This window comes from Falco biarmicus, chromosome 3 (genome assembly GCF_023638135.1).
Source record: "Falco biarmicus isolate bFalBia1 chromosome 3, bFalBia1.pri, whole genome shotgun sequence".
Taxonomy (NCBI): domain Eukaryota; kingdom Metazoa; phylum Chordata; class Aves; order Falconiformes; family Falconidae; genus Falco; species Falco biarmicus.
The window spans coordinates 121,275,538-121,335,354 of NC_079290.1; the positions used below are offsets into that span (position 1 = coordinate 121,275,538).

A 59,817-nucleotide genomic window follows, 5' to 3' on the forward strand; every position below is an offset into this window, starting at 1 on the left:
GGTGCCCAGGCTCGCACTGCAGGCGGTCTCCCTCCCCTCGAAGCATCCCGCGGGAAGGAGTGGGCTCCTTCGAGGGCAGCACAGGGTCCCAAAGGGTACTTGGAGAGTGTCCTGGGATCCCACCGACACCTGTCCCCAGAGCAGCTGACAATGCTGCTGAGACCCTGGGGTCACCAGCCACCCAGCCCTGGGAGAGAAAATAATCATGGAATGATAGAACGGTTTGGGTTGGAAGGAACCTTAAAGCCCATCCAGTTCCAGCCCCCTGCCCTGGGCAGGGACACCTCCAGCCAGCCCATGTTGCTCCCAGCCCAGTCCAACATGGCTTGGGCACTGCCAGGGATGTGGCAGCCACAGCTGCTGTGGGCAGCCTGTGCCAGCGCCTGACCATCCTCACAGGCAAGGATTTCTTCCTAATATCTCATATAAATCTCCCCTCTTCCAATTTAAAACCATTCCTCCTTGTCCCAGCGCTACAGGCCCTACCAGTGAAGCCCTGTGATTTCTCACAGTTGGATGCTGCTTGTGCAGCTGAGAGCTGCCAAGGGGAGACACGGGGTCAATGACTGCACCTGAGGCCCAGGGACAGCAGAGCCTTGGGTTGCTCCTGGCTATCAAGTGACAGAATCACAAAACCACAGACTGGTCAGGGCTGGAAGGAACCCCTGGAGATCACCTAGCCCACCCCCTGCTAGAGCAGGCTGTCCCAGAGCAAGCTGCTCAGTTGCGTCCAGGTGGGCTTGAATGTGCCAGCGCTCTGCCACCTTTAAGGTAAACAAGTTCTTCCTCATATTCAGATGGATTTTATTGTGACTTTCTTGAAGACAGGAGTGACGTTTCCTTTCCTCCAGCCTTCAGGCTCTTCTCCCAATCGCCATGATCAATCAAAGGTTGTCAGGAGTGGCCCCACAATGACATCAGCCACCTCCCTCAGCACTTGTGGGTGCATCCCAGCAGGGCCCATGGACTTATGTATGTCCAGTTTTCTTAAGTATCCCCTCACCTGATCCTCTTCCACCAAGGGTATGTCTTCCTTGCTTCAGCCTTTCTCCATGGTCTCTGGGGCCTGGGATTCCTGAAGATCAGTCTTGCAAGTAAAGAGGCAAAGAAGGCACTAAGTTCCTCAGCCTTTCCTATGTCCTGTGGCACTAGTCACCAACCTCAAGGAGCAATGGGCCCATATTTTCCCTAGTCTTCCTTTTGTGGCCTATGGCAGCCTTTCTTGCTAGCTTCGACAATGCACCCACCAGCTCCAGCATACCCACCAGCCTGAACCCCCATGAGGCCAGCCCCTGGGTGAGGGGGGCTGAGGGGCATCTGCCCGCAGGGAGCCCAGGGTGGGAGCTGGGGCTGGGCAGGCAGCGGGTCTCCCCACTCTGCTTGACCAGCCAGAGCCTGGCATATCCATCCAGAGCGGCAAGTGCTGCCTTGCTGCTGGCATGCATAATTCAGGGCATGAAATAAACCAGGCTGCACTAGCCCGCTTCCAGACCCTAAATTTAGACAGTGGTGAAAGTACATGAGTACGTGGCAGGAGGCTCTGGGGGGCACAGGGCTGGGGCAGATGGGGAGCCAGCATGCCCCCTGTGGCCTTGAGGAAGAGGAGGGTGTCATGCTTCTTGCTACAGAGGTAAAGCTCCAGGGTTTGGCCTCTGATCAGCCTCTGGCACCAATAAAAAAAAAAAAAAAAAAAAAAAAAGTATTTTCTAAAGCCTCTGTGAGCTCCCAAAAGCTCCGGCTCGTTGCAGTGTACAACAGGAAAGGTCAGTGCCCATAAATTACTCTCTGATCTCAGGTTGCTTTTCTTTTTGGGAGGCAGCTGGGGTGTGTGCTGGGGACCTGCCCAGCCTGGCAGCACGCAGGCACGGGTCTGGCAGCGCCCGCGGGGCAGGCAGCAGCCGCGGGGACATGACGGGCTGGCTACAGGCACAGCCCTGTGGGTGGAAGGTGGGGGTCTGGCAGCTCCTGTCTCTTCCCAGCTGGATATCAGGGCCCTGTGACACCCGCAGCAGGAACGTCCTTCAGTCCCTGTCCTCCCAGCAAGGGCAAATCAGCCACACTGGTATTTGTCCCCTTGGTCCTTCTGTCCCCCTGTGCCTTGCAGGGACGTGACCCCGCGGGCCAGCCAAGAGCAGGAATCCCATCTGCTTACGGACCCCGGAGGGACCAGTGTGTGTGTGTGTGTGTGTGTGTGTGTGTCTCCGTCCCCTGCGATGGTGCCGCCAGGTGGCACTGCCCCCGCGTCCCCAGGTCTGTGCCCGCAGCACCAGCCCCGTCCCCTCCTCGGCAGGCGAGACCAGAGCGAGAGATGTCGCCGTTAACAGAGCCGTGACAGTCCCGCGGGTGCCACAGCACACGCTGGTTTCACACCGCCCTGCACACGGGGAAGATGAGGCATGGGAGATGAGGGGCACAGAGCACAGGGACCTGTGGCTGCCTCCAGCCCCTCCTGCAACAGAAGCCCCCAGCCCAAGTCCCAGATGCTCAGCAGGGCTGGGAGCATCCTTGCCCATGTACCTCTAGTAAAACAACATTTTTCTGCTCTGCCTCCCCCTCCACTCCTTCCGCATCACTCAGCATCCTCAAGGCACAAGGGGACATCTTTCCCCTCCCCCAGGTTCATTAGGGGTCAGGGTATCACTTTTTGCTTGCTATGGGGGGATTATAGGACTGGGGGTGGCACTAGGCCAGCAGCAAGCAGGGCCAAGTGCAGCTTGCCAGGGATGCCCTCTGGCCCAGGGACCTGGGGGGAAAACAAATGATCTCATGTGACTGTATCTGGGACAATACCAGCTTAGCCATGGGTGCAGCCAGAAGGGTTCCTGCTGAGCCCAAGTGATGCTATTCATGGATAAACCTACATTACAGTAATTAATAATAATTAATAATCGAGTCTGTATTTGGAAAACCAGCTAAAGCCATCAAGAACCTTTCCTCCAGAGCATTGTCTAATGCAGCAAACTCAGGCATAATGTAAGGTGTATTTTTGTCGTGATGATTTGGGGTTTGACAAGCCCCTGGTCCATGGGATTGTCCCACATCTGGCACCCTGTGGGTTGGCCCTGCTCCTGGATGGGGCTTTTAGGGCACCCAGGACCCTTCCCCTGGGTCACCAGCTGCCAGCAAGCACATCACAGCCTTGTGCTTTGGGTGCTTTGGGGAACCGCTCCAAGACCTCAGGGTGCTGCTCACCTGCGCAGGGAGGTGGGGGTGGGGGGTCCCCCAGCCCTTCCCATGCTGCAAGGGAGGCCAGGCAAGGAGGCCAGGAATGAAGCTACGCCTGTTTACTGCCAGCAGTATGTTTTCTCAACTGTGCTGCCTCTCTTGGAGTTTCCAGCCCCCAGACAAGAAGGGGGACAGGCACAAAGCCAGTCTGGGTTGGGAAGGACAAATGGAAAAGTCCTGAGATTGAAGCATCTCCCTCCCCCCTTGTCTAAGGGAGTCAGGGAATTAGTTTTCTGCTAAGCCCTTCTGTAATAAACAGAGACACGGGAGGACTAGCAATGGGCGATTGCTTGGTCTTTAATTACAGAGAGAGGCAGGGTGTTCAGGGTCACAGGAGCTGGGATGCAAACCCAGTGGAAATGAAGGGGATGATTTTCAGAAGGAACATTGCAGGCACCTGCAGAACCTTCTGTGCTTGAGCTCCTACTTGTCCCTTTTGTTTACCAGGACCCTCCCATCCTGCAACATTGCAGGCTTAACAGCCAAATACATCTCAAATGCATCAGCTCTTGAGACCAGCCCAAAAGAGGAACCTGATGGAGACCAAAAAAACCCTCTGAATCTAGTGATGGGCATCCTACCTGCTGGCATGGCTTCTGGGGAATGCACTGAGCATCAGGATTCACATTTGGGACCCTCTTCAAGGACCTTTTGCCAGTTTGAGATGTCCTAAAGGCCAGTGAGGCGATGCGGAGCTGACCCAGCTGGTGGTTTCCATAACAGACCATTACAAAGCCTAACGCCTGTCATCCAGCAGGCTGGAATCTTCTCCCCAAAGCCTCTCCCAGCCAGAAGAGTGAAGGGCTGTGAAGCCAAGAAACGCTGGCCACCCTCCGTCCCTCCGTCCTTGAAGCTTGGTTTAGCCTGGGCTCACAGACACAGCGACTGGCTGGAAAATCTTCATCATTTCCCTGCTGAGTTTGGACAGATGCTGTTTGTCTTTCTCATGGCAGTGGCCAGATGCCTGGCTGGTGATGGATGGGAGTGTCGCGCAGGAGTTTCTGTGCTGTCACAACTGCTGAGTCTCTCATGGGGTGGAAAATCTGGAGGGTTAACTCCACTGTGAGCTGAATTTCTTCCCCAAGGTATCAGGATCTGAATCAACAGAGGTGGTGGGGTAGGAAGGTTGGAGGAGGAAGAGGCAGGGTGAGGCCTTGATCTGAAGGTGCCCTTGGTCCACCTGGTAGGAGGACCCAGTTCCTTCATTACCAGCCTGCAACTTCCACACTGCTAGGTGCTTCTGCTTTGATGCTCACACCAGCTCTGGCTTTGAGCCCCTCAGTTTGCTCACCTGGCACCCAAAGGCTCCAACCTTCCTCCAAACTCCACCACGAGCCTCCCTGAGCCCCTCCCATGCATTTCCCATGTCCCCTGGTTGACAGGGCATCCCTGGTGCCTCCAGAGCATCCCAGCAAGCATGGCCCGGCCAGGGCAGTGCTGGGGGTGTTGAAAATGTGGGATGACCATGGCAATTTTTGAGCCTGTTCATTTTCAGCCTTAACAATTCTTCCTCTCAGAGAAATGGCTAATGAGCCATGGGGTTCCATTTACCTTTCTCCAGTCAGCTTTTGCCTCGTTCCTTGCTGTTTTAAACAAAAAAAAAAACCACCACAAAAACAAACAAACAAAACCAAAAAACAAAAAACAACCCACAAGTGCCAGTGTGGAGACAATTAGATCAGTGTCTCCTTAATGAGTTCATGGTTCCAGTGGAAATACCTGTCTTTGACAGGAGAGGCAGAAAATGAGCTGCACCCGTGGGTGAGTGTGCGTTGGGGTGGCAGCCATGTGCCCACCTTTTCAGACCCTTTGCAGGGTGCAGGTGACCCCACAGGGTGCCTCATCAGGTTATAGGTTTACTCCCTGCACTGTGTGCTTTGCACAGCATTCATGTGGATGCCTGGAGCTACTCGGCTGTTCTTTATTAAGCACAGCAGCGAGCTGGGGTTTTACACCATGCTTGTGTAGGATCAGGGATGCTAATAAAGTCCAGATGCTCCCCAGCACAAAATACCCTGGCTTGGGTGGAAGGACCCCAGGAAACCCTGGGGTGGGAGAGGGATGGGGCCACCAAGGCGGGGAGAAGTGATGAGCACCAAAGCAGTGGTAATGTGCCCCTGCATGGGGTGAAAGATGTCACCAGCAAGGACATGGCTGTGCCCCCCAATGCTGGCAGAACCCATGCCCCAGCCATGGCTGCGGTGGTGCTGTCGAGCCCCACGTGGCCCTGCTGAGCAGATTTTGCTTAGCTGCCTGGACTATATTTAGCTGCCTGTAAAAGGGGTTAGCAAGCAGTGCTGGAGCCAGTGGCACAGCTAAGAACGTAAGAGCAGCCAGGGATAAAAAAAGCCCAACCCAGGCACTGGGAGCTTTGCACAAATCCCCCTTGCTGCTGGAGGTGGAGGCAGGCAGGCAGGGCTGCAGGCAGCAGCAGCATCCCTCCTGTGTGGTAGCACCGGGTGATGGCTACTTGCTGACCACCCAGTTGGCGATTTGCCTGAGGTGATTTTGGCTGATTTGGCTGGTTTGCAGCGTCCCAGCATTCAGCCGGGTAGTGAAGGTCTCTGCCAGGGGAAAATGGAGCCTGAAATCTGGTGGGTTTGGTTAAATCTGAGGGCTTTTGGGGCAGGCATCCCCTTCTGCGGGCAGGGTCCAGTGGCAGGCAGGAGGGACAGCCTGCTTCCCCAACCCAGGAGGTGTTTGTGAGGCTTCCTGCATCCCCATTCAGGCATCTGGAAGTTACTGGAGCATGAACAATAGATTTGAGGGTTTTGGGGGGTTTTTTCCCCATGAAGACATCTTTTTGGGATGCTTTCTTTATGCTCAGTTAACTCAAACACATCTTTCTTCCAAAGGCTCACCTCGCTGCTCCAATCTGGTCTCTTAAAGCAAAAACGGCAAATCCTACCACATCCTGTCTCTTCCCAGACACTCTTGGGATGCTCTGAGCTCTTCTGCACTGCCCTGACCTTGCTGGGGCTCACCTCCTACCTGTGCAAACCAGGCTGCTGCCCAGAAACACCGGATCTGGGCAAATATAGGAGTCAATACATAGAGGAGGTGGTTTCCACAACTATAGCTGTTTTGTTCAGGAAATAATTTACATATTCTGCTTGTCCATTGGGGCAGGTGATGAATATTTCAGTGGCTGGGCCCTGAGAGAGTCACTTAGAGTCATTCAATGGGGACCTCATTTTGCAGGCAGGCCTGCAGCTCCCATGATGAACTGGCAGCAGGATGAGCCCCAAGCTGTGGTTGTATCTGTCTGCGTGATCCACCATGCTTTTGCATCAGGAAAGAGCTTCTGCTGCTGCTGAAAGAAAAGACAACATTATTTTGTTTGAAATTTCCCCTTCTGCTGGGAATGGCAAGGTTGCAGGTGAGTTGCAAAGACCTGTGCAACTCATTGCAGGTGTTCAAGTTGCCTTGACCTACAGAAATAGGAAAAGTAGCTCCTGTGCTGTCCCCCATCGTGGATGGGATGCACTGGGCTATACATGCACCTGAGGGCTGCTCAATTGCATGGCACAGCAGAGGGAAGATCTCCACCACCTCCATCATGTCATGCCCGGGAGGGAGACAGTGCTGCATAATCGATGTGCCCTGCAGAGGAGGTGCAGTAGGCTCAGATGCAGATGGCTGAGTACCCGGAGCAAAGAGGATGTCCCAGAAGGGCATTGCTATCTGTTGTGATCTGAACATCTCCTGTCGAGGTGGCACAGAGATGTCCAGACTTTCATCTCGGCATGATGCTCTACCCTGCCTGGTGACAAATTACCTCCCTGGGAGGTGTTTGCTGGCATTTTCCCTCTTGTTTTAAATCCTCCAGGCAAGATTCTCTCTCTGCCTTTGGCCTCTGAGGTCTCATGAGCAGGATGGTTTTGCTCAAGGACTAAGCATGTTTTCTGCAAATCCATCCCACAGGAGCCACCTCCATCACTCTGGGGTTAGTACCTGCCATGCAGGGACAGCCCCCAGGCTGTGTCCTGCCCAGGCTCATGGAAAGTCCCTGTCCCCCACCAGAGAATAACCTGCAGGACCCCAAACCCTGTGACCCATGTCCCAAAATAGCACCCTAATGGAGGGACTGACGCAGCCCAGGGGTGAGCTTAGCTCAGGAATAAGCTTTCCACCACATCACCTACATACCCAGAGAGAAATCAGGGTCTTAACTGGGCTGGGAATTAGAAATATACATCTAAAAGAGGAACCGCAAAGTGCTGCTCTTGCTGAGAGATGACTTTTAGTCCAGATCAGAGCCTGCAGCTCTGGGTGGATGAGTGGAAAACAGTCCTGCTCCTTCCCTGCCCGCACCCCTGGGCAGGGGGCTGCTACCTCCAGCCCTGGGGGGCTGCCCCAGCCCTATGGCACCTCACAGGTCAGTGGCTTTTAATGACCTTCCTGTGCAAATGGGATAAAGCAGCTCGGCAGCAGCAGAGGAAGAATAGACGCTCCCAAGCCCATTTCTTCCCTGTTCTGGACCCTTTTTTTTTAGGAGAAAATAGGATTTAAAGGAAGTGGCAAAGCAGGGAGTAGTCTGACCCCATCCTTGCTGGTCTCACCTTCTGGATGGGTAAATCAGGGGCTCCCCCGATGCTTGGGAGGGCATGGACAATATATTTTAGGTCCCAATCAGCAGTGATGCTCACCGTGTGGGCAGCATTCTGGGGAGAGGATCCCAACACCTACGAAGCCCTAGAGCAGGTGCTGAAAGAGCAGGAGAAAGGCAGAGCAACCTTTGCTCCCATGGCAGTGTTGGGTTAATGGCTAGACTCAATGATCTTAAAATTCTTTTCCAACCTAAATAATTCTATGATTCTATGTCAGTATAGCACCAAGCATCACAGCTCTGCCCCGTACCAACACAGAGCAGGTGCTACCTGATAGAGAATATTTTTTCCCTTCCCAGCTGTCATGCCAACGTGCTTTTGCATCACCGGGGCTTGTACCCAAGAGTTTTATGAGCTTCAGCTGCGAGTCTGGGCTCCTGGTGCTCATCATGTCCTGGATGCAGGCAGGTTTGGAGAGGTTACTTGGTGCCAGCAATACACTGGCTGAACACAAGGGACTCACACACCTCTTGTGTGCCTCAGTTTACCCAGCTCTCCTAGCCCAGTCATCACCAAAGGATCACACTGTCAGAGGGAAGTGTTCAGCCTAGGTAGAAATGGGGACCAGCCATAGCTCCTCATGGACAGAGCATCCCTTGTGGGTACCCAGGAGCTGGAGGAAGGGGAGACCCACCCCAGGGTGCTCCAGCAGGACCCTCCCCAACCACCCAGGGCTTCCTTTCTCTCCCTCCCCGCCCCTCCAACATCTCCCCCCTTGCTCCCATATGTTTCCTGGAGCCCTCACCCTCGACAGCCAGTGTCACATTCGATCAGGTGCCAGGCAAGATAAACATCACCGATGCTCAGCCTGAGACTGCTCCAGAGAGGAGACAGTCAAGGAGAAAACGGAGTGTGAGGAGCTAAAAATAGCAGCTGGCCAAGGCTGCCCTCCCCACAGGCTGCACAGGAGCTGCCAGTTGATCATCACCACGTGTGAGCAAGCAGGCAGGATAAATGTCCCTCCCGCTGGCTGTCAGGGCCAGGTGGCTTCAGCCCCCCCAAGCTACTGGGGGTACTGGGATACTGGGGGCAAGCACTGGGCTGAGAGCATCCAGGTCCAGTGGCTCTCATCCCTCCACAGCCAGGCACAGCGAGGCATGTCCAATTTGCCTTGCTGGTTGGTGCATCACCCTTCCCGGGGCAGCAACCTCTGCTGGGGCTGGCACAGCTGCCAGCTTCTCCCTGTGGCCCAGAGCCCTAGGTGTTGCTGAGCTCCCCAGGGAAGGGACAGGATGAAGACCTTGCTCTGGGTGCTGAGCATCACCACTCACCATCACCAGCAGGGAAAGGAGGTTGGCCAGAGCCAGGAATGTGCCCCCAGCCCCGCTCCTGCTGGGAACAGCATCCCAGCACAGGGCCAGAGGAGCAGGGACTCTGTCTCCTGAGAGCAGCCCTGGGAATACTGAGAGCCAGGAGGGGACATTTTGGAGCCTTTCACCAAAACCACACTCTTTGACAATTGCGCTCACAGGCAGGAGCACTGGTGGCAGCCTGAGGAGTTGGGCTACTGTTCCTGAGTGCAAATTTAAGTTGCTTTTAATCGATGCTCAGGGCAGCTCTGTTCATCTCTGCCTCTCCCCTCCCTCACTGTCCTGATCCAGCTCAGGGGTGCGGGTTAGGAACCCTCATTGCAGATCCTCGGTGTTGGCCATGTCCCCCCTTGAGGTGATGCTGGTGTCAGGCCTGGAGCAGCCTGGGCGGCTGCGATGGTAGCACCCACTCCACGCCCAGCTCTGCCCAGTGTCCTTCTGCAGGGAGCACAACCCTTGTGTTGGGCAGAGCCTGTGGCTGTGACATGATCAGGTGGATTTAGCAGCTGGATCCAGGGTCTCCTAGCCCCGTCCCTGCACCTGCCCCCCAGGCACCATGAGCCACAGGGGTGCAGCCACATATATTTTAACTATTTTTCCAAAGATTTTGAGCCCGGCAACTGTTTTTGGCTGAAATAAATGCACAGGGACAGTGTGGGCTTGGGGACAAGCTGTCCTGGTGGGAGAGTGCCCCCCCGCTCCTCACCCCCTTCAGGGGCCATGAGGCTCCTTCCCAGGGACACTAATTCAGAAGAAATTGAGGGTTTTGCACTTTTTTTCCACGTGGAGCCGCTGGCCAGGCCGGGCTACAAGCCCCCTGCCCGGGCTGGTGGGTCCTGCCGGCGCATGGCAGCGCGATGTCACGTGGAGCCTTACGGGGAGAGATGCGCCCCTGAGTGGGGGTGTCACAGCCCCCTCGCGGTGTCTCAACGCGGGGGGGCACAGGGCACGCAGCCCCCGAGGTGGGGGGAGGTCGGCGGGGGGCGCCGGTGCCCGGCGGGCAAGCGGCGGGAATGGGGGGGCGGCCCCGGCAGCCCCCAGCAGGGCCCGGCGGCGGGAGGAGGCGGCGGGCGGGGCGGCGCGGCGGCGGCGGAGGGGGCCGGGCGGGGAGAGCTGCGGGGAGCGGCGGCGGCGGGCGGCGGCGGCTCGGCCCCGGGTGCCCCAGGGGCTGCCTGCGAGCTGGCGGCGTCCCCGGGGCTCCTGCCCGGCGTGGAGCATCCTTCTTCCGGGCACCGGCTTGCAGCGGCACCGGCGGCGGCAGCGGCAGCGGCACCGGCATCAGCATCGACACGGACACCAACATCAGCATCAACGCCGGCACCAACACCGGCATCGGCAGTAGCGCCGACACCGGCAGCAGCACCGCCGGCACCAGTATCGGTATCGCTGCTGGCACCAGCCCCAGCGGAGCCCAGGTGAGCCGCTGATGGGTGGCGGGTGCTGGTGCCTTGGTTGCCCTGAGGCCCTGGGCCGCGGCAGTGGATGCCCTGTGCTCGTGGGTGCTGGGGTCCAGGCTGGGTGCCCACCCGGGGAAGCGGGTGCCCACCTGGTGCACCTCCATGGCAGCGCATCAGAGCGAAGGGAGGGTGAAGAGGTAGGAGGCGCAGGAGATGATAGTGGCCTCGGTGGGCAGATGGTTTTTGGGGGTATGAAACTTTGCAGCAGGCTGCGGTGCTGAGCACGGTGGTGGGGTGTCTCTCGAAGGCTTGAGGGGGGATTCGTGTCCACCCCACCAGGGGCAGGGGGCTCAGGGGGGATTGGGTGAGCAGTGGTCAGGCGCTGAGCAAAGCTCATCCATCTCAGGGTGGGCACTTCAGATCAATCCCCATGGCCGCTCCTCTGTCCCAGCCTGGGACCCACCCTTGGTCTTTCACCCCCTGCCGCCTCCTCCCTATCAGGTCCTGTGGTCACCACTGCCCCCTCCAACCTTCCACCCTGCACCATCCTCATCTTGGCTACCCCAGCCCTCCCGACACCCCAGCTTCCTGCATTAGAGCTTCCCAGATGATTTCAGGCCCAGGGAGCTGCAGGGGTCCCAGGCAGCAAGAGCCCAGGGAGAGCCAGCACAGGGCTGAGCACTGCTTCATGCAGAGGACGTGCTCATCTTGTGCCTCCTCCCAGGTGGCATCCTCTTGGGAGGAAAGGGCTTCCCCAGGGACAACCTCTCCTCGCTACCTTCAGGGCATTATTTTGGCAGGTTGCCCCTGCAGATGCTTGGATCTGGTCCCTTTGGTCCCTGGAGTTGGCTCGTGTCCCCTGGCTGTGTGGCAGTGCCACCGAGGAGGTGGTAGAGGCTGGGTGTCCTGTGCTCACCCTAAATACTCACAGACTATGACCTTGGGGCTGTCCACCAAGGGATGCCTGAACCCTTGCTGTCACAGAGGGCTGCCTGGACTCCTCTTGGAATGTCCTCCCTCATCATGACTGGGCAGGAGAGGTGGGAGATACAACACCGGGTGAAATGGCCCTACCACTGTCTCCACCCTTTATCTGCTTTGCAGCATCTCCCCCCAAAAAACAGGAGGTTTTGGAGGGGGAAGGGTGGTGGCAGAGCCAGGTTCTCCTCACTTTTTTAAACTGGGGAAGTCACAAAATTTCTTCCCCAGCTGGGATGCAGGGAGGCAGAGGGGGAGGCGGAGGAGGTGGCCGGGAGCTGGGGATGCTCAGCGGGAGGCTGTCAGTGGCTGTGGTTGCAGCCACCCTTGGGCGAAGCCTTGGCATTCGGCTCCCGGTTCACCTGGCAAAGCTCAGGCACCCTGTCCTGGCCCCCTGCTTGCTGGCAGGCAGGATGGGATGCTCGGGTTCCTTGTGGGGACATGGCACCATGAAGGATGGGGATGGGGCCACAGCCCTGTTCTGACCTTGGCTTCTCAGGCAGGCAGTTCCAGCGCCTAGCTCAGCTCGGGGGCGATGGATCCGGCTCTGCTCCATCAGGGCTAGGGATTTCAAGCTGTACCTCTGATCCCAGGGTGCCTGCACAGATTTCTTCCCTCCTTGGCTTTCGGTCCCTTCCCTGCCAGCTCCCCAGGGGCCAGGAGGGTGTCACTGGGTGGTGGGGAAGGTGCTGTGACAGCCACCGCATTGGAGAATCCAAATGATGCTCCTGGCATCTGTGCAGGGATGGGGGAAAACATCTGGATCACCTCCATGCAATGCCTTGCCACGGGAAAGGCCCCTCAGTCCCTCACGAGGGGATGCTGTCTGAGGAGCAGGACACCCTGGAAGATTTCCACCTCCTTTCTTGGATGAGTTGCAATGGGAAGGAGGAAATCTGCTGGCTGCCAGGGACCTGGGGAGAAGCACATGCCGGGGGCTCCCCAGGGAGACGGAGGTACCAGCTGCAGCACGTGGCCTGGGAAGCATCAGCTGGCTCTGCTCCCCAAAATTAATTATCTGGGTGCCTGCATGTGTCCCACCACATTTTTTAAAAAAAAATGTGTCCTGCTGCTTTGGGGGAGCTGGGGAGCCTCCTCTGAATTCAGTGCTGCTTTCTCAGGGCACCCTGCTGCCCTCTCGGTCCTCTCCTGGTGCCAGCCAGTGGCAGATGGAGAAAAGGGACCTTGTGCTGGGAGAAGTGGCTCGCTGGTGTGTGGTCGAGCCCGGGGCCATCCGGCTGCATTTCAGAAATGCCTGGCGTGTCACCCAGCCTGTGGCACTCCTGGCAGGGCACAGCCCAGCATGCCCTTGGTGGCACCCAGCTGGCACCCTGTGTCCCCACAGATCTCCCAGCCCCTGCCCCAGGCAGCCCATGGCCCATGTCACAGCATCCTCATGCCTCCTTGGGTTTCCCCTGGCACAAATCCCTGTGCCACCCACACGCTGCACACCCACAGCCAGCAGAATCGAGGATGTCTCCATCCGCAGCATCTCAGATCAGGTCTGTTAGCTCCCACCCAGGATGCTGAGGCTGGAGCAGCTGAAGAAAAGCTATTTGGGGAGGAGGGAGCCTGAAACTGCTAAAGAATGAAACTTATTTCGATGTGGGTGACATGTTTATTATGCAAAATTATAGTTTGTGCAATCGTCGGAGCAGCTAACTAAAGGTTATGGTGCGAGCTGTATTACCCAGGGCTCAATCATTGTAATTACCTCCCATTAGATCACCTGCTTTGCAACTGAGATGTGTGGAAGGGGAAGCTCCTGTTTACCTCCCTTGGCTATGAGAGCAAGCGCCGATTTACCAGCGATGCTAGGTCCCTCTCTGTGGGGGCTGTGGGTGGGTTTCCATCATCCTCATGTGAAAGGGGCTGTTGAATTTTCCCTCTGGGACTCAAAAAGGACCCAAATGCAGGCAATGGGACTGAAAGCAGACCCATGGGGAGAGGGGTGTGGGGGAGACGAGCTCAGCCCTCCTGCACAACACCAGCACTTTTGCAGGGTCCTTGATGGGCACCCAGACCTCCCAGGGGAAATTCCTGTTCTCCTCCCACCACACCAGCAATTAAAGGTAATTAACTGAGGGGGGGTGTAGGCAGGGATGCTCACAAGCCCTGGGAGAGGTCACAGCCCACAGGCTGACAAACACCTGGCTAGAGCAGCCTGCATCCCTCCCTGGGATGCGGTGGGATCCCTGCCTGCATCCCTCCCTGGGATGCAGGATAGCATCTCCCATCTGGGAGGTGTGGGCAGGGGAACACAAGCCTATGGCCCAGGATGCTCATGTGTGGGCAGGGGAGCTGTCGTCTGATGGATCTGCACCCAAATTGATGTGCAGGTGAGGGTCTTGCTCATTGCTGTGCTCTTGCTGGATGTGTCTTCCTGCGTGGTGGTGCTGAGCTGGGTCACGTAGCTGTCACCTCCCCCATCACTGGGAAGCCAGGAACTGCCAACACCACTGGCACTGAGGATTTGCCATGTTCCCACAGTAAATAGCCACTACTGGAATATTGCTGGTGATTTGTTGGGTGCTTTTTGTTTTCCTAGTGCTGATGAGCAGGCAAGCTGGCAGGGCCAGCAGTGGCTGCAGGGTGCGGGGGAGACCTTTCTGCTGTCCCAGAGCTGCTTCCACTACAGTATTTTGCCCAGCCTGGGTGCCAGACCCTAGCAAGGGAGCTGCTTGTTCCTTCCTTGGGGATGGCATATTGCAAAGCAGCTCTATCTCTGCTGGCAGCAGCTTTCCCCAAGTCCTGCCTGCATCTTTGCACAAGGACCTCACACCCCCCAACTGCTGGGGAACAGAAGACCTGCTCTATATGATGGTAAAAGCTGGAGGTGCTTGTTATTAGCACAAAGCAAAGGAAAAAATTTCCTCTCTACGTTTCCCAGGGAAGAACTGGGAACCTAGGGGAGATGAGGTGGGGTGGGAAGCAGTGATGTGCACTGGGCTGGGAGCCCCAGGCTCCAAGAGGATGGAGAAGAGGACCTGGGATACGGTTATTCCGTCTCCATGTGAGCAGGTCCCAATACATGCCCCACAGCCAGCGCAGCTGGTTATCCATCCCCTCCCTCCTGCGCTGAGTTCTTGGGAGCTTTTAGGTGCAGGGTAAGTCCTCAGCAAAGCCCAGCAACCATGCTGTGCTGCCAGCCCATGTCCTCATGCCTCTGCCAGCTGAGGTTTCAGTGCTTTGCTCTTTTATAAGAGCAACGCAGGGTTGTCCAGGAATGAAATTAGGATGGTCCAGAGGGCATCACATTTTCAGGTTTCCTTCATGCTTTCAGCATCTGCCCCCAGGATAACCCATGTGCTGCTCCCATGGGAGAAGATGCCTTAATTTTATCTATGTATTGACTTGTAGGAGATGCTGTGCTGGGCAGAGCTGTGTTGGGATTAAACCACTGAGTCCTCTGGAGCACATTTTCCTGGCCCAATCCAGGTCTGCAGGATCAAAATGAGATTTTCTCTGTGCTCACTACCCTTTGGGAAAGCCAAGCCATGATGTGGGACATGGAGGTGAGCACCTCAAGGTCTGCAGGCACCCAGATTTGGGTTGGTAGCACTTGGTTTGCCCTGCAGATGCTTGGAGAAACTTTGGGTTGGGATGTCAGCGAGCGCATGAGCTGGTTTCACTCTTACCCTGGAGCAGGACTTGCTCTGATTTGCATTTGCAGCATTATAAACCAAAGTGACAGTTTATACAAATAGCCTGAAATCCTGTCTGGAGAGACTCGGGTTGGATTTTATTTTTTTTCCTGGCTTTCGTGAGGGTATTAAACAGAGCTGAACTCTGCCATCATCCCCAAGTGCAATGAGACCAGGACTGATAGAGCAATAACACACCTTTCGTTTCTCCCACTGATTCCATCCTATGGATGCCAGCAGCAAAAAACACCTCTTGTGCTCATCTCCCTGTTGGCATCCAGGAATTACAAGGAATGAAGATTGTCAGTGTCCTGTTTTGGAGTCCTTCATTCTCTTTGCCTTGAACAGGAATTTAGCTACCACTATCAAATGAGCCTGGATAAGCCCTGCTGCAGAGCCAGTGAAGGGAAGTGTTTATGCTCAGTCTAGGCTGGCGTTAGCTAGGACACCTTTCAGTGTGAAAAAGAAATTTCTAAGCCCTACAACTGCAGAAAAAAATCCTAAAAAAATAAGTCAGCCCTAAAGCATGCAAGAAGGAAACAGAGGGAGAATGGATGGTCTTTAAAAGTGAGAGAGTGAAGGATGATCTTCAAAAGCATCCTTTTAACCCAGGGAGAGGTTTGGGTGGAATAATTCAGAATTGTGGTATGAGCCGGGGTGGAACGGAGCCTAGACCTGGTCCTGCCCACCTGCAAGGCACTGATGGGGACCAGAGACGGAGCAGGGGAAAGGCAGAAGAGGGACATGAGGATGATGAGGGGGATGTCAAGGTGATGGAAGGGAGGAAGAGACACTTCAGCATGCCCCAGACCAAAGGATGAGGCAATTCAAGAACAAGTGGGAATTGCAGAGAAGAGGGAAAGCCAGCCATGCTGTGAGGATGGATGCGCCAGAGTAGGAGCAGGGAGGAAGGTCAAAGTGCAAAGCAGGACACAATGGGAAGCGCTTAGAGGGTAACAAGAATTACTGCTGTAAGTACATTAGTCTAACGAGAAAGATCCGCTGCTCAGCACCGAGGAGAGGCAGTGGGAGCCCTCATGTTGGATGCCTTTCAGGCAACAGTTTGCTGGAAAGTGCATCAAATGGAGGGGCCACCTCTGCGGGCACTGTGATGTGCTGGACCTTCTCAGGCTGGGCCAGAGATCTGGGGAGCTGCCTGTGTAACCTCATCTATGAAAACCTGCTGGAATGATTCCTCAGAGCTTTGAGAAGGAGCTGAGGCCACATGGTGAGGAGGAGCCAGGGAAAAATGAGGGGAAAAGTAGTATGAGACCTTGATGATGCTCCAAGCATCTTGGCAGAGGTTCACGTAGATCCCTGCTTTCCTCTGGACTGTGACACCGCTACTCAAAAGGTGCCAGGCAGCCCCCAGGCTGGCCCAGGCACCTTCCCAGCCCACCCAGAATCCTGGTGATTTAGGGACAGAAGTGCCAGTCCATGGTCAGTTTTGCTGTCAAGGGTAGGCTGCAGAGTGCCAGCATCCCCCCATGGGCCAGTGCTGGCAGCCGCATCCCGCCCAGCACTGCTTCCAGGAAGGATCATCATCTCTAGCTTTGGCTAGAACTTCCTTGTGCTCTGCGCTTGAAGCAAAACCTGTTTTTCATGTAGTTCTGCATCTCCAGGTTAAATACCCCTGCACCAGCCAACATTCCTGGGGCCTTTCCCTCCCTGCCCTGGAGACAGTGAGTTTGGGACAGTATTTATTCCCATCCTTCCCTTTTGCCTAGATCCTGGGAGCAGTTTATGGGCTGCTGGCAGCTGACAAAACCCAATTTCTACGTGGCAGCAGGTGCCTGCTCAGCATCTCCTGGGTTCTGGCACCATCAGCACTGCCGCTACATCGGGCAGGAATGCTGCTGCCTGCAGCCACATCCCTGGAGATGAAACCAGCAGGACCAAACCTGTTGCCTCCGTGGGAGATCTCTCAGCTCTCCAGATTTTATCCTGTGTTTAATTATTGCCATCTGGTGTTCCAGACTCCAGGGGCTACTTGGTCTGTCTGGTGGCTGTCTGTCTCTGGTTAGATCAGCCCCGTTGGATTTTCCTCCTGTGTGGACTCATTGCTGATTTTCCTGGATGATGCTCTCATTCCCTTCTGATCTGGGCAGCTATTTCCTTCCTGGCTTGCAATGCTCATTTAATTCAACATTACAGTTACACCTCACTAAATCCTTCCCATTGTTTATCATCTCTTAATAACATCACCATCATGGGTTTGCCAGTGAATTTTTGAAGGGTTCACACTGGGCTGCAGCATTTCCCACTTGTTCTTGGAAGGGCACAGCACAGACCCTGTAACATGAATTAAACAAGCATGAAGAACCCTCTTATAAAGAAAGCCAAGAATATTAAATGGCCCAAACCCCCACTTCCAGATGAGCTAATGACCCTTCAACCCCTTAGATGCTGAAGAAGATGCCTGTCATTAAATTAATCCTTAAGAAAACTTTACAGCCATTGCTGTAACATCTCCCCAGTCCTAAGCATCTGGTTCATGTGCCCTGGGAGGGAGAAGGCGTTTGGCAAAGCTGTCCAGTGTTGTGTGGTCATGGTGCTGACTGCAAGGTGTCCCGTGGTCCCTGAGCTCCAGCTGCTGGCTCCGGCAGCAGCCACAGATGCTACTTCAGGTGACTTCGTGAGTGTGGTCTGATCCCTCCACCCCCAGCACCTCCAGTGGCTGTGTTAGAGGAGACATCCCTGCCTCGATTGCTGGGGAGGATCCATGGACGTGCTGCCTATGGAGGCGTCTGACCCTGAACTTGGTCTCTGGCTACTTCATCCCCAGGGTGTTTCACGCCTTCCTCTGCCCATTCAGCATCTTCCTTCCTTCCTCCAAGGTTTTTATATTCAGGGAAATGTGAAATTAGAGCAAACCCTTGTGCAGGAATGACACCACACTGCGGGGAAGACCTCCACCACCAAACCCTGCTGCCCATCCTACCCCAACCCCCATGGAAGGGACTGAGCTCCTAACGCCTTTGGCTGGTTTCCCCCCATTGATGGCAAAGCCCATGTCTGGCATGGGGTGGCCGTGGCGTGCCATGCCTGTCACTGCGTGTGCCTGGTGTCACCCTATGCCTGGTGGTAGGGAAAGCGGTGGCTGTTTCCCACACAGGTCAGTCCCTTGGCTGGGTCCAACCTGCAGTTCCCTGGCCCAAGGCTGGTAGAGGAGGAGGAAGAGAGGGAAGAGGAAGAGGGGGTTGGATGCTTCTCACCCCAAAACACTCGCCTTCCCAGGGCTGATGCTCTGGGTCTCAGCAGAGATGTCCAGCTGTAGCATCTCCGACACAAGCCGTGCATTTTGGCTTTTTTGGACTTGGATGCGTAGGTTTGGAGCAAAAAGCAGGCAAACAGGGAGCAGCAGCTGGGGCAGGAGCCCTTTCCCCTGCTACTCACAGACACAGGAGCTCCCCAGGCTGCTCCAGGCTTCAAACACTATAAAGATGAGCAGTGGGGCAGCACCTGAATTAGGGCTCAGGAGATGTTTCATGCAGCAGTTCATCCCGCAAGGAGCTTGGATGCCAAAGGCAAAATGTAATCCTGCCCAGGCAGCCTGGACACTGGGTATGGGGTGAGGATCTGCAGCAGCGCGTGATGGGGAGCAGCACATTCCGGCCACAGTGGGATGGCAAGACCTTGCTTCTCTGCACTGTCATCTTGTGATCACTTTGCATCTCACCCACTGGCCTTCAGCCAGACCAACACCTTCCCCTCTTGTGCTTTAATCGGTTGTCGCTGCAGCTAAATGTTGTTGCTGAGCATCACCAGTCCAAACCAAGCAGCTGAGCACATGCCCATGGTTCTCACACATGTGGCATGAGAGTGTCAGGGCGCAGTGGCACCATGGGGATGGAGCCCTTGTGTTGGGGAGAAGTTGTGTTGCATGAAGATACCTGAGGTCTGGGGGCAATCCAGCCTGGATACGGCCTTGTAGGACATTTTCTGGTGCCCCAGTGGCTTCTGTGCAAGAGACAGCTTTTGCTACAGTGGAGGCTGGCTTGATTACTGGCCTGTGTCATGTCCTCCCTCCACCTTTTTCCAGTATCTTCCACCCCAGCCCATCTCCAGGACGGATTAAGGTTTATTTCTGCCCTATCCTTCTATATCCCATTAGGGGCATTAAAGCAGGAGCCCATGGCCCCAAGGACCTTCCATGTGACTCCAGGAGCTTTTTTAAGTTGAGACCATGATAAGCCTCCCAGAAACAGTCCCTGCTTAGAGGGGGAAATCACCAAGCAGAGGCAAGGGGTTTATGCAATGTTATTTGCTCAGCGCTGGGTTGGATTTGCTGCCTGTGGGACTGGCAGGATGTGGCAGCGTTCGGCATGGGGCTGGCATTAGCACCTTGGACCTTGTTCCCAAGGGAGCCCAGGGATGCAGGGGGACAGCCCCATGGGTTCCCCCTGACAGTGATGCTGCATCCCAGGAGTGCTCACCCCCACCAGGGGTTTCTGTCCCCTCCAGGGACCCCGCAGCTCTTCTGTCTGTACCAGCATTAAAGTCCTGATCTCTCTGTGTGACTTTTTGGTGTGCTGGGTGAGTGTACCATATGTAACCTCTGCTCATGTCCCAGGCACCCAGTCACCAGCGTCACTGGGGGTGTTTAGCTGCGGGAAGATGGGCAGGATCCAGCCTGGTCTTGAAGGCTGTTTATTGCCCGGTTCTCCAGTGCCTGAGCCAGCAGGAGCGGCTGGGGCTGCCGGGAAGGGAGCTTTGATGCAGCCCTGCAGGTCTCCTGCCTTGCTGGGATGTGCAAAGAGTCAGTCTGTGTGTGTGTGTGCGCGCGCAGTGTGTGAGCACGTGTGCATTCATGTGCCTATGCTGCTGTGCATGCACGCCTGCGCATGTATGACTTTATGCATGTGTGTGTGAACATACATGTACACACATGTGTGCATGTGTGTGCTTGTGCATGCTGTCATGCTCACACCATCACACATACCTGGTGTGTGAGCCCCAGCTCACCCCAACCCCGGCTCCCAAAGGGTTGCCAGGGGAACACGGTGGGTGCTCCAGCACCGACACGGATGCTGCCCGCTGCCCACCCATGTCCTGGTGCCAGGGCTCAGCAGCTGCTGGGCCAAAGGCTCCCACTGGGTGAGCAGGAGGTGCTGTGGCATGCTCTGTGCCAGATGAGGGATGTGAACTCGAACGTGTGATGTGTGATGAGAAACTCTGTGACCAGGAGATGACACAGCTCTGGCATCAATGGGAGCTGGCAAAAGCCCTCACACTGACATAGCATACAGCACACACAGCATGCACATGTATGTCAGGGGTGCCATGCATGCAGACACATGTGCTACAATGCACCATGTATGTACATACAAGTGCCAAGGGATGCAAAGCGTGCACATACATGTGCTATGGGACACCATTCATGGACATGTGTAGCAGAGAGCACCATGCATGCACACTCTGGGGCTCAGCTCCAGCTGCATGTACGTGTGCACTCACAGACAACAGCCTGGCCAGAGGTGATGCATGCAAGCATGCACATACATGTGCCAATGCACACACAAATGCATGCAGGTCCAGAGTGCCACAGATGGTGCATAGAGCATCACACCTCCGCTGTGCCATTGCCATGGCACAGCCACAGCTCACAGGGCCACCAGCCCTGTCCCCATCACACACCCAAGCCTCATTCCATGCCTCAGTTTCCCCACCTGAGAAGGTCCTGGGTCCTGCCCCATGTGGGGCAGCTGCCCTGTGACTAATCATCTCCTGGGTTAATCATTCATTTCTCCTCATCGCACGCAGCCAGGGTGACTTGTCCTGCTCGGCACGGTGCCTGTACCCAAGGACTCGGGGACCTTGGCTCGTCCTCTGCTGAGAGTGATTCCCAGGCAGACACTGGTGAGTTCATGCCCCCCCAGCAGGACAAGCTCTCGCTGACACCAGCTTGGGGACACCAGTCCCAGCATTGCCACCAGTGTCCGGCCTGGAGGGGATGGGGCTCCTGGGGTGATGGCTTGGGGGTTCCTGCACCCCATGATTGTTTGGGGAGGGTGGAGGCCACCCCGTCCCTGCCAGGTCCTGTGCCACCCCCTGCCTGCAGCCACAAAACCCTTCTGCAAAAGTCCACATTATTTACCAGCACCGAACAAACATCCTGGTAAGGTGCTGGCAGTGGCACATTCTGGGGCCAGCTCCATGCCGGTGGGATCTGCATGGTGTTGGGGGCTTCCCAGGAGAGCCTCCCACCCATCCAGAGAGATGCCAGCATTGCCGCCGCCTGCTCTAGGTCAGCAAGTGCTGCTTTCCAAGGGACATAGTGGGGTCCCTAGGTTGGGGACAATGTGCCCTTGCCCCCTGGCACTGCAGCTGGTCCCGCTGTGCCCTCTCAGCTTTCCTTGCTGTCCCACCTCCATGTCCCTATCCCTGCTGTCCAGCCATCCTTTGCTGCCATCCCCTCTTCCTGCCTGCCCACCAGGGATGAGGGGTCCCTGCCTTTCACAGCCCAGCTCGGTGTGGCCCCCCCGGGAGGAGGGTGCTGGGTGCTATGGGTGCCCTGTATGGGGATACAGCCTCTCCCACCCCCGGGCTTGCTCCCAGCTCCCTCCCCCACACCCCTTTGGCACCAGCCCCATTGCTGACCCCCTGCTCTGCCTCCCCCCAGATTGGAGCCAGAGGGGTCCCAGCCAGGAGTCCCCATACCCTGTGGGGTCCCTCCCTGGCTGAGTGACATCGGGAGTGGGAACTGCCAGGCCAGGGAGTGGAGCAGGACCCTGGGCACGGGCAAGACGCAGCGCCAGGCCAGGCTGGAGGGTGCCCGGTAAGGCTGCCTGGGATGGGACCCCCTCTTCTTCCACGATGCAGTGACCATGTGAGGATCACAGCACCCAAAGGTGCCAGCCCTAGGGGTGGGGGGGGTTCCACAGGCAGGGTAACCCCTGCCTTGGCTCCTGGAGAGCCTGCAGTCAGGGTGGGCAGAGGGAGTTGTAGAGGGCTGAGCCCTGGGCAGCTGCAGGCAGGGGATGCTGCCTGCCTGGAACTAGAGCATCCTGCCTGGACCAGGGTCCCCTTTGCCCTCCATGCCCAGAGGGGCTGACAGAAGGGGACCGTGTCTCCCCAGGGTTAGCATGACTGAGGTGGAACCTGTGCTGGACTTCGCATCCTCTGGGAGAACAGGCCGGCGCAATGCCTTGCCCGACATCCTGGGCTCACCGGCCGGCGTCAGCCCCTCCGACCTCCCCCTCAAGCTGGCTGAGATGTCCCTGAACGCAGGTAGGCGATGAGGAAGATGAAGGATGATGCAGGGCGGGCAGGAACTGGGGTTGCTCATCCCCTTGTCTCTCCCCACAGGCAGTGCCCAGGAGATGCAGTCGCCCTCGGCAGAGATGCCCCCTCCACAGGCCACCAGTCCTGAGCTGAAGGACACGTCCTAACCCCACTCCCCGGGGTGGACATTGCTGACCAGCAGAGGAAAGAGGCCATGGAGCATCCGCTCCGCTTTCCTGGCACGGCCGGAGGCTGCTGGGTTTTTCTGGGTGCTACCGCGGCGAGACTGTTGGGCGTCACCCCCCTGCCATGGGGGGAGCAGCACATGGCGGGGACCTGCCATGACAGAGGGGCCATTCCCACCCACGCCCTGGGCAAGGACCCAGGGGGGGGAGAGGAATTTTTTTTGCCTTCCTGGCATGGAGGAATATTTTTCTTCTGGGTCATTTGGCAGAGCCAAGCACAGGGGGTTCACCGCGGGGGGCGGGGGGGGGGGATTCTCCTTGTCACAGGAGCAGCCCGCGGGTGTTTCTAGCTGAGTGTGGCGTTCACTGTGATGTTTTGGGTACCACCTCCGTCTCCTGGCCTTTCTTCCTAGGTGATGCAGGAGCTTTGTTCAAGATGGGGGGGAAGCATGACACAACTCCAACACCTCGCCCAGCCCTTAAGCAAAGCCCCTCCGCCAGCAGCCAGCACCTTGCTGTGTGTTCCCACCAAGAAGGAGAGCACCCCAGGATGGTCCCTGTCCCGGGGGTGTGGGGTCTCGGCTCCTGGGGACAGGGTGCTGCTGTTTTAAGCATCCCCAGCCTCGTGCTGTCCCTATGCCAGAGCTACCCATGGGTCCACACGGCTGCTCCCCTCCTGCCCTGGGATCCCCCCCTGCCGTGTCCTGGGGAAACCCGAGAGGGAGAAGCAGCAGCAAACGGGGCCAGCTGGGTCTTGCGGGCACTCTGGGGATGTGCACGGAGCCGGGCTTTCCCAGTCTCTGGCCGTGCTCCCCAAAACCTCTACTTCTGCTGATTGGTGGGATGGGGACCAAGGGGCTGGGGGAGGCAGGAGTCTGGGAAGGACTGGGATCGCCTGGATCCTGCCCACGCCAGGGGCTGGTTTCCCAGGCTGGGGTTTGCTGGCTGGAGGCTGGAGCCAGGCAGTGTGGTTGCATGCTGTGCTGGACCCATCTCCGTCACAGATGGTCACCTATAGCTGTCGCTGTGTGACCAGCAAAGAAAGCCCAAAGCCCAAGTCCATGCTGGCCACCACCCGGGTGGTGACTGGGTGCAGGAGAGCTGTGCGGGGCCACAGGCAGGGCCACTGTGTCCAGCAGCACCCAGCCCCAGCACCCCAGGGTGGCCCCAGACACCCCCAGGATCTGGGGCAAGGACCCTTGCTGTGGAGGCCAGCACGGGCCAGGACATAGCGTCATGTGTGTGTGGGCATCCATGTGCATGGGCATCCGTGTGCATGGGCATCCGTGTGTGTGTGGGCGTCTGTGTACGTGGGCATCCGTGTGCATGGGCATCCATGGGCATGGGCATCTGTGTGCGTGGGCGTCTGTGTGCATGGGCATCCATATGTGTGGGCATCCGTGTGCGTGGGCATCCATGTGTGGGCATCCATGTGTGGGCATCCATGTACATGGGCATCCGTGTGTGTGGGCATCCGTGTGCGTGGGCATCCGTGTGTGTGGGCATCCATGTGCGTGGGCATCCGTGTGCAGGGGCATCCGTGTGCGTGGGCATCTGTGTGCATGGGCATCCATGTGTGGGGGCATCCATGTGTGTGGGCATCTGTGTATGTGCATGCGCATAGGTGTCTGCATGCATGGGTGCCTGTGCGCATGGAGCACCCATGTGTGTGGGGACCTTTCTGCATCCATGTGCATGGGTGTTGTGCACATGGGTGTCAGTGTGCATTTGGGTGTGTGGCTGTGTTCATGGGTGCTCCTGTGGGTATGTGTCCATGTGCGTGGGCAGCCATGTGCATGTATGTTTATGTGCATGGATGTCCATGCATGTATGTTTATGTGCATGGTGAGTCTCTGTGAGCATGGGTGTCCACAGTGCGGGAACTTCTGCAGCTGGGTGGGGATCCATGTGCATGTGTGTTCATGCATATGGGTGTTCCTGTGGGCGGGTGGCTGTGTGTGAGCAGCTGTACATGTGAATGCCCACGTCTCATGGTCCCGTTGACTCTGGGGGAGGGTAGGAGCACGAGTGGGGACCAGGGCTGTGTGGATTTGGGCCACTGACACCCAGGAGGTCAAGGAGACAGTCCCACAGTCCCTGCCATCTTTGTCCTTCCCTGCCTGCAGCTGTAGGGGTGGGTGTGCACGGGGGGTCTGGCTCCCCGGGAACTTGTTCAGAGAATCAATCACCCACCTTTCCCTGGGTAGCCGAGCCATGCAGGATGTCCCAGCTAGGGCTGGGGGACACCCATCACACGGGGTCTGGTGCCTGTTCCCCTCAGGGACACGATGAGAAGGAGTGCTGCTCAGTGGCAGTGCCGACGGGAGGAGCTGAACACGAGCTCCCGGCTATTTTTGGGTGTCTGAGGTGACACCTTGGAGCCAGAGAGGGGGACAAAGTGTCCCCAGGTCCCTTCCAGACCTGGTCACTTTGACCCTGATGTCCCCAAGACAAGGGGGACACGCTGCAGCTGCAGGGGTCAAGGAGACCCAATCCCCCCAGCTGGGACACGCCACTGCCTTGGGATGGGGCCAAGGGACACCAACCTCACCACCAAAGGTGACCCCCTGGGCACTGGGCAGGGACTGGGTGTTGACTGGCCCTGATCCTGCTGTCACTGGAGCCCAAAGCAAGGGGACATGTGGCAGGGGGCATGCTGTAGGTCCAGCAGCCCCATTGCTGTCCTTGTCCCCAGTGTCCCCCAACACACAGAGCATCACTGGGAACACAGGTGTGTCCCCACACACATGGGGTAGGGACAGGGTCACACATCTGTGTGTGTGTCCCCACATACATGGAGCAGGGACAGGGTCCTGTGTCCACACACACACATGGAGCAGGGGTGGGGTCACATGTGTACCCCCCCTCACACACACACTGAGCAAGGACAGGGTCACACATGTTCTCACACACGCACGGAGCAGGGACGGGGTCACACATGCCTCCACACTCCCCTGGATGCCTGACCTTCCACCCTGGCATGTGCTGCTCCCTGTGCCTCAGTTTCCCCAGCTCAGCCTCCCTGTCCCCAGAACACATTGCCCCAAAAGACACTGCCATTGCCAGCATCCCCATGTCCCAGCCATGACCCACAGACCACAGGCAGCATCTGCCCCCACTCCTGGGGGCTACCATGGGCCAGGAGGCACACACCAACCCTGCCTCAGTTTCCAGCCCCCACGCAGCCCTGTGGCCACCCTGCCCTGCCGGTGCTGAGGCTGTACACAACTCATGACACAACTGACCCACTCTGCTCCTCCCATCCCTGACCCGACCGGACCCTCCACGACCAGGGGTGCCGGGCAGAGGCTGGTGGCCAGTGGTGGGTGGCGGGTGACCTGGGCCGAGGTGGCCGCTGGCAGCGCTGCCGGGGAGTATTTCTGGAGCGGTTGTGCTCTTTCCAATCATGTGATGAGGACATTATTTAAGGCGGCTGCGAGGCCGGCAGGCAGCTGCGAGCTGGGCGGTGCAGTGCCACGGTCAGAGCCGGCTGGACCCCTGGGCCCCCCCATCCGCGCGTGTGGCTGTGTGTCCCCCCCGCACCCCCTCGCCATGGTTGACGCCTTCGTGGGCACCTGGAAGCTGGTGGATACGGCCAATTTCGATGAGTACATGAAGGCACTGGGTGAGTGGGGAGGCTGGGGGGGGCAGGGAGTCAGGGCAGAACCTCTTTTTTTTTTTCTACATTTCCCCTCAACCAATCTGCCTGGCCCACGGGGGTCTGGCAGGGGGTCTGCAGGCACTGGCGAGGTCACTGCTGCCTGGGTGGGGTGCTTTATGGGGGCCTCTACCCCCAGGGACTTCGGCTGGGTAAAGGGGTCTCATCCTTCCCCTGCCCCCTGCTCCCTCAGGGGCAGCTCTTGGGAGCAGGTGGAGGGATGGGACACCCCCCGAGGGTGCTGGGAGCTGCCCAGGACCCCTCCAGCCTGAGCCTCCTCCCTGAGCCCCCCATCACCCAGCCCTGCCCCTGTGCAGCTCCTGGGCAGGGCAGGACCCCCATCCCAGAGTGATCTGGGAGGGGGGTGACACCGGTGCCCCGCCCCCAGCCCCAGAGCTGGTGGGTGCTGGTGCAGGATCCATCCCTGAGCACTCCCAGGCACCCCCTTCTCCACCTGTGCCCCGGAGCCCCCCAAGCACAATAGGCACACATGGGGCTCCCCAGGACTGTGGGTGGGAGCAATTTTGGAGTTTTGGGGTTCACACACACCCCCATCACGGGGAGGAAGAACTCCAGGGTGATGCCGGCAGGGACTAGAGGGTGACAGCCACATCCTGCCCCTCTACGCATCCTCAGCCCCCCCCCCCCCCGCCTTGCACCCCACAGGTGTGGGCTTCGCCACCCGGCAGATGGCCGGCCTCACCAAACCCACCACCATCATTGAGGTGAATGGCGACAAGATCACGGTGAAGACCCAAAGCACCTTCAAGAGCACGGAGATCAGCTTCAAGCTGGGCGAGGAGTTTGACGAGACCACAGCAGATGACAGGCATGTCAAGGTGAGCCCCCAAGCCCTAACCCCCACATCGGAGCCCCCAGAAAGGATCTGTGCACTCTGCTGGATCCAGCCATCAGCTCTGGGCTCTAGGGCTCCATTGGTTTTGCCTATGGAAGGGAAAAACCTCTTTGCAAGTTGTGCTGGTGCTCAGCCCTGTCTCATCCAGCCACCCCACCACCACCCCACCTTCACCCCGTTTTGCAGCTGGGTTTCCTCCAGGGAGCTGCCCAGTTTGGAGCTGACGAGAAGGCTGTGCAACAGCCAGGCTTGCAAATGCCAGCTGCCTGCCCGGGGGTTTGCTCAAGAGGAGGTGAGGGGACATGCTGGGGTGGCAGCAAGCATTGTCCCCACTCCAGGGTGGGGGGGAAAGGGGCACAACGGCTCTTTGCTGAACCCCCTCTTTTCTTGTGTGACACAGCAGGCAGCTGGAGTAGCTGTGCAATCCTGCCCGGACAATGCTTCCCTAGGGGCTGATGCCTCCCCGAGGGTCCCTGGGGAGGACAACATCTCTCACATCAGGCTGTTCCTCCCCTTAAGAACAAGGAAAAAAAAAAAAAAAAGGTGCTTTCATGGCCTCTCCCCCACCCCGCTGAGACATTTTCCCTTGCAGGACTGATCCAGCCCCTAGTTTTTCCTAGTTTCCCAGCTGCTGGTCCTATGCACTAAGTATGCCATGCATGGAGCAGCTGGCCACCCTGTGCCCCCACCCAGCCCGGGTGGCAATTCAGGGGGTCCTTGGGGCTTGTTGGACACAAACCCCCTTCACAGCCCCAAAGAGGCAAGCACAAGGGCTGGGCACAAAGCAAGGATGGGCTGAAACAGGGAGAGCATGAGCAAGGCGGTAGCACTGGGTAGATACGGGGCAGCACGTCCCTGCCTGCAGCTCTGCTGCCACTCAACCCCACCAGAGCTGGCACAAACTAAGTTCAAAGCAGCAGAGATGTGCAGCCTGCTGTGAGCCCCTGCCTGCAGCCCAGGGCACACAGCAGAGGCCAGGATGGCTGCTCAAGATGGGTCAGGTGGGGGGTGCTGAGTCATAGGGCACCCGGGATGTGTGGGGTCCAGGGCTGTGGGGCACCCCAGCTCTGCTGGAGCCAAGTTGTGGGGGGATCCAAGCTGTGTGGAGACCCTGGCTGCAGGGCACCCAAGTTGTGGGGAGACTGAGCTCTTAGGGGACACACCCCAAGCCATGGGGGGCACCCAAGCTTTGTGGGGACCTGGGCTGTGGGGGCACCTGAAGGGCAGCACCCTACCCTTGAGGAGCTAGGTAGGAGGCAAGGGGCAGGATGGGGCCATTGCCTGTCCTGGCACAACCCACACTACGCTGCCCCGTGGCTGTGCCCAGCCGAACCTTGGCACCAGCCAGGCTCTCGGGGCTGAGTCAGCAGCAGCAGCTGTGCAAACAGCAGCCCCAGCGAGCAGAGGCGTGTTTGCTGGATCAGCCCCTCCAATAACTCTTGCCGAGCCCTCTGGCATCAGGGGAGGCTTTGGTTCAAAGCACTGATACCTGCCCTACCTCTTTGATCCCCTCTGGCACCAAAGCCTCGCTTGGGAGTGGCTGCAACGAGGTCCCAGTAGCCCTGGAGCAGTATGCAGCCCCAGGTCAGGGTGGGCAGGGTCACCGTGACAGTGCCCACAGTGGGGTTACTGGGGAGCAGCCGAGGCCCGTGACCCAGCCAGCAGACAGGGCAGGATCCAGCCTGTGCTGAACTGGGCTGACAAAGTCAGGCAGGATGCTGCCAGATGGGTACCCCAACAGTGGCACCAGTGGCCTGACCCTGAGCCCCATGGGGCTCCAGGGCGAGCACAAGGATGCCCAGCATCGTCCCCTCTGAGGGACAAAGTCCCCAAGAATCAAGAAACCCCAGGGAGGAGGGTAATGGTGGGTCTTGCTCTCTCCCCGCAGTCTGTGGTCAAGCTGGATGGAGGCAAACTCATCCACGTGCAGAAGTGGGACGGGAAGGAGACATCGCTGGTCCGGGAGCTGAAGGATGGTAAATTAATTCTGGTAAGGAAATAGAAATGGGTTTAGATCAGAGAGGTTCAGAGGGCCGGCTAGGAGCTGCACCACCTCAGCACAACTAACCTCCCCGCCACTGTTTCTGCCACCAGACTCTCACCATGGGCAACGTCGTCTCCACCCGCACCTACGAGAAGGCGACATAGATGCCATCTCCAGCTCCCTGCACATCACCTGCTGCCCCCTGCATTGCCTCCATCCTTGCCCCGTGCCGGGCATGGCTTGCTGTGCTCTCAGAGCCCACTGCAGCCACTGGGGCTGCCTGCTGCCCCTGGCCCCATCACCTCAGACTTGGGGCTTGGGTGGTGGTTTCAAGGTTTGGTTTGGTTTTTTTATTAATAATGGGAAAAACCCACTAATAAAGGCCATGTTGTTACAGCTCTGTGATCAGTTTACTTGGAAAAAGGCACATGCTTGCCCATAGTGTTGAGCCACACTGGTCTCAGCCAGTCTGTGGGAAGGAACGTGGGAGTTAAATCCAGTCCAGACACTCTGGAAGCAATGGGGATATGACCAGCGATCCAAGTAGCCCATCTCGGGCAGTTCTCTAAGCTGTGGAAAAAAGAGATGTTGTTATGGTTAGAAACGTGCTTTTCCAGAGAGAATATTAGTTTACCCACACTGCAGCTCTGCCATCAATCATCCACGATCCAACCAGGCACACTCCATCCCAGCGAGAGCGATCTTTCCGCCACCAGTGCAGGCGGGCACTTGCTGCCAAAGCATCAGCTGATGGTGCATGCCAGCAGCAGCCGAGCCAGGAGTCAAGGTCACAAGCACTTCATGCCTGCGTCTGGAAAGGGAACTGGCCCAAGCGGGGGGGATTCAGCCATGGGCAACTGGGGCAAGAAACGCTGGAAAGGGCAAAACACAGGGAGAAAGGGCAGGCTGCCTCCAGCAACACCAAGCCCTCCTCCTGCTACATCAGCAAGGCAATCGCCAGCCCCACCCTCCCTTCCCAGCAGAGCCAGAGGTAAGAGGAGTGACCCGGCTCCCCCCATTCTGTTCAGCACATCTGCCCTGGCAGCAACGGTGCTGCTTGCAGCAAGACTTCCTCTGCGGTCACTGTAGCCCAGAGCAACCATAGACTGTGCAGGACAGCCCAGCCCTCTGCCATCCCTTCCCCCCTGACCTTCAGCTCCAGTTACAAGATTTATGCTCCAGCTGCTCCTCAACAGAAGGCACCAGGCTTCTCATGGGAGTCACCTCATTACACACCCCCTTCCCACCCTGGGGAACCTCTGAAAGCAGCCAGGACAGGTCTCATCCACTCCCACACAGCTAGCCCTATTTTTTCACTGCCCAAGATGAAGCATGGAGCATACAAATGAAAAGACTCAGTACAAAGTACAACTGGAGATTGGAGAGATTTATTTTCCATCACTTACCAAGGCAGCAAACAACCACAGTTAATGTTTACTTAAAATATCCCCACTCACCCATTCGCTTCTCACTCTTCCACTCCCAATGTTTGCAGACAAAACGAGTGAGGCTGGGGGAAGGCCTGCAGGCCAAAGTCAAGCAGCTCCACACCATTACCAGCTGGGAGGATGTAGCCCCATCACAGAGCCCAGCAACAGCCACCCCTGTCCCTCAGGGTGGTGTGAGGAGAGGCAGGAAGAGCACGGCTGTGCCACTCCAACTTTTACAGGCCACTGGATAGGAGCTGATGTCATGCAGGCTTGGTGCAGCTGGCCGCGCTGTCCAGGGGAGCTGCCGAGTGCTGGCAGCCTACCCAACGAAACATGAGGCTACAGGATGGGAGAGGTGCCGACAAAGGGGTGTAATTAGCTTATTTTGGCAGGAGTGCCTACTGATGGGAGAAAACAGCAACCTGCCCCTAAGGTAACAGAGAACAACCTGCATCAAAGTCAACACCTGTGACACTGCACACCAAGCATTACTTTTAGAAAGAAACTCCTGGTCCCTGAAGCAAGGGGTGCGCTGAGTCAGTTGTGCTGGCTCCTCGTGGTGTGCACCACGGACTTGCCATTCCAGCACCCCACCTGCCTGCCCACTCAATCCCAGGGCTCCTTCTTGTGCTTCTTTTTCTTCTTCTTCTGAGCCTTGCTGGGCTTCCCAGAATGCTTGCTCCTCTTGCTGGCTGGCTGAGCCCCATCGCTGTCTGAGTCTGACTCAGAGAACTGCTTATTCTTGTGCTTCTTTTTCTTCTTCTTCTCCTAGAAAATGAAAGAAAACAAATAAAAAGCCTTGCATGTGGGAAAACTGTCAGTTGTGCTCACCAGGGCACTGAGACACTTTCTGTTCCAAATGCCTTATAAGCTACGACTGGGTGAGCCTGTTCCTACCCGGAAAGTGCATGCAGCTTCTGCCCCAGTGAGCCAGGATTTTACACTGCTGGTCCACAGCTGCACTGGGGAGGATATGGCAGCTATCAGTGCAGAGAGGGTGCATCAAAATGTAAATCCAAGCCTGAAAACTGTTAGTCAAACCCCACAAGAATAGCATTCCTGCCATCATTCCATGGTCAGAGTGTGGAGCACACACTCCATTATTTAAGGCTATTCTTTATTAATAGAGGTTGGCAGGATGAAGTCTTTTTGCCAACAAAATGAGTTTCTAGAAGAGCCAGCTGGACACTAGCACCATCATCAGCCCACAGAGTGCCAGGAACTGAGTGCTGATGCTCTGGAGCACTCATGACAACACGCCCTTCCCCTTGCAGGAAAGCCCAGGCTCAAGAAATGCCAGTCAGAGCCCTCCTTGGAGGGGAGCCAGCATGAGGAAAGCGCCCTTTTGCAAGCAGCAGCTCTTTGCACAATTTCCAAGCCAACTGCACAGCCTCCAGCTCTTGCAGCTTCCCACCCTCTCCCCCCCCCCCAGCACAGGCAGAGCTTGGGGCAGCACTGAGCCCCCTGGGGCTGTGTTTCTGCAAAGCCCTGAAGCAGAAGCTACACAGAGCTCAAGACCTGACATTTAGATGCAGAATAAGAACAGCTGGTGCTGGAATAAAGCTCATGAGGAACTTCGAAATGGATCTAAACCCTCAATTTTGAGGCATCTGACTAACTACCAAGCACAGATTACTCTGGGATCAGTACCACAGTACACCTTCCACTGGAATCACATCAGGCAGAACATCCCAAAGCAGATAAAGATTATTTAATATACAAATTGCTGTACTGTATCATATTTAATTAGGGAACAGTACTGGGGAGAGGATCTGATCCGCCTGTGCTGGCAGCGCACAGCCCAGCTGCTAGCCCTGCTCTGCCTGCTGCAGCAAGGAGTAGGAGGAGAGGTGCTGACCACAGCTCTCAGGAGCCAGCCGTGCCCCCCGAGTGCCAGGGCAGCCCAAGGGCTCCAGCCAGAGGCAAGCTGGGCAGCCAGCATCAGCCCCAGTGGTCTCAGTGCCAGCAGCCAAGTGGCTGCAAAGGCATCAGCTGGCATGGTCAGCTTTTGTGTACAAATAAACAAACATCCCAAATCTGACCCCAGCTCAACACAACTTTCTCATGCCCCAAATACACAGAAAATTACTGTGTAGAGCAACTCTCAGAACAAGATCGAAGATTTTTTTCTCAAGTGGAAGATGCTTTGAAAAAGAAATTATTGTCCTGTAAAAAAATGAGGTGTTTTCTCTAGCACCCTTTGGTTCTGAAAAATAAGAGAAAGCAGCATGCAAGTGAGTGGGCCCCTAAAATAATCTTAGTATTTTGCATATGCTTAACTAAGGCTCCAGCTTTCACTCAAGGCACAACACTGGCCTTCAACAGGGACCCACCAACCTATTTATTGCATGGTCACATCAACATCAGAGAGAGACCTTCCTCTGCAATGGCCATCATGATTTTTCATTCTATTCAAGAACAAAGAGAGGACATGGGGGAAGAAGAAAAAGATTTCATGGAGTGGAGATGGCTCAGCAAGGCAACCCAAGCCCGTGCAATTGCCTGCAACAGACTTGGACAACACCAGCAAGGAATGCAACTCAGCAGCTGCTCTGACTAAGCCATTTTTTAAGCATGTGCACTTAAAGCGAGCTACACCTTCTTGAGTGATCCACAGGTGCTCACTGCTCTGCAAGTGGTGCACCTATAAGATGGGCACAGTCTTCCCCAGACTTGCTGCAAACCAGCACCCTATTCTCTTCCATAATTTAGCTGTGCAGCCAGGTGCCAGTGATACTCATACTACTGCTACCTGTACTGGATGAGGTTTTTTCATCCTGCAGTCATAGCCTAGCCCCTTTTCGTCTACAACTACTTCCATCTTTACTGGACATATCTCCTTTAGACTAGTGTCGATCTGGGTTTGTAAAAACATGCCCTGCAGCTGAAATGGCACAGCAGCATTGCAGCTGGAGGTCAAAGCAAGCTCTCAAAGCACAGTATGAGCAAGGAACCATGGCACAGCCTTCCATGCTGACCACCACCTCTGGAGGGCTGAGCTCTCTGCTAGCAGCAGTAACGAGTCTGCTGAGCCTGTGCCAACCGGTGGAAGAAGCCCAGGGCACTGACTTAAAGACATCACTAGACCTGGAAAAGGAGTCTTGCTAAGCCAGACTAAAAGCTCTGTTTCCCACCACCACCTCCAATTGAAAGAGGCTGAATGACTGCTTGTTCAGAGCATGGCTGTGCACAGGCTTTAGGGAGCAGCACAATGGGTGACAGCAGTCAAATGACAGTCCCAAATATTACACACACACACACACGTGTTCTACATTCCACTCTTGACAGAAATGTAATGGGAGATGCCCGGAGCCCGCAAGCCAACAGCTCTGCTTGTTTTCCTTGCCAAGAGTGTCCCAAATGACCTCAAGGCCACCTCTGGGCTTGCAGAGAGTTTTACTGGGAGAGGTTTGCTCTAAGTCACCCCTGCCTTGGCAGGGCTGTTAGTGCTATGCACTCATTTCATGAGGAAGCAGCAGCAAGCTCAAGGGCACAGTTATGCCAGTCACAGGACTACAGGCAGGATGAGTCCTTGGGGAGGCTGCCCTCCTTGGCCAGCTGCTGCAGACATCCACAGCCACCCTAAGAAGCCAAGTCAAGAGAGAAAAAAATGAATGCATGACTGATTAAAGGAACGGAGGCAATCAGCCACAACCACATGAGATACCTGCACAGAACCAAAATGATTGGTGTGGGCAAATATTTCCACCTGCCCCAACACAATCAGGCACAGCACAGGGCTGGCCATGGCAGTTAAAGGTCTGAACCCAGAGCTGACACCAGTGTGAGATACTACCTCCTTCCTTGGGCACCCGCAGGTGTTGCCTTAGGTCTGTTACACACCCACCCCACCCTGGCTGGCAACGGATTGGAAAGCATCCATGTAAATAAAACTTGTTTCACACAAAGAAGGAAGCCTGAGACACAGCAGCATGTGCCACATTCATCCAGAGGACTCCAAGCTAAGAAACCAGCACTCACCCATCCAAAACAAAAGCTAGAAGCAGCTGCTAAGCACAGCATGAAAAATGATGCAAAAAGTGGGGGGAAAAACCCCAACCCTGCAGTAATTTACTTTTACATCCCAACTCTGCATCATCTGCTGTAGTCTTGGAGGTGCTCATGTAGCTCACCAAGGCAGGCGGAGCAGGCTGAAGCCAAGCCCATGCTCTGTTTATATATGCATTTACAGCAAGGGCTGCTGGTAGCCCTCTAGTGCTATGCACAATCTCCCCTTGAAGGGCAAATTGTTTTAAAATTGGGGAAAAAGGAGCGTCCCAATGGTGAGAGCACGGAGAAGGCTGGGTTCCCCACAAGACATTTCTTCCATTAGCTTCAGCCATTTCCAGACAAGTGCTGTTTCTATGTGACGATTAATATAATAGCTTATGGGAAGACAAGCTGAGTCTGTCTACATTTCATTTAAAACCAACATATTCTCCCATGAGAGTGGGGACACAAAAGGCCCAGCTAAAGACATCAATTTAGCATGGACTGTGTGTCATGACTGGACCACATACAGGCTATCAATTAGGGACAACAAGTGAAGGGAGCTAGTAGCTTGTTTAATGCAAAACAGAACAACTCTTTGGGGGAGGTGGAAGAGCAAAGTCAACACATGGCTTGGGGCTGAACATCAAGCAAAGAGTCATTTGGGACTCCAGGAGAGAGCAAAGAACTGAGTTCACTCCACACCTAGCAGACCCTTGGCAAGTGTATTTATTTTTAACTCCACAACAGCACTATGATCACAGATGTCACCCAAAATTTAAGTGTCTACATTTTTCTGTAGGACAATACCAGACTCCCTACAAAGTCTCCTATACACAGATCAAGGCCAAAAGCAAATCATAATCTTTAGAAGAAGAGGATGGTAAAGAGTTAAATCTTCTAGAGAAAGGGATGCAGGAAGGAAAATTTTCTCAAGCTTTTCCAGCCTGTGAACATGGTGAGAAAATTTGACCAGACCTTAACAACTAATAGTCATTCCAGAGCTTGGGAAAGTTCCTCAGCATGTGAAGGCTGAAGACAGAACAGGATGTCACACACGTTCCTTCAAGATTACAGGGGAAATAAAAGTACACACATGGCCACTGTGCTGGCTGAAAAACACCCACAAACCCTTGGTCTCCCCTTTTGGGGGGCTTCTAATAGCCAAACTGCTCACATCAACACAGAAGAATACTCTCAGTGCAGTAATGCAAGCACCACAGCATGTAAGCACACACTGGACTGCAAAGACTGCAGGGAGCAAGCCAGCAACAGAAGAGCTAAACATCTTCTGTAGCAGGAGGCAGTGCTGCTGTGAAATCATTCTACACAAGGCAGCATCCTTCTATTGGACCACAGATTTCTTTAAACTCCATTAGCCCAGTACTGGGAGACACACACTCTGCTGCTTACCAGCCAATTCACCACTGAGAAAGAAGCAGTGTTTCTCTAGTTTACTCAAAGAGGGCAGCATCAAAGCAAAGGCCAGACTTCTGCCTCTAGCAACAACAGCAAAGCCCTGCCACACCCTGAGCTGCAAACTGGTCTCCAGAGCTGATGGATGAGGCTCAGCTCTCGGGCACACCCAGGCACTCCCCCAGAACTGCAAACACTGCATTTAAGTAAACATTTTGAGTGGATGTTGCCCAAGCAGACCCTCAGTGTAAAGATGCAGAGAGAGCCAACAAGTATGAGAAGATGCACGTTACAGTTCCTTGCACGTCCCATCCAACTAATGTAATGATTACAATTCTACCAAAACAGAACAAGCTTGTTTCAAAATCTCTCCTCTACAAAAACCTGTGTTGGGAGCTGGCATGCAGAAGCAACAGGCAGGTGTAGAGCCCAACAGTGCTGGTTTTCCTACTGCTCTAGTTTTATTTTTTTATTTTTAAAAAGCTGGCACTAAATGGTGATCATCTTGACACACTAGGCTCTCTCCTGCCCTTTGTAAGGAAAGTTGCTCCAGATCATGCTTGAAGAATGTTACAGAAGTTCATTCCTTCTAAAGGTATTTGATTTTCAGGTAAGAGCAGAGTGTCCAGAACCCTCCAAGAAGTTTAAATATTTTTTGCCAGATCTTTTTGTGGAGTTATGGCCTCATTTGGAGATTTATGTCTGTTCTTGTGAAAAGGAATGGACTTCCAGATATGTGTCTTTCTGCATCTCCAGAGAGGTGCCAGTAGTCCTTCTACAGGGGCTGTATTCTTAAAAAGCAAAATTCCATCAGTTTAATTCCAAACAAGATGCATTACATAAATTTAAAGGCATTATTGCATCCCTTGTTTGAGGACCAGTCAGAATTAATCTGATGAGAAAAATCCAGTCTGTGGCCATTAAATAAATACAGCAAAGTTCAGAAGAGCACAGATTAATGACAGTAAGAGAACAGCATAGTGTGTGAAGAGCTGTGCCCTAAGCTAGTAGCATTTGAGAACTAGTAAAACAAGTACCAGCTACAAGTGAGAATGGACTAGGTCTTGATGAGCTACAAGTCACTGAACAAACAACAATTAAGGTGTGGTTTTTACATGAAGAGACATCATCTGCATGCAGACTGTCTGAAAATGTTTTACACTGTGTGAGAAAGCACAACAAAATGCCAAAAAGCTGTCGCATTTAGTATGCGATTCCAATGATTATCGCAAAACTACCCCAGGGATGAGTTAATCAACGTACCAGAGCAGAAGATGGGATGCTTTTGTGGAATTTAAATTAAAGGGGTTACTCCTACAGTCAGAAGTGCAAATCTTCTCTTGAAAGACAGGGAGGAAAGAAGAATCAGAAGGGTTTGTTTCTTCCCAGCACGCCTCCCTCCCACGCAAGCTCAGTGCAGGCCTGCTGCTGCGTTCCCATAGGAGCTCCTTCACCCTGTGACCCAAAGACTAAAAGTGAAAGGGACACAGCCACATGTCTGCACAGCTGTCAGCAATGTCTGAGATGATCTCTGATACTTCCACACAGTGCTGTGACACAAACATCTCCACTTCTCTCTCAATTCACTTATTTTCTCAAGGATTATGAGACACTGGACAGTAGTCTCATGAAGAGCACTAACAGAGTATGACTTGTGCCCACAGTCATACCAGAAGCCTGAACCAGTACAGACCCAAAGCCTACAGCTGTTTCTTAATCCCGTAAATGCTGTGAGGCTCAGGCAGGAGAAAGTGAGGAACCATTGGGAAGGCAAGCCAAGAAAAAAGGGGGTGAGGACCCCAGAGTATCTCTGTAAGGAACAGCATCTCTGGGGAGAGGAAAGAGCACCCAGAAACTGCAAGGATGCATCAGATCAAGGGAACAGAAAACGCTGATCACGAACAACCAAAAATGTTAATACTATTGCTATGACACTAAACAGATGCTTGGTATATAGCAGTTCCCTGTCTACTAATCTAAAAATGTAAGCTCAACATCTATATTACAAGCATTGGATGGGATGGGGTCAGCAAGGCAATACTAGATACATTGTTCTACTTCATGTAAATCCCCCTGGGGCTCCGTGCAAGCACATAGTGGCTCTCAGACAAGAGCACAGCAGGCACTCAAGACAATAAAGGGAGCTATTCATTTCAAGGATCCCACATCCTGCCTCTGAAAAGCTCAAAGTTTTATTTTCCAGCACGGGAAAACATGCGAAAATTTCTGATCTCCTCCTTGAGAAGGAAAGGAGATCAAAGGAACCAGCAAGATTTAAAGGAAGGCTGTTGATCCACAGACCTAAAGAAAATTAGTAATAAATTCAGGACAGTGACCCACATATCCTGTAGTCTCAGCAGGGAAAGACTCCACCAGGAATCCCCACCTTGGTGGATGGGCACTGACACAATAATGAGCTATTTGTGCACCTCTTCATGTAATGTTTTCCCAGCAGCATTTAAATAAGTTACATGAGCCTTCACCAGACAAACCATCATCACTGCTAGAGGGAAGAGAACCCAAGGCAGCACAGGTCAGCCCTGCTGAGGTATTACCGATGGCCTGTTCTCACAACGCTCCATGGCAAAAGAGAAGCTCAGTGTCTGGAGTCCAGAGAGGTCAGAATCACTGTTAGCCAGGGATACCACTTGGTTCAATCGCATGCTTCCGAGATCAGAATAGAAAAAAAAGGTTATGTGTATTCTCTATCACAGCATAACGACACTCAGCAGACAAGTCAAAGACATTCTTGAATAACAGCCTATGTAGTGGGAAAGCAAAGCACATCTCAGGATGGAACGAGGCAACAGGATCTACAATCAAGAGATATCCTGTTTCCACTATTGGATCAGCTACTCAGAGTGCTACTGAGCAAACAAGTGCAAATCAGGCATCAAATTAACACAAACTTAATTTCATACTGACTGTAGGGCAGAAACAGGTATACTACAGGGCAGGGGCTGACACAAGGAAATCCACTACACACCTGGCTCTTCTGGTCCAGCGCAGTCACCACCCACAACCCCACAAACAGCTCCAGTTACTCCTCTCTCAAGTAAGAGTATGCTGAAGTGACAGAAACCAGACTATCAGTGAAAAATGTGACTGGAAGCAAGACTTCAGCTACCAGTGTCAGTCACTCTGGACTGGTCTGAGTGTTGCCATCGAAACAGATTCCTCCATTCCCTATTGCCAACATCTGCAGTCTCTCCTACTAGCACCAGTACTGGTTTAACTCCACAGTGAGCCTGGGAGAGCTAAGCCCTCAGAAGTTAGTTCTTGCTATGCAGTGGCTAACACCATCCTTGTCCTCCTCCTGTAAAATCAAAATACACCACCTTTTCTGCCTGTTGCCCCTCTCCAGGGATACAGACAGGACACAGAGCTAGAAAGAAAAAAAAAGAAACAATGAAAGAAAGAAAAAAAAAAAAGGCTTTGGAAGTATAATTAAAAGTTGGCCTCCAGTAGTGAAGGGGCTGATGAAACAGTTTATTTAGTAAAGTCTACTACTGGAATACTTGTTGCTGTACAAACAGACTGACCATCAAAGGCTCCTGTTTTGGATTCAGGTCTCCCCTACATTTTACACCAGCATGCTCCAAAGTCAGAGTTCAAACACTGGACGTAAAAGGTCTCTTATCTCTTCACATTTTCACATAGGCACACATTGCTTTAGAGCCTGGAAATGCAGTACACTCCCTGTGCAAACACAGCCAGTGATTTTTCCCTGGCGTATGCAGATAAGCCCAGTTCACATCACACTGGCTGGGTCAGGATACCCACTGCAGCAAGGCAGCAGGGCATTTAGTTCAGATTTAAGAAATGTGTCAGGGCAAGAGAAGTGAGATGGGAGGGGAAACAGGGTTAGTGGCAAGAACCACAGAAATTCAGGAAACTGAAGCAATTCCTAGAGAGCTTCACAAAGACCAGGAAAAAAAAAAAAAAAGACCATAATCCTCTTCTCATTCTAAGAAATACCTCTTGAGGACTGTGCATTATAGCACAAAAACATCTTAAAGACAGTTTAAGAGAATAAAGGGAGAAAGTATAAGAATTACTAAAAAACTCTGGAGAGGAGATTCCTGTTTTGCTACAAAACCTGCACAAAACTGAGCCACCCTCTCAGCCTAGAACTGGCTACTCATAACCACGTTGCTGTAGTAAATCACAGGTGTTAACTATGCAGAACAAATTATCTGGCTCACTTTTCCAGGCCAGCAGTAGGGCAACTCATACCTTCTTCCTTTTTTTTGAAGAATCATCAGCCAGGCTGGTCTTTTTATCTCTTTCATATCCTGCTGCTGCCACCTCATCTTCCTCTTCTTCTGGAATAAGGCTATATTTGGTACCTCCAGGCTGCACGAAACACTCCTTGGCAAAATGACCTGTAAAATAAGTGTTTGAAGGAACAACCCATCTATTCCCCTCTTTCCACCCCCCTTTTTTTTTTTTTTCAAACTGCATTTCATACACCTGAAGTGCTGCCAATGTTCTTTTTATTACAGTCGAAAAAAGAGAATCTGCACTGCAGATTTTTTTTTTTGTCCTAGTATTTCAGCTAGTTTAACATGCCCTGATTAAACAAGCTGGACAGCGAACACAGCACAGGTCAGTCTAGGCAGATTAGTCAGGCAAAAACTAAGACACTCTTGTCTGAACAGGGCAATTGGTAGCAACGTCTGTGCAAGGGCTTAAACAGCACAGAAAAGTGTATGGGAACAGGAGTAAAATGGTGGATAGGCATCTGGGAAATCAGACAAAAGCCACACATATAGAGGAAAACAGCTCATTCTGGTTCTACCTTTTCTACTCTGAGGACAAATTTGACCTACTAGCAGTTATAGTGGAAACTGCTGATAGACAACATCTGCCTGCCTGTTATGAGTAGACATCATCATTATAAAGCAGACTGGAATTACACAGAATCCAGCTTAAAGTTTTGGGGGTTCTTTAAAATGGTATAGATTTAGAAAGGCAACTACAGAGAAGTGTAGCATCCCCCTAAAAGAGGCACATAGAAGGAAAATTCAGTTCTTTAAAATGGTATTTTAAAACAATTTTTTAAATGGTATTCTATTTAAAACAGTATTTTTAAAAAGCTACTAAAAAGGAATCACCTAAGTCAACTCCTCGTGCTGAACTAGACAAAACACAGAAATTTCACCAGGTTAAAAAAAACCCCACACAAATGCTTGTTTTCAGCTCTATGACACTGCTCACAAGCTAACACTGTTCCCAACAACTGGTCAGGAAAGTAAATTCCATGGATCATTTTTCCATTACAAAATTATCTGGAGAAGGCCTATGTTTTGTTTCTCAAAATACAGAACTGGAATGAGACCTCAGCTGTAAGACACGTTAACATAAATACTGCAAGAAGGGAACCTGTACTGAACTTGAATTTAGGAAGGTTCTTTACAGGAAGCTCAAAGGGATGCAACTAAGAAACAAACCTTTATAAAAGGAGTTCAGCTATGTCTTTCCTTTTTGTAAGAAGTGATAGAAAATTTAGTTCTCTAAAAGAGACACACTGATTCAATCCTTACAAACAACCATGACACAGATGTCAACACAATTCTGTCTACAGGTCACTACCTGGTTAGAACAGGCCTACATCATAAGAACAAGGCAGCCTTGCATAAACATACCTTTGCAACCGCATTTCTTGCACACAGTGTTCAAGACAGCTTCAAGCGTGATCTTCTGACTAGTGTAGTCTCTGAATGTGCGTTTTTTCCTCTCATCCTGACTGGAAAGAGGACAGTTCCATTTTCAATCCATTCTCATCTTTAACCCTGTATATTTACATGGAGACAACCTAAACACAAGTTTTTTCAAACGTTGCTCTGAAAGTACCAAGTAGTGAGCTACACCAAAGAACGGAGCTGACCAACGGCTCATTAGAATAAACCACACTTACCAGCATATCACCTGTCATCTTTTACTTTTGAGATTAGCTGAGCACCCTCTAGACAAAGTAGACAAATTCAGGGAGCTGCAGTTATGTCTTTTATACTAAGATCTGTATTGTCTATGTGAATGCAGAGACACATATATGTATTTGCCCAGTGTGAAAATAAAGCAATTTTATTTGACCTGCAAGAGAAATTGCAAAAACCCCAAAAGGTAGAGAAAGAAGCTCTGAAACATCCAAGCAATGAAGATTTGATTTTTTTAGCACATGCAAGAGAAATGCCCAGCTGGAACAAACAGTCCTTCCAGCACAAGCGCACAGTGGTCCCAACACAGGAATGAAAATCCTGCCACGGTGTGAAGGGCTGAGGCTCACTGCAGCCTCCTGCAGCTCCTGCCTGCCTCTAGGCAGCATAACTCAGGTAGTGCCTTCAGCCAGCCCTCCAGTCTGCCAGTGCATTGCCAGGAGGCTCGGGAAGAGCCCACCTCACCCTCCAAAGCCAGGGGGGGGACAGGACAGGACAGGACCTAGAGAATAACTGTGGCAGGAAAGCCAGAGCACAAGGCAGGGAGGGGCAGGCAGTAGCAACCTGTCTGTTACATTGTGCTCAGCAGATTTACCTACTCAAGGGAAACATTGTTTGGATCCAGGTCTTTTCCTGTCCCTTGGTTAACTACCTTCATGGAGAGGGAAAGCTTCAGTTTGTCATCTTTCATCTGAAAGAGAAACACATGGAATAAGAAAAACAAATAACAATATGCTATGCTTGGAGGCCTATAGAGAAGGAAGGAAATTGTTGGTTAGCAAAGAACAGCACCACAAAGTATACTACATGAAAGTGATTTTGTTCTATTATTTTGTAGCTGCATTTAGAGTACTCTAGCTAATAAAACAGCTTCTCTTCAGCAGCTATCTCAGTAACAAGACAAGGGCAAACTGTAGACCCGTTCAGATTAATGTTCTGCTTTCAATATGCCCAAACCCAAGAGCTGTAGGAGAAAGTGTATGTTTGGAAGCTTTGCTGTAATTTTCAGATCATCCACGCCCAAGACAGTCCCCCCTGGACTTCAGCCGACTTGCATACTGAGAAATAAAACTTTATACCCTTTTTCCTATTTTGATCCTCTCACGAGACTGAAAGTGTTTTAAGTATCTCTGTTAGGGGCTTACTCCTTTTTGAATTCTAGTAAGTCCTTGACTGACGCACTATCACTTCAGAAGAGCAGAAGTTGTATGCTTTGGGGGTGAGGGTTAAGCCTTTCTTACAACTTCCTGCATTTTCATCAATGTTGCTATTGAAGGTATTTCTGTTTTGCCTGTTTATGACAGGGGTCCTCAAACTTTTAAACAGGGGGCCGGCACGCGTATGAAGTGGCAGGAGGTCATCTGCGGCTGCTTGGTTTCCCTCCCACAACCCCCGGCAGGGCGGGAAGGAGGTGTGTGTCTGTAAATACTGGGGGCCGGATTGAGGACCCTGGGGGGCCGTATCCGGCCCGCAGGCTGTAGTTTGAGGACCCCTGGTTTATGACATCCAAGCAGTTCTTTGCAGGCAATCTAACAATTAACTCCTTCACTGTCCACCTCCCCAACATGCTTCTGCACCTTGCCTCTACAGAAGAGGCCAGGAGCCCAACAACTGTGTTCCAGATAAAGAAAACAGTGGCTTAATAAACACTTATACAAACAAAACAAAAATTAAAAAAAAAAAAGCACACCACAGAAGGCTAAAAGAATCTGTTAAGTCTTTCATATAGTTTTTCTATACTGTGTAAATAAGACCAAGTTTTGCAACCCATTTCCATTATCTTATAGAAAATTAAGTCCTTGTTTGGTACATCAACCCAATTATCTTATTTCAGAAAAAATGCAAAGAATTTATGGTGAAATCCTGTGCAACTTTGAACTGAATGCTTCCATCCTGATCCCAACAAAATACAGTCAGCTTGCTTTGTTTCCACAGCTCACCAAAGCAAGAGTCTTCAGTTTTTGTTCCAAGTAATCTTTAAATACAGACAATATGCCTGTTGTCACAGCTTGTGCAGAAGGAAAAGCAATGTAGATTGCACAGCAAAGAAAAAGTATATTATTACTTTAAAACAAAAAGCCTCTGTATTTTCTCTTTGAGGTAATTCACTGCCACTGATTCTTTCCTGAAAACAGAGAAAGATAGATACATTGGTTTCTTCTAATATCACACCTGTCTCTCAAAACAATGAGTGAACTGTGTTTTTAACACCTTTTATCTTGGGATACTCTCAAATTGCTCATTTAGCCACTAAATCACACAGTTAAGGTGATACAAGCTGCAAAGAGGTGTGCATGCAGGGGAAGAAAGCCAAGTGTTTTGTTGCTTTTAAACTAGAGGTGCTTATGAAATCCCTTGTTCTGAAGCGCATTGCTCCAAGTCACAGAAGTGACATGCCAAATCTGGACATAAACAGAATTCACCTGTCTGTAAAACAGCACCTGTCAAACCCCAAAAAAGCCACAGCACCACACAGCATTTGTGCACAGTTCTCAGTGGTTTTGCTGTACATTTTATCTACACAGCACTAAAAAAACCAAGAATTAACATTACCTCTTTTCTGATAAGCTTCACCCATACTTTGTCTCCAACATCTACTATCTCTGAGGGTTTATCCACACGGCAGGAAGACATGTGAGTCCTATGGACAAGGCCTGGTCATGGTTTTGGAAGAGAACAGAAAAAATAAAGACAAGTCTCCCCTGAATCTGTTTTGTCCTCTAGGACAGCACTCTCCAAAGTGGGGTGGATGCAAGACAATGGTTTGGAGTATGGGAAGAAAATATTTTTGTACCACTAATAAATAAAATATTTTTTTAAAAAAATACTTGTTTCATTTTTAGCTCTTTTTGTTTCTATTTTTGCATGTTTCACGATGTACATAACATGTGCATGCATTTAATTTATAAATAAATAGACATATATTGGGGGATGCTCAAAAATTTCTTTTAGCTAATACGGGTAACTGGTTTTAACTGATCGTGCACTGGGGGTGCACAATCACAAACATTTGTAGACCGCTGCTCTGTGAGAAGTGAACATAATCAGTGGCTCCCCTAAGCAAAACTACACATTTTTTTTTCCTCCAGTACATTACGCAGGTGAGAATCAACTAGTTGCATCAACCAAACATGTAAAAGCTCATCAAGATCTGCTCCAAATTAACTCGGAGAAGCAGGCTGCCAAAGCAATGCCTTTGTGCTCAAAATATCAGGCACCTATACAGAAAACCATAGCACACACAAACACCTCTCCCCTCCTGCCTCTCTTCTGAGGTCATCCCAAGCACGGGAGAATAAAGAGACCATTTCAAGCATGAGCAACACAGTACTTTGCTGCCAAGTCAAAAGCATGAAACGCCAATGCTGCCCTGACCTCCTGTGCCTGCGAGGTCACACAGCCCCAAAATTCTATTTCTAATTTGCATGAATGACATATGGGCTACAGGGTTACACAAGGGAGGATAAATATGGAAACACACTTTACTCTTCAAGCTCACATTTCAGTGCCCGTTCGCATCTCAAAGCAACTTCCCTCCAGCAGCCATGCTTCTGTCCAAAAACTTTTATTAGAACTGGTACTACAGTGACTGGGCGCTTCAGGAGGGGAGCAGAGAAGGGGCTCTTTGTGCGCCTACCAGCATCTGCCAGAACATCCACCATAAGCTGCTGCTTGTGTAAAATGAGTTTGTTTGACTTTGCAGGTTTCCCACCAATCCACAGAGCTTTAAGTCAATTTTTCTGGTTTAATTTTCATTTAAGCTTCATTTCAGTCTTTTTTATTTAACCCATTTATACTTTCCATAAAAGAAATTAAGTTGGGCAAGCCATCTAATTGCAGAAAGTTTCTATAGTTTGTCCAATACCTTAAAGTTACTCTCTAAAATACCCTGAAGTTACCAAAAAAACACACCAAAGTATCCTGAAGTTACCAAAAAGCCTTCTGAGTCTTTTTGGTATTCATGCAAATACACCAATGTATTCTAAGTACTTTCTGAGAACCCCAACCGCTTCCTAATTTAGGAAGAAAAAAAGAGAGCCACCACATTTCAAAGCTTTTTATAAAAAAGTTAGCAAACCTTTACTTCCCAGGACAACTGCTTTGTTCAATCAGATCAACATGACACTGTGTGGGAACAAAATTAGCTGAACAAACCTTGTTTCCTGCAGCCTGGGATTTTTATAAATGCCCCATATTCTGTCACAGTAGCAACCTGCAAAGGAAATTGACATGACACCTAAAGGAAAACCCTTCACAAAACACCCATTTTCAAACCACTGATTACAATACACACAAAAAGTCTATATGGTTCTCCTGCCTTCCTTCAGTTTTAGATTTCAGGGCAAGTTAGACACAGCAGTGCTTGATAACCCTGGGGCAGGTATGGTCAGCCAACCACCCCGTGTTATTCAGATAAGCATCTTATGCATATATATATATGTACATAAACATGCATACATGTAGATGTGTGTATGTGCACTACACAACTGTCAGTTACCCAAACTGCCACTGAACTAAGCAGTGACTAAACCAACAAAATAAAGAAACAGAAAAGCACACCACAGGCTACAACCTAGCCCAGGGTCACAGCCACAGGCAGCAGCCCTACACACCTCTCCCTGGAAGATAGCGTAGAGCTCGGGCAGCGGCTCCATCCCTGCAGACCTGGCGGGCTCCGGGCAAGAAACGCTCCAAGGGCCCCACAGCCAGCAGAATTCACCCCAGGCTACTGCATTCAACACCCCAGCTCAGAGAGATGTCTTGAAAAGAAATATTTAATTAATGCGCGAAAACACCCACGGACAGACCCACTAATTGGCAACAGCGGCTATTTCACCCTGACTCAGGCTACAACCCGGCAGCGACCCCCGAGCGGCCTGCGGTACCCGGCGCTGCGCAGGCTCACCGCAGCTCGGGGGGCCGTGGCTGCGCTGGGCCCCCGCCGGCAGCAACAGTACCAGCCTAGCCGGACTCGGAGAGACGGAACAGCCCCTGCCCAGCGGCCACAGGGAAGCCAGGACCCGTCAGCACCGGGCGCGGCACCACCCAGCCACCACCATCACTCGCTCCCTCCAACGGCCACCATTTGTGGCCCCGCCACATCCCCCCCCCCCCCCCTCACCTTCCGCCACTTCTTCACTCCGCCAATCGCCACGCGCAATAATGGCGGGCGACAACCTACAGCCAATCAGCGTTACTCATGTTAGGTGGCGCCCTACCGCCGGCGCCAGCGACCGATCCGCGCGGGGAGCACTCGTCGCCACTGCGCGCCTCGCTTCCGTCATCCGTGCGCCGGAAGTAAGGCGGAGAGGGGCGGGCTATCCGGCCGCGCTCTGCCACTGGCGCGGCAGGACGTGGCGCGGCCGGCCAATAGGGGAGTGGACGGGCGCGCGCGGCCGGCGATGATGATCGAGCAGCACAAGCGGAAAGTGCCGGGCGGCGGCCCCGGCCCCACTCCAGCTCCCGGTGCCGCCCCTGGCCCCGACCTCCCGCTTGTGCCCACTGCGGCCAAGCGGCCCCGCCATGAGCTGCCGGGTGCGCCGGGCGCGGGAGGCGGGGGGCAGCCTCCCCCCGGGGCCCTGCTGCAGGCGGTATGGCGGAGGGCAGGCCCGTGAGTGGCCAGCGGTGTTTGGGGAGGGGGGCAGGCCCGTGCGGGGCCGCCGGGGTTTGGGGAGGGGGAATGGCCCGTGAGGGGATGGCGGGGTTTGGGGAGGGGGGATGGCCCATAAGGGGATGGCGGGGGTGTGGGATGGCCCGTGGGGCAGGCTGTGGGAAGGCCTGTGGGCGGTTAGTGGGCCGGTCGTGCTTCAGGGTTGTGCCTTTTGGTCCCCTCACCCGGCTCTCCCGTTGCCTCTTGCAGGGCCCGCCACGCTGCTCGTCCCTGCAGGCCCCCATCATGCTGCTCTCGGGCCACGAAGGAGAGGTGTACTGCTGCAAGTTCCACCCCAACGGCAACACCCTTGCCTCCGCTGGCTTCGACAGGCTCATCTGTGAGTACCAGGCACTGCTGTCCCAGCCAGCGCTTTACAGGGCGGCAGCTCATATGATTTCAGGCCATTGTGCTGTGATGGGTCCTGAGCATGAAGTGTGTTACCAGCAAGGGTGAAAGAAACTTTTTCCAGCTTCTTTGGCAGCTGTCACTGCCAGCTGGTTTAGGCCCTTCCTCAAGTGGGGCTGGTAACACACATTGCTGGTCACAGAACTGTGTTTGCCCGTCCCTCATCGGTCTGCATTTGACTTCAGCAATGCAAACGCTAATGCTTTGGGTTGCAGAGGTGAAGATCATTACTTTTCTTAAGAAATTCACCTTGATATAAACCCAGAAATCAGTTCAAATCAACTGTCTGTCCTTCCAGAGCTCACATGATTTGCTCTTTATTGCTACATATCATCCTGGATTGGGGACAGTAGTGGTGATGGTACAATAGCTTGTTTTGCTGAATGCCCGGAGAGTGGCTCCATCCACAGCCTGTTCCTGTGCTTACCTGTCCCTTCCTTTCCCCCAGTGTTGTGGAATGTCTACGGGGACTGCGATAACTATGCCACCCTGAAGGGACATAGTGGGGCGGTTATGGAGCTGCACTATAACACAGACGGCAGGTAAGTGGTGTGCAGTTGTCTTTTGGCCTCAGGCCCAGCTCTTTCTGTAGGAAGGTGCTTTCTGCTGGCCAGAGTCCTGCAGAGTGTCTCATCGTTGCCCCTGGTTGGTCTGTGTATGGTGAATGCTCATAGTGTGGCTTTCCCAGATAAGGAGCAGTGCCTGCTTGAGCTTGCACCAAGGATCTGGAGTCACCTGTGACCCACAGTGCCCTTGATGTCATTCTTGAGGAACAGGGGGAAAGCTGGTGGCGGTCATATGGAAGACACTGGGGAAGGAAATAAAACAAGTGAGATATTTGTTAAATTAGAAGGCTGTTCTGCTATTGCAGCTGAGCTATTGCCACTGAGCTTTCCTTCCTGTCCTAGATAGTGTTCGAGGAGGTGGAAAACCAATCTATATGTATCTAGATGTGGGGGTTAATGTGAGTGCCTTGTGTAGCTGCCCCACTGTCAGTCAGCCTCCTCTGAAACACCGTCTTGGTGTATGGGAGAGATTCTTCTTCGTGGCATGTTTCCACTGAATGTGTCCAGCTTTGATCACAGAACTTGAGAATAAAAAAGGTGGGAGGGAGAAGTGCTTCCAAAATTGAGATCCTCACGGCAATTTTTCCTTGCAGTATGCTCTTCTCAGCATCCACAGACAAAACAGTGGCTGTGTGGGACAGTGAGACTGGAGAGAGAGTGAAAAGACTGAAGGGCCATACCTCATTCGTTAACTCCTGTTACCCAGCAAGACGTGGACCCCAGCTTGTCTGTACAGGCAGTGATGATGGAACAGTGAAGGTCAGTATATTTTCTAAGGAGATAGTCTGGAATGAGAGTAAGATAGGATCTCTGAAAGAATTTTTGGGGTCTTCCCATTTAAGTGGGCTGAATTCAGCCTTTCATTACTCTTATAATTTTATTATCTAATAACTTTGTAGAAATAAAAAATTTGAAATTAAATTTGACTGCTCTTTTTTTCTGTAATTATTTGGGAGGGGGGGTTAAGAAGATTAATCTGCTCATTTGTACTTTTTCTGCTGATGTGCATTAACAAAGCATGAGAAAGCTGAGCCATTACTGAAATTTTGCACCGTAGCCCCTTCTTCCCTCCCCTGCGTTCCTGTGCTCCAACAACACCAGACTTTTATTACGGTTTTTATAGACATCTCTTGAAATCTAAAAGAAGGAATTTCAGGAGAGCAGTCTGAGTCTCTGCCAAGTATCTGTGCAGCTTGTTATAATTTTGTCGTTAATATATTCATATACAACTTTTACAATTGCCATGTCTTTCAGCTGTGGGATATTAGGAAAAAAGCTGCCGTCCAGACGTTTCAGAACACATACCAGGTCTTGGCTGTAACTTTCAATGACACCAGTGATCAGATCATATCTGGAGGCATCGACAACGATATTAAGGTAGGACGCCTGTGTCCTCGTCTGCTTTTCCAACTGTGCACACCTTTTCCATCCTGTCACATCTTCCATTGGTCAAGGACAAATGTGGAAGCCTGCTGGTTAATTTTACAGTCACAAGAACCACATGGACCCACAGTGTCCAACCTTGCTATTGATACAGGGCCAATAAACTGAGGGAGTTACTCTGGGGCTGTTTGCCATGTGACACCCTGGCCTGGACAGCCCTAGCATTCCTGGCCAGGCATCCCAGCACTGCTGTCACCCACTGGAGCCAATATAGTATGCTGGCTCTTCTGGCACCCTGTGCCTGTCCCAGAGGCTCTAGAGCTGTGTATGAGGTAAACTAAATAAAATGTGGTGTCACATCCACACTCTCTGCCCTCTGCTTCAGTTTGCAACTTATTTTGTCACCTGCTAGTGTGGAAAGTTCTTATTTGAGAGTGAGCTCAATGTTTCATTCAGCTGGTAACTTAGATTCTCCTGATACCTGTACGGTTCAGTCTGCCTTACTGTCCTAGCCTCAGGCTCCAGCCTTACCTATGCATGGGGAGCATGTGCTTATCAGAAAGCCATTGCTAAGTGTAGCCCTGACATGAGATCTGTTCAGACTGCCCCTCTTTGGGGAAGAACAGCATGAAATTTTGGGGACTGGACAACTGCTGCTCTGTGCCATCAGTCAGTGGAATTTGGGAGCTGGGGGAGCTATAGCCGGATAGAGAGGGATTCCTGCATGCATGGAGCTGCTGGCATTTAACTTCTTGGTGGTTGAACACGTTCAGTTAGAAGTCTTCTAGGGGGTAAATTCCATTTTTCCTACAACACACATAAAATTTTAGCTTTGTATTTTAGCCATTCAGACCCCACCGACTGGAATCAAAAGCTGATGCCACAGCTGACTGATCAGTAGCCATGTGAAATGCTCTGGAAACAGCAGTTCCATCGGTCTTGGCTGTCTTTTTTTAAACCACAATGTTGTGTCTGAAAGGTGTGGGATCTTCGCCAGAACAAGCTCACTTACACGATGAGAGGACATGCGGACTCAGTGACAGGCCTCAGTCTGAGTTCAGAAGGCTCCTACCTGCTCTCCAATGCAATGGACAACACAGGTGCGTCCTACCTGGTGTGACAGCACAGCTGTCGGGCAGTACTCGGTTATGCTGGCTTTGCATGGCATTTAGGAAGGAACAAATTGATGTAGAAAAACAAAGAGCCAGAGGTAGGGATAGGCTGAAGAGAGCTTGGCTCCAGAGATAAAGCTTGAATTCTTTTTACACCAGTGATGGTCATGTCCTTTGCAGGGAGGGAGCAGCTGCATCAGAAGAGTTTGTCACATCTCCCAAATGGCAGTGAGGACACAAGCTATGGCACATGTTACTTGTACAGACAGTTGAATGCAGTCTTGGTCTGGCTTTTGTCAGGGCAGTTTGGCTGTTTCCCCACAGCAGGGAATGACAGCACAGTTTCCAAACTGCCTGTCTCCTGTGTGAGGTTGCTCAGCAAAGCTGAGCTGATTAGAATCGTGGTCACAGAGTGTGTTAGAATAAAGCAAATGCTCATGTAAGGAGATGGTCGTTTGTTTGTATAGTAGTTTTGGATTTTCCCCCTCCTGTTGGCAGTGGTCTTGATGTATGTATAAATTTCTGCATATGACCTTTCAAATCAAAGCTTTCTGCAGGGAAAGCTGCTGGTTTCCTTTTGCTTGGAAACCTAGGCATGAAGAGACAAGGAGCATGACCAGGTCTTTGCTCATTAGCACATGTCTTGGGAAAAGGAATGTTTCCAGAATCTGACCTTGCCCCCATGCCTCTGCCGTCTTCAACTAATTACTGTGAGCTCTCTGTTGCAGTCCGCATCTGGGATGTGCGACCATTTGCCCCTAAAGAAAGATGTGTAAAGATTTTCCAGGGGAACGTACATAATTTTGAAAAGGTGAGTGTACTGTAGACCAAAACATGATTGTTGTAAAATGCTGCTGCTATTAACTTTTCTGTAAATTGTTTTTAAATCCAAGTCTAAACCAGAAAGGCTTTAATAAGAACTCAAAGAAAGATGAATGCACAAAGTGGGATTCCAATTAAAGCCACAATAACAACATTTCTTTGCTCGGTTCAGCTATAATTAGCTGTAAATTAAGTATTTTCTACATTTACTATCTACTTTGTGTAAAATAACAAGGCACTGGATGTTTCCAGCAATAAAATAAAATCTGTAATTACCATCTCATTTTCTGAAGGGAGATCATTAAAGTGGTGCTTGTGATATTTAAAGTCTCATGGTGATTTTAATTCAAGAGAAAGGGGAAAACTAAATCTTCCTTTGGAAATAGATCTGTGCACGTTCTTTTATTTTAGAATCTTCTGAGGTGCTCTTGGTCCCCAGATGGGAGTAAAATTGCAGGGGGATCGGCTGACAGGTGAGTTGCCACTGTGTTCCTGATACTATGAATCCATAACCATTTTGCAGGCACTCCTGGAATGAGTTAGATCATAATCTGAAGACTCAGAGTTGTGCATAGAGGTGTGAAGACCCAAACAACCCTCTGCTGTAGTCTTCTGTGAGCATTATCTTCCCTGATTACAATAGCAGCCATTTATATTGCCTTAGTGACAGTGGAGGAGCACCATATAGTTGTAAAATTTTCTTATTGTCAAGAGCTGCCTAGAGATCTACATTACTGCTGATGTTCAACACGAGATCTAAATCCAGGACCAGCATATGACAGGAACATGGTATTCAGTGGACTAGGTCCCTTGTGGTCATACTGGCAGATGCTTGTGAGAGTCTTTGCGATGCAGGGAGTCTGGGGAAGTGTGTGTAGTGTGGGGGTTATACTGATAATGGCCACAAATACCAGTTAAATGGCTGTGTGGTGGCTTGCAGGAGGCACCAGTGGTGTTCAAGGATCATTCTTAATCTTTACTTAATTAATGAGTAAGAAGCAATAAAGATCTGACTAAATTAGTGCATACTGGACTTTTAAATGAGGTATTGTATAAACTAAGGCAACTGAGGAGCAAACTGGGTGGAGGGAGGAAGCTGGCAGAGGGTCTGTGCCAGACACTGAAGGTCACCATGAAGGATACCAACCTCTGCTGGAGCAAATCCAGATGCCCCTTAGTGACATTGAGACAGAAATTCCTGCAGGCCAGAGTCCAGGGCATGGTGCAGTAGTAATCAGCAAATTAATGAGTTTCTGATGGAGGATAGGGAGAACTTTAGCTCCCACTGTCCAGATATAGTGGGGCCAGCTGTCACAGCAAGCGACTGAGATGTGACTCTCCTTCACAATCTTGCTGGGCAGAAGCGGCGGTGCACGTGGTGGAGGAATGCCTGCGTGTTAGCCTGCCGAAGCTGTGGCTGATCTGTTCAGCAGTGAAGTGTGGCTGGACGTCTTAGGCCATTAGGTTAGTTCTGCAGATGGTGATGTAGCTCTGTGGCCTGACAGCAGCTTTGTTGTGATATTCGTGTGGAAGAGCATGCAGCCAGGTACCGGGGCAGGTTAGACAGGGCAGCTCAAATCTTGTCTTTATCTCTGAGCTTTTAATATTTTTTCTTTTTTGAGAAGGAGTATCTGTTGGGAAAGCACAGCAAGATTAAACAAGTGTTTAATTTGTCTGAGTACAAAATACTGATTACTCTCTCCTTCTGCATTACATGGAGTGCATGTGTATGTTGGAGGGACAGTTACCTGAATATTTTTTTTGCTGTTGAGCCCTTCAGAAGGGTTATAGTAAAACTAACTACTTAAAGTGCTCGCCTGCTTTGCAATGCCAAATTAAAAACATGACAGCAGAGTGCTTTGAGAAAGCATTTGCTACAGTTCTTGCATTCTATATAAAATAGTTGTTCTTGAAGAAATGCTGCTTTAAGTAACAAACATGACTTCACGTGCAGGCTTGAATTTTCTCCTGTGTGTATCAAGAAATTAAGTCAAAGAATAGTACCAGCCTAAAACCGAATGCTCCTACCAAAATGGATCTGCCCTGCGTTGGTATCTAGTGTCCTTTCTGTCTAGCCAGCGTTATAAATGATTCACTGCTTTTTTGGGGGGAAGAGAAGTTCAGTTCTATTTCAACTAAAAGGCAGGCTAGTTGTACAAGCAAGTCTTTTTCTTCGTCTGGTCTGCAAAGCCCTGACAAATGGAAAGGAACAGGTGAAACTGAGGAACCTGTTGTGGGTAGCATTGCATAAGCCTGAAACAGTCTGGCCATGGTATTCAGAGCTTGGGCTGCTTGTGGGGCTGATGAAAGTGCTAATGATCCTTATCATGTTTGAATTCATGCAGGCAAGACGTAGGGATGCACACTGGACATTTGCAGTGACCTTCCTTTGGAGGAGTGTGATGCAGTAGATTGATTTTACATGTGTTTTACGGACTGTCCCCTGTGCCCTCACCCTCTACAGTCCCCTGTAAATAGCTGTAGTGATGCCCATGGGGCATACAGGCAGCAGAGCTGCCCTTCCTGCCAAACCCAGCCAATTACTGCCCTGCTGCTTCTCTTTTTTGCCCCAGCAGATTACGTTTTAGCTGCCAGTCACTTCACTAAAGAGCAAAATGAGACGACTGAGTGAGTGTAGCCCAGAACTGGCAGCTTTCCCCAGCCACAGATATTTTTGCAGAGCTGTGAACCTTGTAACAAATGCCGTTTCATGTGACCAGGCCTTTGTGTTTGGGAGGGAGAGATGCAGTGTTCCTGTGCAGGTGGGGTGCAGCATCACCTTGCCTGGGTTGTAGGATGTTGCTCAGGGCTCTTCTTGTTTAGATGTATTAAAAAATATCCCACTCACTCCTATGGATGATTACCATAACTGGGATCAGAGCATCACTCTGCTTCCCATTGGATCTTGTGTGCAGCCACCGCACCATGTAGGTATCTGTCAACACCCATGAGGGGCAAGCAGTGATCTCAGGTACAGGGTGATTTACAGCAAGGCACCATTTCCCCCACTCTCTGAAGCCATTTATAAGAGTAATTGGGGGGCTGATCTGTGCCTGGTGCCAGCGGTTTCTTTCTGACCTGCCTGAAGGATCCCGGTGACTTCAGCCAAGGTGCGGTGCTCAGGCAGGACCTGGTCAGCGCTGTGAGCTTGTGGCGAGGACTGCAGGAGGTTAATCAAAGGGCTCAGCACAATCTGATCAGCCCTCTAATAAACGCTGGGAAGTGAATCATGACTTTAATGGTGCAGCAGGAAGAAATCCAGATATAAAACTTGGCTATGGGGGATGACACCATAGCAGGGGCTGAGGGAGCGCCTGGGCTCCTCACTCCTTGTCAGCCCAAACCAAGGGTGACCGCTGGGCTTGCAGGCAGGTGTTTGTAAGGGTGAGAACCCTCCTCCCCAATCCCAATGCTAATTTTCTGCCTTAGCAGCAATGTTGCTGCTGCATTGAGAATCTCTACAGCCTCATGCTTTCAAATCCAGCTCTGTGCCATGAGGGGTGAAATGGAGCTGCTGTACTGTGACAGTCGTGAGGTTTTTGACATGAATCGACGTGTTGACTCCTACCTGCTCAGACCTCTGCTCTTCTGGATTTGGCAGTGCAGTATTTTGCTCCTGAGAAGCTCCTTGTTTATCCACACTAAGTGCTGCATCTGTTTCAGCCCAGGTGATGAACTGCTGCAAGAATAAACTGTTGCTGCGAGGGGCAGCTGCTTTCCTTTATCAAATGCGTGCACTCACAATGGCTCTCTTGTAGGTTTGTCTATGTTTGGGACACCACATCCAGGAGGATTTTGTACAAGCTGCCAGGCCATGCTGGGTCGGTGAATGAACTGGCTTTCCATCCAGAGGAACCCATTAGTAAGTCCTCCCCACCTCAAGTCATCAGGGGAAATAGTTTCAGGGCTGGCTGAACTGCTGATCCTCTGGAAAACTGTCCCAAAATTGCCTGTGGCCCAGAGCCCCAAGTATCAGACAAATTTAGGGGAAGCAGACTCCTGCTTGCTCCTCTCCCGTAGGTAGGAGTAGGGCTGGGTGTGCCCTGGGGTCCTAGGCTGAGTGTGGGGGCTCTGCCTGGAGGGGTGCACCCATACAGCAGCAGGGTGGCTGGTGTTCTGGGCTGGTGGTTACCTGTGGGTGGCTGTGAGTCATGGCTTGGCTGCTTGCTGCCTAGGGCTTGTCCAGACTTCCCAAGGGCCATGCAAAAAGGTTTTGAGGTACCTGGGTTTGGATGCCAGGGATATAACCATACATTTGGTGATCGCATGAGGACAGTGATCACCTGGGAACATGTCTCCAGCTTGGGGTCTCTTAGCTTACCCAAAAGCCACAGGAGGCAAAGAAGGCTCTTTGTGCAGCAGGTTTTGTCCCCATTCTAGAGGTGTCTGGCACATGGCACCACATATCAGCACTGAGTGAGACAATGCTCATGGTGGCTTTTTCAGAATGGTTTTAACCACCATGCATTAACTGAGCCCAAATTCCACATCAGTTTCTTGGTGCAACATGTGGCCCAGGCAGGACTGCAGGGTGCTGTTTGTTTCTATGGAAACACTTGCACCATCAGCCAGGTCACTGCATTGCTCCGGTCAAAAATTAACAAGTCAACCCCAAAGTGAAGCCAAGAGCTTGGTTGTGCTGAGGATGACAGTCTGTGCAGCAGAGCAGTGAGTTATGGGTTTGTTCCTTGGTTATTCATTGCCCTGTCTTCAGATTGGAGACTGTGCTGGAAGTGCAGCATGATCTCTCCTCTCTGGTTTGGAGCAGATTGTTTGCAGTTGTACTCCGCTGAATTCCAATTTGTGAATCAATCACTCAGCTTAAAATAAAAATTAAAAACCTATTCAGGCATTGCATGGGAGTTATGCAATTGATTTCTATTAACATCTGGGAATGTTAGTCTTGTAAATCACTGTGCCCGCACTGCTATACTCGTCTGCACAGGAGTGCACAGGGAGCCAGAACAGCGAGTTGACAGACACTAGTCTGCAAGTTTATATAGAAATCCCCCAAATCTCTCCTGGACTCAAATGAAACCATTGTCAGTGTCAAGAGCTGCACTTCTGGGTCTTTCTTTTGATGCTTATGTCTTGAATCGCCTACAGAGCCTTTTCTGGTTCAGTGGTGTGTTGTAGTTGGGTGCCAGCTGCATTTCGCTTGTTCTGATAAAATAATAAAGTCTTGACAAGGCTTTCCTGGCCAGCCTGTGCCCTCTAGTGGCATGCAGTCCTGGCAGCAGTGCCCAGTTTGCAATCTGAACACTTCTTGCAATGAAAATAACTCTTCAGAATGCTTGAGAGCGTTAACAGCATGTTTATACGCCTCACTTTACCATTTTAATGCTTAGACATTACAGGCAGTATGCTGTTATGCCTGCCTTGGGACAGGGGAATGGCAGCCACGATGCACAGCGTGTGATTAGGTGTCAGAGTAGTAATTTCATGAAGTGTTTTTGGGGAGCAAATGAAATTTGGCTTTCTAGATCACTTACAGCAAGTGAAATGAGAAGTTCCATTCAAATGATGTGTCGTTAGTGGAAGTCTCAAACTGTTGTGTTTAATTTTCATATTCCTCCCTTCCTCCTGTCTCCCTCCCTCAGTACTCTCCGCATCCAGCGACAAAAGACTGTATATGGGGGAGATCCAGTAAAGCTGACAAGGAGATGATAGGATTCGTGCCCTCACGATCCTTGATTTACAGAAGTCAATTGACTTGCTTCTCATCGGTGCCAGCCCCCCTCATGCTTGTGGCATTGGGAAAATGTTGAAGCAGCTTGATGTGACAAGCTGCCCTCTCACAGGCTGTAATGTCTGCATGGTCTCACTGTACAGCTTTTTTCCACCACCACCCTTCTTTGGGGTGGAAGGAAAATTTGGAATTGAAAGGAACTTGGTTTTGGCTGTACTACCAACTATTAAACCCTTACCCAGATCACATGAAATTGGTAACATTTGTTTAAAGTCCACACGTGGCTTGTATATTCCCTGTCTGCTTTCTTTTCTTGTTTTTTATATGGTCAAAACTGAAATAGATAGCTTTTTACAAGAACTGTGTGGTTGGCTTTTATTGTTCTGGTTTATTTTTCTATTGTACAATTCTCAATCAAGGACCTCGCTGGTATATAACCTGAGGAAACCATAGACGTTACCTTCATAGAATCACAGAAGGGTTTGGGTTGGAAGGGACCTTAAAGACCGTCTAGTTCCAGCCCCCTGCCCCGGGCAGGGACACCTCCAGCCAGCCCATGTTGCTCCCAGCCCCGTCCAACCTGGCTTGGGCACTGCCAGGGATGGGGCAGCCACAGCTGCTGTGGGCAGCCTGTGCCAGCGCCTGACCACCCTCACAGGCAAGGATTTATCCTAGTATCTCATCTAAATCTCCCCTCTTCCAGCTTAAAGCCATTCCTCCTTGTCCTATGGCTACATGCCCTTGCCCAAAGCCTTTCTCCAGCTTTCCTGTCAGCCCCTTTAGGTTCTGGAAGCTGCTCTAAGGTCTCCCTGGAGCCTTCCCTTCTCCTGAACAGCCCCCACTCTCTCAGCCTGTCTGTACAGCAGAGGTGCTCCAGCCCCCTGGTCACCTTCGCGGCCTCCTCTAGACTCACTCCAACAGGTCCGTGTCCTCATGTTGGGGACCCCAGAGCTGGATGCAGCACTAGTTGGTGCGGTCTCACCAGAGCCAAGTAGAGGGGGACAGTCACCTCCCTCGACCTGCTGGCCATGCTGCTGGTGATGCAGCCAAGACTACAATTGGCTTTCTGGGCTGTGAGTGCACATTTGAGCTTCCCATCCACCAGCACCCCTCAGTCCTCCTCAGGGCTGCTCCCAATCCATTCTCCACCCAGCCTGTACTCGTGCTTGGGATTGCCCCCACCCACGTGCAGGGCCCTGCACTTGGCCTTGGAACTTCATGAGGTTTGCACAGACTGGCATCTAGAGCCATCATCCCTGGATGGCATCCCTCCCCTCCTGCATGTCGGCTGCACCACACAGCTTGGTGTCATTGGCAAACTTGCTGAGGGCGCGCTCAATCCTGCTGTCCGTGTCACCGACAAAAGTGTTAAACAGCGCTGGCCCCAATACAGACCCCTGAGGAAGGGCACTCATCTTCAGAAGAGCAGCTTTATTTTTTGTTGATGGCAATAAAAATGACCACACTTAAAGTAATTGTTGGGCTACTGCTGAATCCTATTTTCATGTTTTGAGTAAAATCCAGCCTTCTGTTACAAACTTTGCTAAAAACTCCCTTCTGTAAGCAGAGTGAGTTTTCTGTGGCAGGCACGGTGCTCTTGGTGCTCAGCAGTAGGGGAACAGGCCTGGTGGCAGGTCCTCGAGCAGGTTAGATCCGTCCTTCATATACCTCTGGCTGAGTGCTGGGATCCCACAAGGGTGCCTGCACCCTGCCTCAGCTTTGGGGGGACCTCAGCTTCTGTTAGGTCTTGCCCTCTAGCCATGGTCCCTCCGCCTGGCTGACGCTGCTGCACCCCAGCCCTGGGGTTTAGGCCGGGAGGGAACAGTCCGCACTGGCTTTTTTGGTTAAGGCTGAAACCGGCATCAAGCCCTTGACTCAGAGCTGAGCCTCAGCGCATCTGTGTGAGAACATACAAGGAGGGGTTCCCGTGCCATGAGCTGTTGTCTGATGTTAATTAACATGCCATGAGGAGCACATGTGGCATTTCTCTTCTGACAGTGTCCACCTCAGTTTTCATCCTTTTTTCCTCCCCATTTCTTCCCCTCATTTGCTGCCTTGGCTCAGGTTGTATCAGGCGTTTGTCACCTCACTGCCTTTCTGCCCCATCCCAGAGGGGCCTTCTTGAGGGCTGCAGTTCAGCTGGGACAGCGGCCATGTTATGCTCCCACCCCAGCAGCACCATGCCATAGGACTGTCCTGCACAGTCTTGGCAGCATTTGACCAGGACAAATCTGCTGCAGCCACCAGGTATTTCAGAGCTGGGAAATTGGTGCAATTTTGTGCAGTGAAAAGGGAAGGATTGTGGGGTCCCCCTGAGAACGTTTCTTGTCCTCATTTCCCT

General features: G+C 52.2%; 4 protein-coding genes and 1 long non-coding RNA gene across 15 annotated transcripts; 4 read left to right on the forward strand and 1 right to left on the reverse strand.

The window, feature by feature from the left end:
• The first annotated feature begins 7,416 nt into the window (after positions 1–7,416).
• On the forward strand, positions 7,417–8,728 carry LOC130146399 (uncharacterized). The gene is made up of 2 exons (XR_008820897.1): positions 7,417–7,603; positions 8,135–8,728. It is a non-coding gene; the product is annotated as an uncharacterized LOC130146399 (long non-coding RNA).
• Positions 8,729–10,253: 1,525 nt separating this feature from the next.
• LOC130146153 (cAMP-dependent protein kinase inhibitor alpha-like) lies at positions 10,254–22,846 on the forward strand. Of its 5 annotated transcripts, XM_056332010.1 has the most exons (5): positions 10,445–10,560; positions 20,928–21,023; positions 21,787–21,942; positions 22,243–22,394; positions 22,473–22,846. In XM_056332010.1, exons 4-5 carry the CDS (start codon positions 22,250–22,252, stop codon positions 22,553–22,555), a joined length of 228 nt encoding a protein of 75 aa, XP_056187985.1. In that variant the 5' UTR covers positions 10,445–10,560; positions 20,928–21,023; positions 21,787–21,942; positions 22,243–22,249; the 3' UTR covers positions 22,556–22,846. The 5 variants fall into 5 exon arrangements, with proteins under 5 accessions (XP_056187989.1, XP_056187985.1, XP_056187986.1 ...); XM_056332014.1 differs by lacking the exon at positions 20,928–21,023 and having other exon boundaries at positions 10,254–10,560; XM_056332011.1 differs by lacking the exon at positions 21,787–21,942.
• Positions 22,847–25,452: 2,606 nt separating this feature from the next.
• FABP3 (fatty acid binding protein 3) lies at positions 25,453–29,467 on the forward strand. Its single transcript, XM_056332009.1, has 4 exons — positions 25,453–26,198; positions 26,898–27,070; positions 28,976–29,077; positions 29,182–29,467. The coding sequence occupies exons 1-4, from the start codon at positions 25,805–25,807 to the stop codon at positions 29,233–29,235; spliced, it is 723 nt and encodes a 240-aa protein (XP_056187984.1). The 5' UTR covers positions 25,453–25,804; the 3' UTR covers positions 29,236–29,467.
• Positions 29,468–30,440: 973 nt separating this feature from the next.
• Positions 30,441–47,065, reverse strand: ZCCHC17 (zinc finger CCHC-type containing 17). 7 transcript variants are annotated; one of them, XM_056332003.1, is made up of 8 exons: positions 46,969–47,065; positions 46,460–46,606; positions 45,346–46,059; positions 44,400–44,500; positions 42,446–42,537; positions 41,556–41,656; positions 40,144–40,292; positions 30,441–31,269 (listed from the first exon to the last, which is right to left on the reverse strand). In XM_056332003.1, exons 3-8 carry the CDS (start codon positions 45,506–45,508, stop codon positions 31,108–31,110), a joined length of 768 nt encoding a protein of 255 aa, XP_056187978.1. In that variant the 5' UTR covers positions 45,509–46,059; positions 46,460–46,606; positions 46,969–47,065; the 3' UTR covers positions 30,441–31,107. The 7 variants fall into 7 exon arrangements, with proteins under 7 accessions (XP_056187978.1, XP_056187981.1, XP_056187980.1 ...); XM_056332006.1 differs by lacking the exon at positions 46,969–47,065 and adding an exon at positions 46,805–46,946 and having other exon boundaries at positions 46,002–46,059; XM_056332005.1 differs by lacking the exon at positions 46,969–47,065 and adding an exon at positions 46,753–46,946 and having other exon boundaries at positions 46,002–46,059.
• Positions 47,066–47,207: 142 nt separating this feature from the next.
• Positions 47,208–57,836, forward strand: SNRNP40 (small nuclear ribonucleoprotein U5 subunit 40). The gene is made up of 10 exons (XM_056332280.1): positions 47,208–47,437; positions 47,707–47,836; positions 48,353–48,446; positions 49,064–49,229; positions 49,725–49,847; positions 50,833–50,953; positions 51,694–51,776; positions 52,199–52,260; positions 55,546–55,649; positions 57,388–57,836. Exons 1-10 carry the CDS (start codon positions 47,249–47,251, stop codon positions 57,435–57,437), a joined length of 1,122 nt encoding a protein of 373 aa, XP_056188255.1. The 5' UTR covers positions 47,208–47,248; the 3' UTR covers positions 57,438–57,836.
• The last annotated feature ends 1,981 nt before the right edge of the window (positions 57,837–59,817 follow it).

What these genes read in the sequence shown, in the direction of transcription:
- LOC130146153 (XM_056332014.1), top strand. Translation starts at nt 22,250, where the DNA reads ATGACTGAGGTGGAACCTGTGCTGGACTTCGCATCCTCTGGGAGAACA. An exon ending in TGAGATGTCCCTGAACGCAG is followed by an intron (nt 22,395 to 22,472) that starts GTAGGCGATGAG and finishes CTCTCCCCACAG; the next exon opens with GCAGTGCCCAGGAGATGCAG.
- FABP3 (XM_056332009.1), top strand. Translation starts at nt 25,805, where the DNA reads ATGACACAACTGACCCACTCTGCTCCTCCCATCCCTGACCCGACCGGA. An exon ending in TGAGTACATGAAGGCACTGG is followed by an intron (nt 26,199 to 26,897) that starts GTGAGTGGGGAG and finishes TGCACCCCACAG; the next exon opens with GTGTGGGCTTCGCCACCCGG. An exon ending in CAGATGACAGGCATGTCAAG is followed by an intron (nt 27,071 to 28,975) that starts GTGAGCCCCCAA and finishes CTCTCCCCGCAG; the next exon opens with TCTGTGGTCAAGCTGGATGG.
- ZCCHC17 (XM_056332003.1), bottom strand. Translation starts at nt 45,508, where the DNA reads ATGGTGGATGTTCTGGCAGATGCTGGTAGGCGCACAAAGAGCCCCTTC. An exon ending in CCAAACAATGTTTCCCTTGA is followed by an intron (nt 41,657 to 42,445) that starts GTAGGTAAATCT and finishes TCCTCTTTCCAG; the next exon opens with TCAGGATGAGAGGAAAAAAC. An exon ending in CTTCAAAAAAAAGGAAGAAG is followed by an intron (nt 31,270 to 40,143) that starts GTATGAGTTGCC and finishes TTCATTTTCTAG; the next exon opens with GAGAAGAAGAAGAAAAAGAA.
- SNRNP40 (XM_056332280.1), top strand. Translation starts at nt 47,249, where the DNA reads ATGATGATCGAGCAGCACAAGCGGAAAGTGCCGGGCGGCGGCCCCGGC. An exon ending in GCATCGACAACGATATTAAG is followed by an intron (nt 49,848 to 50,832) that starts GTAGGACGCCTG and finishes TGTGTCTGAAAG; the next exon opens with GTGTGGGATCTTCGCCAGAA. An exon ending in ACGTACATAATTTTGAAAAG is followed by an intron (nt 51,777 to 52,198) that starts GTGAGTGTACTG and finishes CTTTTATTTTAG; the next exon opens with AATCTTCTGAGGTGCTCTTG.